The sequence below is a fragment of the Vigna unguiculata genome, chromosome 1 (assembly GCF_004118075.2).
Source record: "Vigna unguiculata cultivar IT97K-499-35 chromosome 1, ASM411807v1, whole genome shotgun sequence".
NCBI classification, from domain to species: Eukaryota; Viridiplantae; Streptophyta; class Magnoliopsida; order Fabales; family Fabaceae; genus Vigna; species Vigna unguiculata.
Window position 1 is genome coordinate 30,418,478 of NC_040279.1, and position 72,089 is coordinate 30,490,566.

At 27.7% G+C, this 72,089-nt stretch overlaps 2 protein-coding genes across 5 annotated transcripts; one reads left to right on the forward strand and one right to left on the reverse strand.

The window, feature by feature from the left end:
- Positions 1 to 4,329: 4,329 nt before the first annotated feature.
- LOC114183111 (regulator of MON1-CCZ1 complex) lies at positions 4,330 to 15,840 on the reverse strand. 4 transcript variants are annotated; one of them, XM_028070015.1, is made up of 14 exons: positions 15,722 to 15,840; positions 15,241 to 15,342; positions 14,477 to 14,636; positions 14,164 to 14,378; positions 13,221 to 13,480; positions 11,485 to 11,638; positions 11,117 to 11,226; positions 10,936 to 11,023; positions 9,127 to 9,459; positions 8,983 to 9,057; positions 7,511 to 8,028; positions 6,834 to 6,942; positions 6,562 to 6,741; positions 4,330 to 4,833 (listed from the first exon to the last, which is right to left on the reverse strand). In XM_028070015.1, exons 4-14 carry the CDS (start codon positions 14,329 to 14,331, stop codon positions 4,657 to 4,659), a joined length of 2,172 nt encoding a protein of 723 aa, XP_027925816.1. In that variant the 5' UTR covers positions 14,332 to 14,378; positions 14,477 to 14,636; positions 15,241 to 15,342; positions 15,722 to 15,840; the 3' UTR covers positions 4,330 to 4,656. The 4 variants fall into 4 exon arrangements, with proteins under 4 accessions (XP_027925816.1, XP_027925788.1, XP_027925797.1 ...); XM_028069987.1 differs by having other exon boundaries at positions 4,330 to 4,845; XM_028069996.1 differs by having other exon boundaries at positions 4,330 to 4,845; positions 15,241 to 15,356.
- Positions 15,841 to 66,755: 50,915 nt separating this feature from the next.
- LOC114190689 (zinc finger protein 8-like) lies at positions 66,756 to 67,652 on the forward strand. The gene has a single exon (XM_028079673.1). The coding sequence runs from the start codon at positions 66,756 to 66,758 to the stop codon at positions 67,650 to 67,652; it is 897 nt and encodes a 298-aa protein (XP_027935474.1).
- The last annotated feature ends 4,437 nt before the right edge of the window (positions 67,653 to 72,089 follow it).

The following is a 72,089-nucleotide window of genomic DNA, read 5'->3' on the forward strand; positions in this document are numbered from 1 at the left end:
AGAGTAGTAGATTGCCCGTACCGGCCGCGCATCATGCCCTTCTATTTTAGGACACTTATGCATTATACTTAAACTTCATAAAACATGGAGTAACAGAACTGATTTTTTAAATTCAGAAGTTCAAAATCTCAATATTTAATTTATCACTAAATAAGATATTTACATAGATAATGATATAAAAATGTTAACTGGTATATTGTTTACGGTTAATATTTATTTTACTATTTTATGATTATATTTAATATTTTAACATTGATGGATAGTTTATTTACTTAAATTTTATTATCTTTTTAGTTTTTCTAAAATTGAGATGTGATATTTCTCTATTAGATGGATTGATTGAGTTGTAACATATTTGAAATTATTAGGTTTGGTAAGGTGTGGTCTATGAAGACATTTCAACGACTTCAAGTATTAAATGTTCTGTATATTGTGATTGTCATTTACAAATATTGTATTCAGTGAACTTTTATTTGTATGGACTTTGAGAATAAACTTATATTTGATCTTATTGTATTTGTCATTTGACGTGATTATGAATTTAAATATTTGTTAATGTCTAATTGACATATTAATTACATGACTTAAATTCTGGTACATTATTTGTCTTTTGATAATCAACTATACTAGTTTGAGATGTGTTTGAACTACGTCTTTTTAAGTTATTTGTACATTGGCTCTTTATACTCGGGAAGGTATATGTGACCAAAAAAAAAATTAAAAGAAAAAATAATTTCTTTGTTGACATGTTGGATTCATTAGTACTCCTCTCATTGTGTGGGTGCTAAGTGTTTGGAACGATAAAAATTATCTAGCTTGGGAGAGGTTGTGATTTTCATTGCACTTACAAATATGGAGTAAGAATCACTCCTAGAGTTTTGTCTAAATGTTTTTCATTTATAATATTTAAAGAGTTTTTTCTAGCGGTGTTGTCATCCTTTCAAATAGGTAAGAATGTTTCTTTTTCAACTTACAAGAGTGTATCATGTTCTAAAGATTTTCTGTGGTCAAAAAGTTATGTGAAATATATATATATATATATATATATATATATATATATATATATATATATATATGCAAAGTTATGGGAGTATAGGTTGAACGTTGATAGCAAGAAGATTGAGATAAAAGAAGATGAATAAATCAACAAAACAATGCTCAAATACTAATTTTTTTGTGCAACCCAGTTATATGATTCTCTTTAAAGGGGTTGTGCACTTAATTTTAAATTAAAATTCAATTCAAATAATAAATAGCAACGTAATATATCAAATTATAAAAAAATAAAAAATAATAATATAATGATGAAGTAAGGTTGCAAAGAATTATGGAGACACAATAGTAAAATAGCACAATAAAATTCAATAAAGAATTCAAATTATTCCGTATCAGAAAGAACCTAAACATCAATATCGGTGACATAAAAAAGAGATGAATTTCATGATGTTAATAATATTAAAACAAAAAAATTATGCAAAATACTTTTGTTGATGGTTCATTTATTAGAGTAAATAACAAATTTAATTCTCCTAGTATGTGACATTGTCATTTTATTCCATAAAGATAATATAATTACAAAAAAAAAAAAAATCTTTGAATGTGAAAAAAGTTACAAATTTTATCTTGATGGTAAAAGAAGTCTAATAAAATAAATACCTAGGACTACATGACACATTAAACAATTGAATATATATGAATAACTAGTGATGGTCTAAAGAGAAAATTGTTTTTCATTTTACGTTTCCAAAAATTAATATGTCACAATATATTTATTTTCAATTTAGTCCATGAACTTAATTACTTATTATTCTTTTAATCTTTGAAGGTACTTTTTAATTTTTAATTAAGTGCTACATTGTACACAAACTATTAGCAAAATTTTCATCTTTTTATTTCTAATATTTTGTTACCATATCTTTTATATTCTATATTGACTGTCATATTAGTGTAGTTTTGGGTTTAATTAATAATTACAACTATATGTAATCAATTATAATTTAGTTTCATAGTTGTATCAAATACATATCATCAAATACATATCATGCAAATGTTTTAGTTGCACATGTAACATATAACTTTACGATCTCATCCGTAATAAGATTTTCTAATTTTAATTTTTGTTGAATATAATGTATTCATTTCATAAGAATATCAAACAATATCACGTCTTTCACCTTCATCTCCGTTATTTAGTTAAAAAAAAAAAAAAAACCATGATGTAAAATAGCAACTCAATGTACTTCAGGTTACAGCTTAACACATTTTGAGATTGTAAGTTTTAAAATATAATTGCTGAACTTGATATAAAGATGAATAATAAATTATGTGAAAGAAAGATAAAAAGTACGAGAAAAATAAAAACAAAGGTTGATGATTTTGTGCAAGGGATGCAGTAAGTCTTGACATTTAACTCTATCGCCATGCATGCAAAGATAGCTTATGCACAAGTAGGCAGATAAATGACTTTAAGTCTGTTCAACAATATTTAAATTGAATTAAATTACTTCCAGTGAATTGAACTATATAAAAAAAATTGCATTGAATTATAAATTGATTTAATTTTAAAAATACAATTGTTCATATGTATGACTCTCTAATCATTTAGTCTGTTGGTAATAATTCAAACAATTCAAAAAATAATTTCATTTAATTGATTAAAATCATAATATAGTTTAGCTCAATTCGTTAAATCATTACATAACATAATTAAAAAAATAATTTTTTGATTACTAAATTTTGACAACTTTCTTTTATAATTTTAGGTGTATCTTCTAAATGATTTTTTATTTTTTTTTTTCATTTTCTCAATTTCAATATTTCAAAATCACTTGAAAGATGTCACCTTATATTGTAAAAAAAAATTATCAAAATTTAGTAGTCAAAATATGATTGTCCATATAATCAAGTTCCTTTCTTTTTGTACATCTATTTTTTTTTTCTATTTACGTATTAATGAATCGTTTGTGTTTAGGATTCACGTAATGTGTCATCTATTTATAAAACAAAGTAAAATAAGTTTTATACAACAAAAGGATACACGAATGTGTCAGCAGCTTTAAAACTTGTATTAATATCATATTGGATGATGTTATTTACACAGAAAATCCCAGTATTATTTTTAATCTTGTGGAGTAGTTCAATCATATCTCATTCTTTTTTCTAAAACAACAAAGTGATGTTGCTTAAGGTATAATTTATAACATGATTAGTTTTCCTTTCTCACAGTTGTAGTGAGTTACAACCACGACAACCAAAACAAAATACTTTAAAATTTCAACTTCTTTTCCAACTAATCAATTTATGGACTTTTTTTATGCATCATTATGTAAGGCAAGCTGACATAATTATTTTTTTTCCGACTAAGATATTTTTCTAGCTTTTTTAGTGCATATTGGATAAAATATAAGTTTAATTAATTACTCAATATTTGAGACCCCATAAAAGAATATTAATGTGTTACATTAATAATTCAAGATCAGTTTATCCTTACATTATTAAATTATTGTGTTCACTTATTTAGTCAACAACTCCGTTTTAAAAACATCATCAAACGGCAGCTGAGAATTATTACAATAAGAAAGCTAACTCTATAATAAAAGGCTGTTATAACAAAACCAAGCAACCATAACACCATTATTTAACACTGTTGTAATATATGTCTGTCTTCAACATTTTGAAAGTTTATTACAGGATTAATTTGTTTTTAAATACATGTTTGTAAAGTTGTGTGCTTTATCAAATGATAAGACTATTTTATTTAATAAGGTTGTCGAATAAAAAATTACAAGATAATTACAAAAAATTGTACTTTTTTATATAATGATATAAATATACTAACACTACTTAAATAAAGAAGGAATTATTAGTTACATTTTTCACATTAGAGTTAGAAAACATCCTTCTCTATTCCTCCGTGTGTACATAAATATTTTGTTTGACAAATGTACTTTCTTTAATATATTTTTAAGATCAGTAGAAGTGAGCTTGTATAATTTCAATAATAAAATTCTAAACAAATCAAACTGCACTAGATAACATTTGATTTTGTTTTAATTATTGGGTTTTTTCTTTTATATGGTTTCCTAGTTTTTGTTATGATATATTACAGAATATTTATATCTTTTTACTCCTGACTACTTTTTATCGGAAAACTTAATTAATTCACCTTTGTGAAACCAGTGATTCTTTGGCAAGTAGAGAACATAATTGTTTGTGTTATTAATGAAATTAAAACGTACAGAAAATACCAACACTTAGACATTAAAATGTTAAGAGAACTAGAATAATACAGACGGAAATCAAAAACAAAAGAACAAAAAGTTAGCATGCTAAAATATTAAGTTTGCTTTGGCATCTTAATATAAATTAAATACTTGGAATTAATTACAAAACATTTGGAAATTTTAGCATCTTTCCGAGAAAAATTCATCACTCTGTCCTTTCCCTCCCAAAATGTATGTATGTATTGAACAGTTATGCAACAGCTGCAAAACTCAACCAAAGTATCTACCACAGCTATTCTAACTAGGGAGACATTTATTTAACTTACAACATGAAACCATTATATTTCGTATCTAATAGAAACCAGACGTCATAGCCAGATATTCCTACGGTTGAACAAGGATAATGACTCAATTTCAAGTATTCTTTTATTTCTCAAACAGTCATGGATGAGTTCATTTCATTGAGTATACGGCAGTATCTATTATGGTCTGAGGTGTTTTTGAAGCCAGGAAGAAAATCTGTAAAGAACCTTAGAACCGCAGCAAGGTGTTGAGAGTCGTTGGAAACAAATGCTGCTTCTAAGAACAATGATGGCCGGATGGTATCCACCTGAAAATAATTCTTAAAACTAGTCAGCTTTAGTCTTTTGAAAATTAAGCAAAATCATAAACACAAACATTGTCATACTTGTTTCCTTATTATATGTTCAATCACAACATTACCATACAAGTAGTTTGATATTAGATTTTGTACATCAGCTGGAACCGGAAACTAACCATTTACTATTATGGAAATAAGCATAATAATTGCAAGATATATCAATAACTTAAAAACTAAGTAGTCTCTCATTAGTGAAAGCTCACAAAACAAAATTTGAACTGTTAAAGCAGGCAGTCTGGCCTAACGAACCAAGGTATCAAGGCATAAAAAGTGACGGGTCAGTCCAATCCAAATCGATAGATCATTCTAACTCATCTAAAGATAAAATTTAAATCCAAAATAAAAATGTACTTTTAAAATTTTCGTCATTTAATTAAACTAATTTTAATTTTTGGAATAGATAATTTGATATATAAATTATAATATGTATATGTCCTAATAAAACAATATTACTTTTAATTTTTCTAAATATAATTACTATTTTAAAAAACGAGCTGACAATAGCTTATAGGTTAACTAGGTCCAAAAAGCCCATATGGACTAAGGGCTAAATACTCGGGGAAAAAATAACTTAGTAATTCACTCTGTTCTGCGGATGTTTTGTATCTATCAGGAACGCTATCTCCCTAACCATACCAACAACTTCAACACTCTGTCTATGACCATAAAAAGTTGGTCCGCGAGGTTTCAATGAAATCAATAACAATATCTGTACGCGATACCATCTTATAGAAATATAATCCATCCCAAAGAAATTGACGTGGTTCAATCACGTCAACACAGTATTTAAATTGACGAGAAAGTAGGTGAAAAAAAATCATTTTTTAGAATTTAAATTTGTCTTCATTTTCTTTTCACTTTCTCTCTAACAAACAAATCAAAAGGCACTCCTTTCCGTAGTTTCTTTCTCCTCTATTTTTTCTTCCTCCAACTTTGTTGGAATTCAAGACGAGTTAGAAGTTTTACATTGAGCAAAAATAGTAAGACGACTAATATATACATAGAAGGATCCATAAACCTAATGTCATAAGATTTTAGGTTGAAAGTGGTTTCTTAATCTCTTATATGGGTCTGTTCATGATCCATTGGTATCAAATCTCCCCTTAGAAAAATCTCACAATTGTATCAGAGCCAATGATTTATAACCTAATGACGACTTGGACAAGTATAGTATAAAGTAAGTAAAGAATCCTAAAATAAGGTTCCTTGTATCGAAAGTCTTCCATTTTAGGAGGCATGTCCCATTTTAGAATGTGGACAAAAGGGCATTTAGTAGGAAACGAAATCAGGTCTATAGAGGAGATGTGGTCTTATTGGTTTATATTCAGGATCTTTATCAAGATAACATCCTTTGCGCGGGTATCATGTGTGTCTGCTCAGGGTGAAGCACTAGGTGAAGATTACAACTGGAGGCACCTAAACCCTACCGTTAGTGGATTTTGAAAACAGTATAACACCTATACTTTATTTTCAGCGAAGGAATATCTATCTCCAGATGTTGGGAAATAATAACCTATCATACAGGGATAGCTGTTTTCTATAGCAAAAATGCATACAAGAATCAAAACGGCAACACGAGAGTCCCCAGTTTTCCATTATCTCCCGGATGTCTTCGTTATTTAAAATATTATATAATGACTACTTCCTATACCAGGAGTCAGCACAGTAAGAAGTTACCCTGTTTTTCCGTGCATATCTCAAGGCTTCAAGGTAGTATCCATCCTGCACAAGCAGCAAAACATAATCATGATGTAAACCTAATTGTCTCAGCATATCAAGACCAAGCTTCCTAGTTTGAGCATTCTGGCGACCAGACTCTAGGAGTTGCAGTGCGACTTCCTTAGATGGCTCCAGAATCTGCAACAGAAAGAGACACGTCTTAGAATCAAACAAATCATAATGAACAAAAAAAGGCTTCCAACCTTTACACTTATACAGAATTTTCCGACCTTGTTTAAGACAAACAACCCGAGCTCTGCATAACGTTCATTGCGAGCCAGAAGCTGAATAATTAATACATACACATTTGGGAGTACACGTATCTTTTCTGAATTTGCACTGTAACAAAAATAAAGAGTGAAGATTTAAAGTAGTGGAGGCAAAATTTTCTAGATCCAGAAAAATATAGCATAAAAATCACCCGAATGTACACCTTTTAAAGTGGACACCTGGTCCTATACAACTGACCTAGTATATGTTTACATAACATCCTAAATCAAGTCCATGGCTGGCTAATGGCAATTGTGAGTTTTCAGATTTTTCTGGACTTGCCTTATTTACTTACAAATTATGATAATATGACAGTGGACCAACAAAACTCCATTAGAATCTAGAGCAAATCTATCAATACCTTCAGAGTTTTCAAAACAACTTCTCAATTCTTGTAACTATGAGCATTTAATGTTTATTATCTTTCAGATAGTTCGATATCTGTTTAGCATAATTCAATATTCCTCTAGAAGTTGTGATGTAAGAAGTATTCTCTTCAAAACAGTAGTTGTTATTCATTATTTTAGTAATAATTCTTGTTAAACAAATCAATCTGCAAAGCAGAAAAGATACTTCAGCACATTGAGAAAATTCCCTTTCTCATTTTTCTCATACTAACTCAATAACAATAGCATACCTGTGAAGGAACTCAATAATGATAGCAACCAAGTAAGAAGGGTCTCCGACCATCTCTTCATCAACAGGAGAAAAGACAAAGCTGTACATCTCATCTGGTGAAATTGCCGCAGAAGTAAGTTGGGATTCCTCTTGCCCAGATTGAAGAGATGATTGCATATCATAAGCACTGTGGGCATCCTTTGAATTGTGTTTTGGATTTGTAGACTGAGACTCATTATCAGAATCCATACTTGAAACAGCCGAAGCTTTATTAAGAGATCCACTGTCGACTCTTTCCATAGACTCATGAATGATTGATTTTCCAATTAAATCTCTTTCGATAGCAGATACCTCAGCACCAGAATTTTGATCAACAGAAGTTGATGCCTTTTCTGGTTTCACTCCCTTGAGATAGTTACCAGTTTTAATTGAATGGGAGTATGAGCTGACTAGTACATTTACAGCCTTGGCAACCACAGGCACAGGCCTGTGCTCTAGAATGAGTGTACGTGTAATACCCAAGCACAATTGTTTAGCCTGAAAACCATAGACGAGGGGACATTTTGTGCAAAAATTAATTATTTCAAACTTTCAAACAGACAAGTATGGACATTTTGTCTAGCATGAAAATTACAAGATGCTTCCAATTCCCAATCAAAAAGTTTAGAATAATTATATTTAACAGTCCTGAATACAGCTATGTAACACTTTACTTCCATAATTGGAAATCAGAATAAATTTTCTTGACAACTAAAATAAAAATAATTCTTTACATAGGGTAGATGATACCTATCCACTGTTAAATGTCCATTCAATGCACTTTAGTTCTCATGTTGTACAGAGGGATACTAATAAGGTGCAAAGGTTCCCTAACTAAATGACTTGAGCAAAAAAGCATGAAGTCACAGCTAACTTTATTTCAAGGACTCAAATTTGATAAACCGCTAGCAAACCATTTAAATTAGTAAACAAAAAATTAAAAATAATGGATGAGTTTATTTCATTTATTATGCTAAAGCTGGGATGCAAAAAAAAAACTAATGCATAAATCTGTGCCAAAGGACAACTGAGAGTGGCAAGTGATATGAGAAAACTTTATTGTACAAACTAGGTCAAAACCAAGGTGTGTGAAAAAAAATAAAAACATGACCTTTTTTAGCTTAGTACCTTCCATTCTTAGTGTAACATCTAGAAGTGAGAGGTTATCATGCAGCGGGGTAATAAAACTTGCCAAATTTGAAAAACTAAGTTTATTTTAGGACTCAATCAACACTTAACGAATTAACTAACTACTGGGACTGTAATGACAGCTCCAACAAATAAAGTTTTCAATACACATTTGTGGGCACAATTCCAGTTACAAACTAATTAAAGGAAAACTGTCTTGTGGATTGAATTAAAAAGAAATAACCAATAGAAACTGCTTCATTATTGCACCCACAAGAATAAACCAATTAGATGCATTTTATGACTAGGCCGGGAGAAAGATACCTTGTTAGCTTCCAACCTCCGCCGCTGCAGGAACTCTAATACAGATGGGACCTCTGAGCTACTGGCAGAAATTGCCTGCAAGATAAATTATTCATGAAAAAAATGCACCTTAATTCAGTATTGAAATATATACAGATAACTGACCTCTATGTCTAAATTAAACTTCCATAATAACTTATTGGCCACATCGCATACAAGGTCAGGCACTAGGAAAGTCCATGCATTGGAGTATGTAACTGCTCCATGATTACTCAAAACATTACTGTCAGAACTCTCACTGTCTCTGCCACTAGATTGAGATGAAGTACTGGATCTGGGGAATCCCCTAAATAATAAAGGAAGTGGTGCAGATATTGGTGCTCGTGAATCTGCAAAGAGATCATAAAGTATAACAACCTTTGCATCAACTTGATGAATAAGAAGTACATTGTCGACCACACTCACGGCAATCCTGTTGGAATAAATTGGAAAAGAGCCCTGCATATACCATTGACATGAGTCTAATTTTTTCAAGTCCATAGTTCAATGGCGAATTACATAAATACTACTTTCATACAAGCTCTAGGATAAAATTACATACCCCAGATGGTCAGATCATATCTTATCTGTGTAACTAGTTAAAATGCCTTTAATTTATTACTATATGGCAAGTGTTTAACATAGTTATAATTGTCTTAGATTAGAGAGTAAATTAGTATACATGATTGTATTCCTGTATAGATGTGTTGACCATAGAAAATTGAAAGAAAATCAATGTGTATTATGTCATATGCTGTGAGATATTTGTGTGGTAACCTTTCTCCTTAAAATCTTTGAAAATTCAATCTTTGTTTTTTTTTTTTTTATATTGATTGTAGGACTACTTGGAGAGGCTAAATGAGGAAGAATCGAAGAGATTTTCAGCTCATTTTGGAGCATGAAAACATGACCATTGGAAGGAGATTGTTGATATTTCCTTGCTGTCTACTGTGTCAAAATGCCTACAAGTTTGTTTAAACATCCAGAACCATGTAACTATATAGACCTGTGCACGTTTAAACTTTAAACATCCAAAGTTGCTTCTAAACGTACTGAGCTTGTCAAGACTGACAAATAGTTTATCCTAATTTAGAAGATAAACTTTTATTGATTGAAAAACATTTTGTAACGCACGGAACACCTACTGGAGAAATTACGAATATATCTCATCAAATTGGTTATAGAGATCACTTTTTCCTCATTTTCTCTCTCTAGGTTTTATTCCTTTTTCCATGTATCACTAAATCCCTAGGTTGGGGGACAGGAGTCATTATTCAATTATTGTGTGATTTGATCTCAATTTTCATTTCTACCCTCCAATTGAGCGAATTGCTTTGAACTTGATGCAATTATTGGCAATCCACCTAGAAATTAAAATTAAATTCAATCTTTCAATGGAAAAAAGATTATTGAGTTGGATGGGGAATTTCACCAAGCTGTTTGAGCCTACAAATAGGACTTGATAAACTATGAGATCTTCAAAAATACAAACTAATGTTTAATTCTAGCTTCTGTTGAGATTTGGGAATACCTAAAGAAATAGGGTTTTGGTTAGCACAAAGGGTTAAATTTCAAGGAAATTAATTTACCTAAAGTAGCAAATTTGGGCCTGAATAGGTTGATAATTCATTGGATCGAAAGCTGAATTTAATTACTCGAGAGGAATCTAACCCTAGCTGCAGTTCATCATTGTTACATCAATTTTAATCTTCGGACTAGTGCTTTGTGCTCTGCTTTTGCACTCTTTGTTCTGTTTTATTTTCGGAATCACTCAATGTAATCCATCTTTATTCAGTATTTGAATCTAATCCATGTGGGAACGACCACTTTATTACTTGATTCAACTTGGTTAGAAAATATTTCCAGATTGTTATGCAAACAAGAATTATGAGTGAACTGAAATAGTAAAGCATTCAGAATTTGAGAAAAACCAACCTGCTGTATTACTGCATCACGATATAGCCGATAAGAATGAAGCAGCATAGCAACTCTATCAACTTGTAAGCAGTATATCCTACCATAACTGTTGTTGATTGTTAAAGACATAAATCGTTAAATAGGAAGCTTTGCTAATTATAAAGGTATAAGTTGGATGAAGTAAATAACTGATACATACACAGTAACAATAAAGACATCTTCAGCTGCTAAAACAGGCTTACTATTTGCCTCAGATTTGGCCATAGCCATCTCAAATCTTGGCAAACGAACAATATCTGCAGATGAAATCTAAGAAAGGCATTGCTGTATTAGCCAAAAAGAAATAGCACAGGAGCTGTATCAGTTGACATTCTAAATTAATACTCATTACTCATGATGAGTCACAACAAGCACCATTACATTGACACATGCCACTCTTTTCTAAAAAAACAATGATATCTAGCCTTATTTTGAAAAAAATAAATAAAAAAAATACTATTCTTCATGGTAAATATCTTCCTGATCTAACAATTACAAGAAAAAGAAGCAAGCAATACAAACTCTCACCTGAAAGCCATGGAATGTCTTGCACTGCATGCCAGAAGCAAGAAGAACCAAGCGACTTTCATGGGTGTAAACATACCAACTGACATTCAGTTTCTTTGTTTGCACCAGTTGCAGTGATTTTGACTCTGAATTATAAGCATACAAGTCTAGACCACTGTTTAGGAAGTTTTTAAGTCAGTATATACATAAAAAAATGAAAACAAAAACATAAAGGAAAGAGAAATATTGATAAAAGAATACTTGGAAAATTACATAGAAAAGCTAGTCATTGTTGGAAAGCCCGAGGACATTTAAACCCCAGACTAGAATCTCATAATTATAATGTGGGTCTCAAGTCACATTCCAGAAAATTGGATCATAACATCCTACGACACTGAGTCTTATTGCCTAAGTGGGTTGCTGTGCACCAGCCCTCTACCTAGTCTCTGACAAACACTGCAACGGCAGCATCACCAACTCACATCATTTGTTTGCAGCTAAGAGACATGGCGAAAAGCTTCGATATGATTAATAATAACAGGGGGTGATTTAGTCTAAAAAAATAGTTATGTTTAGCAGGTGTAAGGACTTGTAGATCCCACATTAGAATCTCACAATTCAAATGTAGACTCACCAACTGCAGCATGTGCTCTAAGATTTTCTTCTTTCTGGTAGCCACTGTGTTTCTTTTAACATTTTTTGCTATGTAGACTCACCAACCATTGTCATGTTCTCTAACTGTTTTTTACTTTGCAGCAATCGCCATGTCAGGCAGTCATCATGCCCTTTGACCATTTTTAACCATTTTTAACTAGCTTGACTCGTATGTTGCAGTTTGAGAGGGAGTGCTAAAGATATGATTTTAGATGACAAAACATATTGAAGATTGATTGTTGTTGCTTTGACAAAGAGAAAGTCATGCTTGGAGAATATCTAATAGCTTTGTAATTCATTATTAACTTCTTCAACTTCGGCAACCAACTAACTATATGTTGACTAAGTCTCTAAGGCGGTCTTATGTTGATAACATTTGTAGCAAGTTTGTCTCATTTGATACATATGCTCCAACTTGAGGTGGAGTATTAGAGATATAAGTTGATTATGTTAAAGATATGATTTAATTACACTAAATAGGGAGATATGATATGATTTGATAGGAAAATATCTTATTAAATATTTCTCATTATTAGATATTGATTTTGTTCCTTATTATTATATCTCTTCTTCACTATAAATAAGAACACTTATGTGTGTATCCAACTCACAGAATTCATTATATTCCTTCTTTGTTTCTCAATTCTAAATATGGTACCAACGTGGTACCATCCTCCATGATCTGTTTTGTCACTAATCCTTTCAACAACTTCCTTTCAGCATTAATACATTGCTCAGCTAACATGTTAGCAGGTTACAGACATCTGAAGGGTAGGGCAACCAAATCATAACGATCTGAAATATGACAGAATAAATAATTCACTAAAACTAAAATAATTCAAGTCTCTTATTCCATTCAGTAATTCAAATACGTTTACAAAAATGCTTGGTCCAATGAAGCTTCTCACAAACCTCAAAAAATCCAAATAGATTAATTATCCTCTAAATTTTCAAGATATTGTAGGACTGCAAATCTCTGGCTAGGAAGGAAGCACTGTTATTAGCATTTGTTGGGTTTCTTCTTAATTTAACAATCAGAATATGTAAAAAGTAGATGTATATCAGATCAACAAACAATAGATGAATAAATAAGCTAACCATACCTTGTCTTAACAAGAACGATATCACACTGGTGACTATCTGTCCAAAAAAACCCAAGTATACTTTCTGATTCTGGCCTGCACTTATGGCTAAAAGTACCCCCAGTCTCTCTATCCCAAAACTGCATCTCATGGTTTGATCGCTGGACTGCTATTACCTTTGTGTCTAAAGAATATCGAATAGCTATAATAGGGCCTTCACTTATTGAGTCAGCGGTTGGATCAATTAGAGGATCAAAGGGACCAACTTTCCATGAAAATACCTAAATGATACAAACACAAGCAGACAGTGTGATCGAATACAAAATTAGAAAAATGAATTACCATTTAGAAACAATTCAAAAATCTGGGTTTGCAACACACCTTATATTCACTAGACCTTGAATATACAAAGCATATCACAACATAGTAATCAATACATGGTATAGTGGAGTAGTAAAACAAAGCAGCCCTAAGCTGCCAAGGCATTTTAAACCAATTTTTACCACTGAGACAACATTATTTAATTTTTTTCTTTTTGGAGTAAAATTGTGATTTCAACCCCCATTTTGTAATGCACATTTTGCTTCAGAAACATAGAAAGATTTGAAAACCTTTTTGTCGACTACTCAACAAAAGTTACCTCTAGTTTGATAAATGTCCTTTCACACTTAACCAAACCACTTTTTTCCATAATTGTCCCATTCTTGCTTCTTCCAATCAATCTACTAATTTTTATATAATTGTAACTTTACTGTTTCCTTTCATTTTTTGACTTCATTTCTATCTGCTCCTAGATTGACGATGATTATGTGCTTATTGTTTATAATGAAATTCTTTAATTTTGGGATTTTTTGTAATTTATTTCCATGGACAGTATAAATTATTTATATTGTATTAAAATAGTGTCCATCCTGCTACACCAATTTTTTGCTGGTGGCAGTATTGCTACAGTGTATCATATTACCTGGTCAACTGTTGGAGAGAGTATCAACTTATTTCCATCATCATAAAATAATCCACTAGATCCAGGAACATTGCACCGAAGTGGTGGATAATGAATGTAAGCGTGTGAAAGACCATCAGATCCACTCAGACCTATATTAGGCTTTGAAGTTGATGCTTTCCCAGACATGTTATATTGCGTTGTTTACACAATTTGTAGTGGATGAAAAATAACAGCTGCAGCAAAACTTCAATATTTTTATTTAAACTAGTGGTAAAAGGTAAAAACTAAGGCATATATGATTAACAGGAGACAAAAGTACAGAAAGTTAAACCTTTGCCTGCAACAAGTTGTAGCACTTTCTCTTAAAGTTACGATTGAGAACTTCTTCTACAAAAACTTCTACTTGTCACCATCAAGCTTTCTAGTTTACTTTTTCAGCAGCTCTTGGAACAAGGAATTAAGTGGGCTTTCACTTAAACCTTCTTTTTGAGCTGTTTGGAGAAATATTTTGAAACATGAGAAATTTATTAGAAATGTCAAAAGAATGGTAACGATTATACAGTAGAAACCACAATACGGTTTCAGCAACAGAAACAGGAAATCAATAAAGTATAATCAGAAGCAGATCTAACTATCAAAAGTCATGATCCATTTAAGGGTAGGATTGTTTAAGTTTAAAGATAGTGATCGTATGATACAGCTTTGTTTAAGAGCATTGTTTACGGAAGCTACTATCCTTATCTTCTCATAAAAACAATAAGAGTAACATTTTTGAGGTTTCACTTTTCTATTTTTTATTTTTAAATTACATAGCTATTATAATTTGTCAATCGTATGTTTTCATTAAACTCACCTTTATAAAAACTCAAACCAACAGGCCCTAAATGAAGTGTGCAAAACTGTTTATCTTCAGTCTTTCTAAGAATATTGCTAAAACAAAAAACATACAAACAGGCCATAGATGAAGTGTGCAAAACTGTTTATCTTCAGTCTTTCCAAGAATATTGATAAAAGAGAAAAACATGCAAGCTATTTCTTTTACTTAAAATGTAAGAAAGAACATATAACAGCAATGCCAATTATAGAATGCAATACCATATTCTGCATACAACTCTTTAGTGCCAGAAATTCCTTCACACACATATCACGTTCAATGTCTGGAACCTTCACTGCAACACAGCTCCCATATGCTTTTGCCTATTAGATGAGGTCTTAACCAAATCAATGTTTATGTTTGTGTCAAACCATCTGAAGATAGTACGGAGAAGACAAGAAGAGAATAGGAAAGCACCTATAATACAACCCAGTCTATCTCTTTTCTAACTTCCTTACCTCAATGATAATCGCGCTCTTAAAGAGTTTATCAAACTAAATAAATTAAACTTCTTGCAATTGAAAACAATAAAATCAAGCCAACCATTTACCGAAGGTACAAACAAATTATATAAATTATTCTGTATGAGTCTAACCAACCACCTACATGATGTAACCAAAAGGTTCTACACGCAATATTTCATCATCTAACCCAAAACCAAAAGCACATTTCTGGCTTGATCTACGTAAAACAAAATCAAACCTCAGATACACAATTCACTAAAATACGCTTGAGAGTAGAAGCTGTATTCTTCTTCTCCTTCATGTCGACAGCAGTGCAAAATCTACATAAGCCAGAATTAAACGACAATCATCTGTAACCTACCAAAAAACCAAAGCAAAACCAAATTATAAACATATTCGTATTTGCAAGTTTCAAAGAAACTTACATTTACTTACGATACCACCACCGCTAATAATAATAACTTAATTAAAATTTCTAGAATCACATAGATTTTCACACCGGGAATATCAGTAAACGAAAAAGATAAAAACCCCTAAGGTACCTTCGCCCAATATGCTTGCACACCTAATCATGCGAGAATAATAGAAATTGAAAAGAAAAAAAAACATACGAGACGAAGAAAATTGAGAATCTGCATAAAGCACGTATGTATTCGTGAAAAAGGCGACTAGAAAATAACAGAAATGTGAGAGAGAGAAATTGTTTACCATCTCAAGCACTGGCCACATACATTCTGCAACAGAATTAATCGTAGATCACGAAGCGGGCTTATAGATATTCTTCTTTTCAATTCAATTCATAATTTTAATAATGTATAAAAACGATGCTGCAGTGAAACTACCTACCAGTCGCATTGCTTGTGCTGCTAGTTGCGACTCACTGGATGGTTTCCCTTTCTCTACGCTGCATTTCACCCGTGGGCCCAACGTCGGAGCTTATATGGGCTCATCATGGTAATAATAAGGCCCAATAGCTCATGCACCTTTTGGACTTTTACTTCCTGTACCTCATTGTGTTAATCTTTTCATACACTCCAAGTATCTTTAAGCCACTGTCATTCACCGTTGTTGGTCGGAGTGCACATATTACACTCATAATTGATGCTCTCTTTTTTTCAATATCTCTTTCCTTTACTTTAAATTAAAAATATTGTCATGCATAGAATGGATAACATTTACATGTTTCAAATATGATGTTCATGTTTTGTAGATTTTACGCTTCTATTAGCTTGAGTTTTCTTTTTCTATTCCTTTAGCTTTGTATTTATCTATTAGGATACACAATGATATCATATGCATATGCAAGAGAATTTAATACCACTCCACAAAATAAACACTACATTTATTGATATATTGTTAAGTTCATTTCTAATTAAATCATTATAGGTACATGTAGAATGTCATTTTAACATGTAAGTTAACCCAACTCATTACGAATTCTAAATTTAAAAAGATTGCAAATTTCAATACAAGCCAAAAATGAATCCATCCACTAAAAACCTAGCTTACTTGAGTTAAACATGTGGTGAGTCAAATTAATTCATCAATCCACCCATAAATTTAAATATAAAATTAATTAAAAAAATGAAAACCCTAAATGTTTTTCTCTATCTAATTCTCTCTCTAAACTAGAGGAATGAACATTTTTTGTTTGCATAAAATGAATGATACAACTTTATATAAATATTTAAAACAAATACAATTGTGTAAAAGTGTATAAAATAAAAAAGCAAAAGTAGAATAACACACCAAAGTCACATTTATCAACTTAAGCCACTTTCCTCTAGCTTTTAGTACCTTTTGTTTCGGTTGAAGGTAGTTTTTGTGAACCTATGAACCTATAATATGCCTTGACTTTATTTTGATTTTAATCAAAATTATAATTTAGCTTTTTAATAGATTGAAGAAAAAAATTTGTAACTTTTTTTAAGTGAGTCAACCCGTTTAAAACCCACCAACACATGGTGGGTTAGACCAGATTCAAATTTTTTAAGTTCACTAATAAATGAACCGGGTTTGATTGACTCACTAAGAAGTCAACCCGTGGTGAGTCGGGCGAAATCGAGTCGGGTCAGGTGACCTGTTTTGTATACAACAACAATATTCATTATCAACATCAACATAAGTGACCTCATCAAACACTTACCACATTTTATATAATGTGCCATTAAATTAAAGTTCTTTTCACATATAAACTTTTCTAGAATAGTACGAGGTTATCACATTGATCATGGTATTGCAACTATTACACAAGTTTAACATGAATAAATAAAAGAAGCATGCCAAATAAATAAATAATAAGTATTTAGTACATATTCTAAAAAAGACTCACAAAAGGAGACTTACAGAAGTTAGAGAAGAAATAAGATAGCTTGTAAATTTTAGATATAAAAAAATGTTCTAAGAACATCAACCAATATTATATAATACTTTATAATTAAAAAAGTAGACTATAAACATAAAATAACACTTTCAAACATATGTGACAGATGTAACTATTCACACATGTTATTTTCAAGGCATGTGAAGGTTATAACTACTTCCTATATCTCTTCAATTAGTATAGGAGGAAATTTAATTTATTTAAGATACGCATAAAGAGTTTATAACTTTCACATGTCATTTTGAAGTACATGTAAATTTAGTTTATTCAAACAACACATGAAAAGTTTTTAACTTCCACATGTCACTTTCAAGTACATGTGAAAGTTATTACTTCGTAACTTAATCTAGATTGGTAAATAATTAAGTGTTAAACATATAATTATTGAAATTGAAGTGTAATCATTACCTTAATTAGTTTTATGTTCACACTTGAAATTTCTCTTCATTAATCACATGCCTTATAATCTTTTAATAACTCTTCATTCTCCTGGTTGTGAGACATAAAGTTATAAATTATGTGTCTAGCCTCTCTTGCAAATCACTTTTGAAGAATATATGATCTCTTTTATAAGTTATCTCTCTCTTCGAAGTTTATTCTCTTGCTTTGGTTGCTATTTTGAAAAACTTCAAATGACAATTCTTTATTGTACTTGTCTTTATTGAGGTTTTTTTTTCAAAGGTGACATTATATATATATATATTTGTTTTCTTAATCCATTTTCTCTTATTTTTTTTGTTACCTTTTTTTGTTTTTACATTGATTTTGACATGTTGAAAATTTGGGTCACCATAAATACATGCTTCCATAAGCTTTATGAGTTTTTCCATGCATTTTTTTTTAAGTTTGGAAACACCTTTTTTAATTGATCAAAATCCTTCCGATCTTCTAATAATTACAGCATCCAATAATATTTTTCGCTAAAATGTAATGTCCAAAGCAAGTGTTCACAAGGCACTAACGGAACTTTTAAAGGTCGAAGAAATTAAAATCGAAATGCATAAAATTTGGGCACTTTTAAAAAATGGGGTGTAGCACTTTTAAAAAATAGTGGACCTAATATACTGACAAAAAAAATGGTACTAAGTGTTTCAAATGAATAATGATATTTTGACTACTAAATTTTAATAACTTTTTCTTAAAATATGATGTGTCATATTTTAAGTAGTTTTTGAATATTGAGAATGAGAAAAAAAAATAGAAAACTAATTAAAAGATGACACCTAAGCTTATAAGAGAAAGTTGTCAAAATTTAGTAATAAAAAATTATTTTCCTAACTCAATTACTAGTAGCCTACTGCACTCTACTACTTTATAATTTTTTATTTTATCTACTACCCTTTTATAGTTTGAAGTGATTAACTTTTGTAAAATGAAATTTTATTTATTTTAATCTCTATAAAATATTTTTTATATTTATTTTTCAAAAATTTTGAATTATTATATTGCACTTTGACATTTATTTTAAAAAAACTATACAAAATTTTTAGATAACACTAGTAGTTCCACTTCAGATGTTTAGTAGGATATAAATAACTAAAGGATTTCATATAATAATACTAGAAAAATAGTACTTTAAATTTCAGAAAATATAAAATAAAATAAAGAAATATAAGGGTCAAAATTAAAAATCGTTATTTTACAAAACCTGAAATGCTTAAAAGTTATGATTGACAATTATAAGACAATTATAATATTAAAAGTATATGGAACCACTTTTGAGTTTTATTGGCCTGGATAGACCATTAATATTTTTTTTTTCAAATTAGTCTCTTTTATGTTCAAGTACAATTTCTTTTTGTGAAAGCCTATATTTTCTTCATGCTTTTTTTCTAATTTTACAGGTTGTTAGTTGTTGAAATTATATTTTTTGAAGAACTAATTCTTAACATTTTTTTTTAGTTTTATAGATTTGTATATTTATTTATAATAAATTACTTTATTAAAAAATATTTTTTTTATAAAATTGTGTGAATATAAATTTAAAAATACATTTAATTTAATATCTATAAATTAATTGAAATTAAAAAATTGAAGAGTGATTATAATAAATAAGATAATTTAAATACATTGTAATTATGGTAATAGAAAAATAATCATAACGAAATATTGTAATTATGATTATTTTTGTAAAATTAATTTTGATAAATATATATTTATTTGGTTAAAATAATTTATGTAACATTTTTTGTGTGTGTGATAAGTTAGAAAACTAAAATTAAATAATAACATGGCTATTGGGGAAAGTATTTGAAAATATTTTTAATTTAAAGTGAAAAATTAGTAATATTGTAAAACATTTAGATTTATTTATAAAATAATTATTTAAAGAAAATATTTAAAAAGTATAGATTTTTTAAAATTTTATTTTGAAAAAAAAAATAAATATAGCAAAATGTAAAATTTCTTAATAGAATCCTATAAAAAATTTAAAATACAAAAAGTATAAAATTCAAAAATCAAATTTAATTTCAAATTCCAATTTAAATTAGATAATTATTTGCTGAGGTTATTAGTTATTTAAAATAAAGTTAATAATTATAAAAAGTAAATTACTTAATACTAAAAATTTTAGTTTTGAAAAAAATTAGTAATCGATAAATGTTTTGTAAACAAAGAATAAAAGGAAAAAATGAATTCAGAGAATTGATTTAAATTAAATTTGGTAAGTGTATATTTATATAGTTAAAATTTAATTTAATTTTTTCTAACTTATTACACACAAAGTTTATTACATAAATTATTTTAACCAAATCGATATATATTTATCAAAATTAATTTTACAAAAAACAACCATATTATAATATTTTACTATGGTAATTCTTTTATTACCATAATTACAATATCTTTAAATTAGCGTAAATATTACTAAATTAATATACAAAATAAATTTATATTTATTAAGAAAAAAATAATAAATGGAGAAAACAAAGATAAAATAAACGTTAATGAATAAAAAAAACTATTAAAATAGTTTTATGGAAAACATAAAAATAACAAGTTAGCCTTTAAAAAATAAATAAACAATTTTATTATAAAGGATAAATTAAAAATAAGTAATTATGGATACAAATGAAAAAATCTCTTATGAGAAAATCTCTATTGTTGTTATCATTAACTATTGCAATCATTGAGTTATCACTGAGATTGTCTTTTATACCTATAAATAGAGATTTTTTTCTACTAGTAGACAACAAATTAGTCTCTCTTATCTCTTCTCCTTTATTTTATAATAAAATTCTCTTTATATATAGTTTTAGATATCCATTATTCAAATATTTTATTTTCAATTATTTTATAAATATTAAATTAAATATATTTTTTAAATTTATACTCACCAAGTTTGTGAAAAATAATATTTTTTAATAAAATAATTATCTTAAATAAATATATAAACCTATAAACCTAGAAAAAAATATTGTTAAGAATTTGTTCCTCAAAAAACACAATACACAATTCCAGCCATAAAAAATATGCAAAATTACTCACACAAAAAAACATAATAAAAAATATAGTAACAAAGTGTGTTTGAGTGTATATAATTTTTATTTCTAAATTTATTAGCCTCAACAGACAAATGTGGGTCAGTTATTGAGTCCTCAAGCGAATGTCTGGAATGTCTTGTTTAATCAAATAGGAGACATGAAGGAGAAAAAAAAATCCACTAAAGGATATTTAAAGAGTAAATCAATAATATTTTTTTTCTTCAACGTTTTAACACATCTTTTAAAGGTAAAACATTAATGAAATTCAAACTTAAAAAATAGATAATATCTCATATCTGAGCAATATAAATATAAGTCGGATATAATTGCTAATAATACCAAAAGAAACAAAATATAACTATAACTAAAAATTTTATGATTATAATTGATTTATTAGTTCATTTTAAATAATTAGTAACAAGATTTATGATGTGCTTGATAAAAATTGATAGTCATCACTCTAAATCCAGTTATAAATAAATATCTAAATTAATTTGATGCTAAATTTCCTCCCAGATGTGGGTTTGTTATAAAATTTACGCCATAGTTTTTTTTCTTTCAAAAAACCCACTTATTTTTCTGAGGGTCTAATTATGTAAAAAGTGTCTAAGATTATTGTAGACGATAAAAAATTAATAATAAAAAATTAACATAGTCATATTTGGAGATTTAAATTTGAAAGCTTTAGCCTATAAAATATTAGATGTTAGAATGTTTAATGATAGAAGGAATTGTAGAGTGTGAGCTTAGAAAATATTGATCATTATTACAAGCACTAATGCCGTTGGCTTGACACTCGAAGGATTTTGAAACTTTCATTCTAAAATAGATTGATGTTAAACCATTTTACTTGATAAATTATGAATCATCTAAGAGAAATAATTTGAAAAAGTGCAGTGAATGAGTTATCTATAATATCTATCACAAATGAGTCTTTAACATTGGACCTAATGATTCTTTAACATTAGAAGAGTTGATAAATATGATTATAATTGCTAAATATGATTAATCTCTTATTAATTACTCGTAGTCAACCATTCTAAGAATTTGTAAGGGTTTCTTAAACCTTTCCATTATACGACTTTTGAAATCCAAACATAAAAAACTTGAAGAATCACTAAACAATAATTGTTTGATATGAAACAAACTTCCAAATCAATTTAAAAATCTGACAAATTTGCATTAATAATACAACGATGGAATTGCCCACACAAATGGCATCAATATCAAAAATCTATTGACCTCTTGACTCGTAACTAATAGTGGTGGTAATGGTTCAACATGATGATTATGACCAACAATGGCAAGTAACATCCCACTTCGCCATATCTCTCATATGCCAACCTTTTTAACAAAACAATAGTGATATATATGTTTCAAAAGAAAAACTTCTTATTTTTGTTTGAAGAGAAGTGCTTATATTATGAAAACGGAAGCGTTGACTTGTCGCGTTGTTTTTATTTCATGTACAAATAATTCACTTATATATATCCAATTCATCCATATATATATAAGAAATTGTCATAAACTAGTTTGTGAAGAGTTATGTTATTACATGTTGTGTTATAATAGTATACATGTGTGAAGGAATATGACGAGTTTTTTTGGGAGATTCATTAGGGACACACAAACACTTATTTATTGAGTTTTTATTGAGTTGTTGACGATTATACTGATCAATCATAGAATAAAAATTTGGGATATAATCCACTTAAGTTTTCTATGAATTCAGAAGTTCTTCTCAGATATAAAGAAATTATTCAGTGTCATAGTTAAAGATCATAATTTTTTAACGAACAATCGAAAAAAATTATGGAACATATGTAGGTTTAGATATTGTTCCTCCCGTGATCGCAATCTCTGAGAACTTCTTGACGAGTTTTAATATAATCAAATTTATAAGGCATCTCTTGTAAAATATGAGCAACACCAAATCCTTCTAAGGCCCAAACCTTCATTTTGCCTACCTGCTGTCCTCCTTGCTTAACCCTTCCTCTAAGTGGTCGTTATGTAACAAGTGCATAATGTCCATTGGAACTTCCATGAATTTTTTAGATGAATTAATTTATCAAGAATTGAGATCACTTTTAAATCAAAATCTTAATATAATAAGTTTATTGATCTTATAATTAGAGTATTCAATTTACTCATTTTGACCGGATCTGTGTTGAATATGAAAGTTAAATTTGTACATGAATTTCTAACATAAAAGTTATTATTTAATATGTAATAAATAGAATTGAGTAGGTTGTTTTGATTGATTTCCTGGTTTGTACTTCATTTAGCTTTACAGTTTTGAGATGCATTATGATGATACATGTGTAGTCTATTTGTGGGGGTTAGGAAGATGGGTTTTGTTTCACCTACTTTCCATGAAAGGGCCCCTCTAAACTCTTAACCATTTAAGATAAGAAAAGGTGAATAAGTTAATGAAGAGGAAAAGTCATGGAAGAAGACTAAGGCACAGAGCAACAGAATCTACTTTCTTGCTTCTTTAGGACCACTAAGACAAGGCACACTCATAAAACAGAGAAAGACCTAGCACTGCTTCTCAATTATGACTGCTACATCTATAGCCACATATACAAAACCTATGCCCGAACCGTTATAAATCTACCACAACAAACAAATTTCAAACTGCACTATATATGTTATTATGCCACACACATGTTACAAACATAATCATTATTTCTCAGAAGGGCTAGTGCAGCGAAAACCAACCAAAACAAGCTGATATATTATATATATACAATAATATGCTTTCATTAATCACAAACCCTGATGCCAAACTGCAAAAGCTATCCATTTTTGTTTTCTTTCATAATTGGTGTTGTTGTTGATAGGAAAATCATGCATAAAACATCGTGATCACTTTATACCAATGAATTATGCATAGAATAATTAATTATAATGATAATGACTATATATATATATATAGTTAGTTGTCAATATATTAGGGTTGAACAGTTTCTAGTGTCAACATCTTGAATTATGGATGTGGACCAGTTTTCAGTGATTGAAGTAAATGATAGGAGACATCATTCATGTGAACGTCGTTAGCTTACAACTACCAAATTTAGATACTATTCTGTACCATATTTAATGCCAAACTCAAAGAACATACAAATTTGAATGATTTTTCTTTTCTTCTTTTTTTCTTCTCTCTCTCTCTTCCTTCGTCTCATTCACATGATCTGTCATGAACAGTGACAAGTGAATGAAAGTTACCTGGGGCAGTGGGTAAAATGTTCGTAGAATATCTGAGGAACCCAAAACCCATTATCCATAAATCTTCCAAACTTTTTATTTTGTTTTAGAAGGTATAAGAAGATTTATTTGTTATTTTAAAAAGTTTCTTTTATGTTGAAGCCATGATTCTCTTCACATTGTAATTAGCTGTGAAATCAAGACACAGGAATTAGAAATCTGTATCAATACGACAGATGACCAGCCACTCCATCGGAATCAATCATATCAAAAAACAAACCATTAAAATTCATTGGAATGAGATGATAAGTGGATTGAAACTTTTCTAAAATCTGGTGAGTCAACCCGACAATATTTCAATGTATATTTTTATGTTTTGTTTTGGTTATGTTTCTGAGAGTACACAGGAGTATTGAAACGTTTGAATACATTTTTGCAAATACGTAATTCGAACAAGTTCCATTCAATCACACAAAACACTCACTGGACCAAAACACATGCGCATGAATCTGATGTTTAGCGTAAGAGATTGAAAAATAAATTATGAAAATAATGTTAATCAATATGTACACTCGTGCCTTTAAGAGTACTACTGATGAGTACTAGATATATCACACTGAATCAGTTAAAACATTAATTCAAGATTCAGTGGTTCATACATGTAAAACTAGAAATAAGTTAATATTAATAATAACAATAATAATAAAATTATACATAAAGTAGCATTAAAAAACCAAACAACTTTAGTCCGATTTTGAAAAAACAAAGGTGCATGTTGGAGTTATTAAATGATTGGATATTTCCCATTTGTGTCACAGATTTATTTTTAAATCTGAAATTTCTTTCACACATTCATTTGTGCATCTCAAAGTTAATTGTAAAACCACCAGTGTTGCTAGTCATTTAACAACTCTAAGGTTTTTTTTTTTCTCCCTTTCTCTTATCTGGAACAAAACATTTCCATACAAATACAACCATACATATAAAATTGTAAAATTAAATTTTGTTTCCATAATTTTATGAAAAGTTCGAAAGTGTCACATATTAAAATTTGAGTCTGTCACATAACAAAATTTAGATCATTTTCTAATTGGCAGTGTCACATGTCAAAATAAAAAATATTTTAAGGTAAAAAATTATTCAATAGATCTAAATTTTTACATATGACACTTTTAAACAATGTTAACTCTAATTTATAACCACCATGTGTCTTTTTATAAAAATAAAACTAAATTAAGTCAAACATAAATATAAGGATCAAAAGTATCTGTACATAGAAACTAATTAAGCCTAATTTTTAAATATACTATCATTTTATAAAAAAAAATGGACTATTTTATATAATTCAGTTCATGGTTTGTTTAGTTTTTCAAACAGTTAAGCCTAAATTAAGAAGCAGTTTCGGGGTGGGAAATAGAAAAAAGAAAAAAGAGTAAACGCTAGAGATATATCGTATATAATATAATTGATGCTCTAATTGAATAGAATGGTTCGTGGTCCAAACCTCAATTTTCGACAACAATGACATAGTACCCTTCAAACTTCAAAGTTTAAAGTTAAGGAGTTCGACAACTATAGACAAAGTGAACATATCCATTATGGTCTTATGTTAGGTTCATGCATATGTTTCCTATCATTCTATGTCTACCAAGTACCAGAGCCTTTATCCTATAGGTGGATAAATGTAGGTTCTCGTGCCATTTAAATCTGTTTTTTTCTTGTTGCTTTTTGTTTATTAATTATCATTATTACATTATATTATTATATATTAAAATTTTTCTTTTCCTCATCTTATTAACAAGAAAAATAAATATCTAAATTAATTTACGAGTCTCTATATTAAATAAGATATAGTCATGTTTTTAATAATGGGCTGTTAATTTTATGATGATGTTATATAGACTATATATCAATTTGGGTAACACTTTGTTGTATACGATTAAAACAAAAAAGAGGAACATACACTACAAAATTTCGTTATTCTTTTTATAGAATATTATTGACAGGTTGTATTATGTCAATGACCTCTAATTTATGAATGAAGGTTACATACGAAACTTTACATTTAAATTTATTAATAAATACTTTTGTTAAAAATAAATAAATTTAAAAAATTCATTGCAAAAGTTCTGTCGGTACTTACTATCACAGTTATCGATGGTTTTAGTCCATCGATAACTCAAGATGGATACTTCCATTGACACTTTAGGTGATTAATTTTTTACTCAATTTGTTGGATGTTTATATTATATTAAGAAGAGATGAGTGAGAAGGAGGAGGCGTTTGGGCAAACTGGTGGGTAACATCAAGGATGATGGCTGAGATGAAGGCTCGCTTATAACTGAAGAAGAGGCTTGCTTGTGGCTAATGTAGAATGTGGTGGCTCACGCGAAGGGACATGTTGATGACATTGATGATGCCCGTTAATGTTTTTGGTGACATTGACAATAATGGCTTCATGAAAATGACTTAGATTGGTGGTGGTTGCATGACAACCTATCAGTGATACTTACCAAAAATAATAAACGAAAAGAAAGAGAGAAGGAACACCCTATCGCACAACACATTTTACTGACGGATTTGAGGTCGTCGGTAATTACCGACGATATTTATATCCTCGATAAATTTTACCAATAAATTTCTATTTGTCGGTAATCTGTCAGTAAATATGATTTACTAACATATATATGCTATTGTCGATGGGTAGTGATTGTCACTAGTATATGTAATTTTATTGTAGCAATAGAAGCACAATAATCCTCTCATAAAAGGACATAAAACAATTGTGATGATGTTCAAACATTATTAACATAGAAAATCCTAATGTTAATCGTGTGATGAGATTGTTCAAGGATGAATCATGAAAATATTTGTGATTTTGAAAGAAGAAAGGTAGATAACCACTCATAAAAATATAAAAAATGATTTCTAACTAGTAGTAAGGATGACACTTCTATTTTTATTTTCAAAATATACAATTTGTACAACAATATGCATTTTGATAAAAATATATTTGAAATGACTTTTAGCTGAATTTAAAAATGTTTTTATATTTGTTTTCAACATTGATAAGAAATCATTTGAGAATTTGATTTTTTAAATATGTTAGTTAAATTAGTAAAAATTGTTCTCATCTCTTTTACTCGTAACTATTATCATTTTTAATTACTAATATTGTTATCATTACTAAAAATGTGACAATAAAAAAGACAAATAAATTAAGTGACATAAAGATTATATGTATGAACATTCAAGAATGAATAGTGACTATAAAATAATTATATTTGAGAATCTATGCATGGGTGACTAGAGATGGCAAATAAACCCGTGCCCGTGGGTATCACCCGAACCCGTCCCCGTTTTGACGGGGAATCCCCGCTTTGACTGGGTATGGGTATGGGTAATACCCGAAATTTTCAACTGGGGATGGGGATATATATATACCCGCCCAAATACCCGTCCCCGCTTAAATTACTAAACTATTTATAATTTATTAAATAATCTAAAAAATATATATAAATAAATAATATATTTACACATAAAATATAATATAATATAATATAATATAATATAGTATATATACATATAAATAAAATATACTTTTATATATATATATATATATATATATATATATATTTACACATATACATGTAATATAATATAATATAATATAATATAATATACATATAATATATATACATAATAATATAATATAATATATATAATATATACGTATAAAACAAATTAATCATTTAACTAGTGAGATCTTTTATAAACAAATTTATAACATGACAAATTTATAAAAATTTAAAAGAAATATATATATATATATATATATATATATATATATATATATATATATATATATATATAAACATAAAATATCTACGCATATACATATAATATATATACATAATAATATAATATATATTATTATATTTATATTATTATATAATATAATATAATATATACTTAAAATAAATATATATCTATAAAATATATATATATATATATATATATATATATATATATATATAAACATAAGATATCCACACATATAATATATATACATAGTAATAATAATATAATATATAATATAATATAATATATATAAATAATTATATATATATATATAAACATAAGATATCCACACATATAATATATATATACATAGTAATATAATATATAATATAATATAATATATATATATATATATATATATATATATATATATATATATATATATATATATATATATATATATATATATATATAACATATTTCTCATTTTCTTTGTTTTTTGTTATACACTTTGTTTACTCTCTGAATTATCTGGTTTGTTTTTCAAGATTTAATTTTGAAGGTAATTTTTCTTCTTCTTATTACATAATTTTTACTCTCTGTACATGGTTATGTTCAAATAGGTGTTCCTCAATTTCATTTTATGAAATAATTGTTAGGTTACACATTTGATTATCTTTATTTATTTATTTATTTTCATGAAAATGTTTGACTCTTATTTTGTAGCTCTTCTTTTTGTTACTTTGGTTATACACTTTTTTACTCTCTTTTAATTGTTTGGCTTGTTCTTTAAGGTTTAAGCAGATCTTCAAGGTACTTTTCCTTTTATCATAATCTTAATTATACATTTTTTTTTTCCGTTATGTTATGTTCAAATGGATATTCTCAAATTTGGGTCACACATTTAATTATCTTTACTCCTTTATGATAATTTTATTTATTATTTATTTTTTGTTTCATGATAATGTTTAATTATTTACTATAGAGGCTTTGATGTGTACAAGAAGTTGGATATGGAACTCAAACCATTTAGGTAAGTTACTCAAATTTATTAATATTTTTTGTTAGTATTTTTTGTGAATTCTCATCTAATATTCTACATTTGGTGTTTGTAGGTGTTAAAAAATTAAAAGGAAAAGATGTTCTCATGAGTGAAAATGAATCTGATGAAGAAGGTACATTATATTCTAGTAATTAAAATTTTCAATTTCAATTATTATATCATATCTAATTTTTCATTTTTTTTCTATGTGTAGGTGGATCGAATGCAAATGAAACCACTGATCATTTGTAAAATTAATAAATATTTTGGTTATTATAAAATTTTAGTAATGTGTAATTTTTTAGCTTTTATATAATTATTTGAATTTTATTTAGTTGTTATTTGATACTTTAATTTGAGATTTATACTATTATAATATTTTTCTTAATATTTGACATCATGAAAATCAAAAAGAGTATGTTATTTTAATATTGAATATTTTGATAGTATCATGATTCCGTTGGTGTGATTTTTAAATTTTTTTTATAAAAAATATTTAATTGATATATGGAACAATAAAAAAATGGGTATGGGTATGGGTATAAGAAAATACCCGTTACCCGGTGGGGATGGGGATAGGTCAAAAGTTGTATACCCGTTGGGTTTGGGGATGGGGATGGGGATGAATTTTTATTATGGGGATGGGGATGGAATCATGATACCCGTACCCGCCCCGCCCCGCCCCGTTGCCATCCCTATGGGTGACAATATAAGTCGGGCCGGTCCGTTTTTGGCCCCACCCGCAATAGGTTTGCATAGCGAACCTAGCTAGTTTGCCCCGCAATGCAAAATAGACTGGAAAATATGGCCCGCTATGCATTCGTTAAAATTCATAGACCTGCGGGTTGACCCTCATTTGTGCTTTATCATAAATTTTAATTTTTTTTTGCACCTGCACATGCATTCAGTGGTCTATTATATCAATTTTTCTATGTACTGCACTATGAATTAAATGGATCAATAAAGAATTAAATGGCCAACAATTGAATCATAACTAAAATTTTCAACTTTTCTTATTCCAATATAAATAACGATATTGTCCATAAGAAATTCATCTTCAAGGATAGCTTCCATTTATTACTTTTAAAAAATAAAAATATTCTTTTATTCATCATAGTATATATTTTTTTAAAGTTTAAGATTAATAAATAATTTATCATAATCCATTAATAAAAAATTAAGAGTTGTAATTACTAAAAGAAAATTTAAGGTAATCAAGCCATAATAAAAAGATCGGTGATAGAAAAACACATAAAATATTACTTTTTTTTCTATATTCATAAAAAAATAAAAAATGATAATACAAATATTCATAAGATAAAAAAATAATGTTAACTATTAAACTAATATTTCACAATTAAGTAAAACAAGAGATAGTAAATTTGTATCTAATTTTATTTTTGTCACAAACAACAAGAAAACATGTGAAAGTAGAAAATAAATTCAACAGTAAGAACCTCAAAAAATTTAAAAAAAATTAAAAAAATCTTAATAAATATTTTTATTATTTATTATAAAATTAATTGTTATTTTTATTAAAAAAATAAAAAAATACCTAATTTAATTTCCTCACTAAATAATCCATATAGTTTTTTAAAAAAATTCAAAAAACTATGAATATTCTCCATATATAAATTTACAATTAACGGGCATGCGTTCATGCTAACTTATTTTGGACTTATAAATACTGTGTATATTTGCAATGAAAGTCCCCCATATGTTACTATGGTCCCCTTGTAATCAGATTTAAGCGTCTTATTTGAGGGTGACCTTATCGGCAAAGAGAAACTTTGCATGACATAGCGTTGCTGTTAGTATTAAAGGATTTATCAAAGGACGTGTCCAGAATGAAGGCCCACTTTAACATTGAGATCGATGCAAATTTAAATATCTCTCAAATTGCACACATTTGAACCAGATATTTTACCTTCAATTCTTTCAAGGAATGTGAAAGAGAAAGAATGAGAAATTGTGACAAGATCGTTACAAAATAAAAATAAAAATAAAAATAAAAATTCACCTCTTCCCATTAAAATACGATGAGAGAATAAAAAAGAAAAAATAAAAAACAAACCAGAGATAAGAAGAAGAAGGAAGAAAGAATGCATAATGATGGCTAGAAAAACAAGAAAAAGGTATAGATGGAAGAGGTGATGATGTACTTTGTTACTGAGAGAAAGAAGGCAGAAAGATAGAGATTCAGATTACATGACATGCTCTTACCAGCCATTCGTGCAGTGTGATTTCAATTGTACATTGTTGTTGAGGACCACTCTGCACAATCCTGCAACAGATATAAAGTAGACAACAAAAATAAAGAACCGACACCAACTTATAGTACAGTATATACATGGTCCATAAAAGAGAGAAGTTGGGTCATTTCTCTGTTTTTCAGAACTCTGAAGTTGTCAATTAATTAACGTGGTCGCTCCACATGAAACCCTCAGAACAAAAAAACGTGTGCTTACACAGGAACCAAGTACTATGCCAGTGCCGTTAATTCTATCTTTGATACCCTTTTCTAACTTTTACCAGCCAAAAATAACTGCTATTATTATACCCAATATCTCCCATGTTACCTAACTTTATTTTTTTTACTCATCATTCATTCATGACCACTGGACAACCTTGAATTTCATCCAAGTTATTAGGTTCAGATTTTCCTCAGGTTACATGTTTAAATGTGTGAGTCTCCATATATATAGATAGATGAAGGAATCAATGTCCTGCATTGAAAACAAAACAAATCAAACGAAGCCCAAGATATTGCAGCAAACGATAATGCTACGTTATTTGCTTTAATTTTTTTTTTTTTATATTTTAGCTGAAATATTTAGAACCATTATATGGATTCACCTCAATTGATGACATCTAGTACACACTATATTTAGTCATATATATCTTTATACCCTAATTTTACTATTAGTACAAATATAAGTTTAATAAATTAATTATTATATTAACTAAACAATTCCAATGATAATAACATTTAATTAAAATACTTTGAGTGAGTGTAAATTTGTATTAGTACTAAAAGTAATATTTAACGAGATAACAATTTCTTTTAATAAATCATAGTTTTGTTTAAAGAAAAAAAAATTGATTAGTTATTTTTATTCTCATACTAAGTTATAATTTCTATTTTTTTATCTTATGATTCTATTCCTAAGTTTTTTACTTTCTTCTTAAACATTGTTTCAATAGTTTAGTTTGACACATTAGTTAGTATCCATTATTTTATGGTTAAAATATATTTTTTGTCCCAATTTTTGTTAAATTTTTTCAAATAAGTCCTAATTTTGATTTTACATTCAAATAGGTCCCAATTTTCGTCAATTTTGTTCAATTGGGTCCTTTTTTGCTAACACCGTTTAAATCATTAACGGCCATAAACAGGGACTGCCACTTGTCACTAACCAAATGGGATTCATATGGAAAAACCCATTAATTCTTTACAAAGAACAACAAGGAATCACATTAAAAAAAAAATTAGAAAACAATATAAATACGATCTTTTATCCTATAATTTTATGAATTATGCAAATAAGAAAGACTCATATATTTATCGATATAGATCCCTATTTCAATCAAATAAAAACACAATGATTTCTTCTAATTACAATATATATAAAAAAGACTTATTTGATAGAATAAGTAATATTTTTATCAAGAATTATATAGCAGAAGATACTATTATTATAAATCCGGATAGAAAATATTTGGATTGGACGGGAATCAATAGAAAAATACTAAATTGGTTTTTTTGAATTTTTTTTTTAAATTTTATTAATTTTTTTTTTAAATTTTTTTAATTTTTTTAAATGTACATGTGTCAACCTAGAAGTGTGCCACATGTCACTTCGTGGTTTTTTTGAATTTTTTTTAAAATGTTTTAAAAAAAATTAATTTTTTTTAAATGTCCACGTGTCAACCCAGTAGCGTGCTACGTGTCAAAGTCAATGTTCTAAATTTAATTTGGTCCCTATATTTGTTATTTTTGTTCAATAATTTTTGTTAACATTAACCAATTTGGTCCCTCTCCAAATTAAAACCAAATTTAAAATTAAAACCAAATTTAATTTTTATATTAAAATTCACATTTTTTATTAAATATTTTTATATAATATATTAAAATTCACATAATTATAACTTTGATATAAAAATTAAATTTGGTCACATATAGGGACCAAATTGGTTAATCTTAACAAAAATGAGGGCCTAATTGAACAAAAATAACAAATATAGGGACCAAATTGAATATAGAATATTGACTTTGACACGTGACACACTACTGGATTGACACGTGGACATTTAAAAAATAATTCAAAATAATAAAATAAAAAATTCAAAAAAACCACAAAGTGACATGTGGCATGCTCCTGGGTTGACACGTGTACATTTTAAAAAAATTAAAAATTTTAAAAAAAATTTTAAAAAAAAATTAAAAATTAAAAATAAAAATAAAAAAAATTCAAAAAAACCACGAAATGACACGTGGCAGTCACTGTTAATGGCCGTTAATGATTTAAACAGTGTTAGCAAAAAAAGACCCAATTGAACAAAATTGACGAAAATTGAGACCTATTTGAACACAAAACCAAAATTAGAACTTATTTGAAAAAACTTGACGAAAATTGGGACAAAAAAGTATTTTAACCTTATTTTATTTCCATCTCTTATGTGTTGTATATGTCTCTCACAATATCCATTTTAAGTGGTAGTACGAGCTAATTGACATTTATTTATTTTTTCAATGGGATATTGTGTCATATTAGGTAAAAGGCTAAAAGTCAAAAATTAAATTTTGTTGTGATGTAATTCACTTAGTTTACCTCTTTAGACCTTAAGTTGTCGTGGTTACTCATTTTTTTTTTATCAAAATATAATTGTCTTTTTTATTAAAAAATGTTAAATTAGTAATCTTTAATCTAATATATATATATATATATATATATATATATATATATATATATAAACTTTTATCTCAAATTCTAATCAACTACGTGATTGATCGTCAATTCTTTTTTATTTTTTTAATAATGATTAATCTTAAACTAAATTATGTAGGTTTATAAAAATATAGAAATTAAATTTTAGCACTTATTAAAAAAAAGAAATAAACTTAAGACTTCAAGATAATGAGTTTATAGGTGAGTTTATTTTCTTAAAACCATAATCAAATTTTATTGTTTTAACTCATTCTTTTTTATATATTTATTTTTAATAGTGTTTTATATATTATAATGTTTTATTATTTCATATAAAAATACATAGACATTTCAATTAAAAAATATGAATTAGGTAATTCAAAACTCTAGAAGATAAGAAGTGTGGAGGCTTTAATTGCATTAGCAAAAGGAGTTATGGATAAAATTATAAAATTAGATAAAAAAATGAATTAAAAAATATAAGTGGGTTCTTTTTGAATGAACAAGATAATAACAATATAGGTATTAGAGACAACAACAATAGAGTAAAAGAAGTGGTTTGTAATGAGGATAAATCTGATTCTCAAACTTATGATAACAAGGACGATTGAGAGGCTGATGTTAATTCGAATCTTGATAAAAATATATATGATCCAAGTCAATGTCGAAATGTTGATACAAATTTGATAGATTTATTAGTAGAAAAATTAAAATCACTTATATAGATTTTTCAAAGGATAAATATTCTAAGCATTTTTTTTTATCAAATTATATTCAAATAGTCAAATATGGAGAAAAACACGAAAGAATATGAATATTTTATTCTAGAAATTTGCATATTATTTAGTGTTGTTTCTTGTGCAAGTAAACTATGCTTATATGATCTAGTATCTCAATGTATGTTACGATATGCCTAAAATATGCTTCTAAGGTATCACATCTTATCATTTTCTCAATTGACAAATTTGTTAGCATCATATAACCTTATGGTCTAATCATGTTGTTGGGTTTATATTTTATCATATGGGTTATAGGCATTTGAGATTATGGTTTTATATGGTTATATGACATTAGTCTTACACATATAAGACATTTGACACAATTTTTAATCCCAAAACCTTAAGACAATGGTGTTATGGACCTTAATTCTTATATAGTGTTCTATTCTATCTAATGTGAAACTTTTGACTCACACTTGGAATATTCCTAATATATGTTTAATATTTTGATATCTATTGTCATGATAGCTTGTTTGTTATAGTACCATCTTTTGATCTAATTGTCATTTTGGAGCACTAACTTTAATATCAATACCAACTAGAATACACTCGCTAACACAAATAAGATGTTTTATATATGTTATTTTAAACCTTTTTATATCAGTTACGAATAAGACATAATTACAGGACAGGCAAATATACTTATATTAAAATTTACTTTTATATGGCTTCTACATTATGAAGAACCGGTTGGTTAATAATGAAACACATAGATGTTGTACTCCACGACGACATTCCAAGTCTTTAGATCAAACGTATGAGTCTTCGCCTGAGCATACCCACGTGCGAATCGAAAAACTCCACTTTCTACAACAATTGGCATTTCCTTCACGGTGGAGAACACCGCATTCCGTATATTCCTTGGGCCTTTCCCACGAGTTTGGATTCGGGTTCGGGTCTCATGGTCAATGGATCGTCGATCATGGCTATGAATCCGAAAAGTGTGGAGGAAGAGTTGGTGGAGGAAGAGTTGGTGGAGGGAGCCCACTAACATTGCCATGGAAGAAGAATTGAAAGTGGCTGAGTTTTTCCTTCTTTAGCGTTCGTTTGTATATCCTTGCTTTTGAGTGTTTTTTCTTTTTTTATCTTAAATAACATCTTTATTTTTTGTAATTACGAATAACATTAACATAATAGTTAATTATGTTTCTAGTCTCTAAACTTTGATCCAAAATTAGAATTCGTCCATGTCTGAAATTTTGATACATTTTAATTTCTAAACTTTAAAAATGAATTAATGTAGTCTTTTTAACTCAATAATATTAACTTTTTTTTTTGTATCAAATATGTTTGATGCTAGTATTGAAATTATTTACACCGTTTTACATAATATATCGATTCAACATCTACTATGAAATACATTCGTTAATGTTCAAAAAGATAGGATGCGAAAAAAGAGGAAGGGAAAGACAGGGAAAGAATAGTCGCTTGATTGTGTACACTTAAAAGAGAAAGTGTGCAAAATAAGAAAGAAACATATTCCACCAAAAATTGTGCAAACAAAAACTGAAAAATAATAATTTAATTGATCATGTGAGTTACATGATCAATTATATAGTGTTTTGATTAATTTTTAACTTTAAAAATGAGCCATAATTAGTTATAGAATTCACATAATTGATTACGAAGTAGTTTTTTAGTTTCAATTTTTTTAATATATAGTAAATTAATAAAATAATACTAGTAAATAAATAATAAAAAATAAAGCAATATTTTAATATTTCATGTTTTTTCTTATTTATCTTCATTTCTTCTAATTCAAACCACCTTTATTTTCACTCATATTTTTATCTCTTTCTCTTCTTTAAAGCGTGAAGAATATTTATAGAAAACTATTAATTTGGTTCCTAAAATCAATTTCATAAAGAAAAATTAGACAATTGGCAATAGTTTCCTCAAACGTTAAAATAAAATAAAAATAAAAATTTTAGTTTTTAAAATTTAAAAACTAAAAATCACTCCTAACATTTTATAATAAAAATATTGGTAATGTCATAAAAGAAGAAATCAATTATTCGGATCCGGAGAAGATTATATCATGCGCGCAAAACTCCGAAACTTTTACTTGATGTGATTAGCTAGTGTACTTATTGCTTTATTTTGCATGATATGAAACCAAACAATATCAGCTAACTTAATAATTGAAAATATGTTCCCACCAAAAAAGTTGGAAAACTACGTGAGCAACATGATTGAATATGACCAAAAATTTGAAAATAAATTAATTAATTATAGTTGTTTTCTATGAGCGTGAATTGTATTGAAAGGGGATTAAGTAAATCAAATGGGGGATTTGAAATTAAGAGAAAATGAACAAAAATAAAAAACACAAATACACAACCTTGACAAGTAGAGAAGCATATCGAAGAAGTCAATAACTGTCAATAATAAATAAATTTTCCATTTGTTTGAAATTGTCATTTATCATGTATCAATTGTGTACAAAATAAACTCCTTAGCTTAAGATACATAATGAGATATTGAGAAATATAATTTTATGAATTATAATGATATTTTGTTGTTTTGCGATAAAAATAAAAGAAAATATCAAGTATGCAGCTGATCTATAATACTAGAGCTGAGCCATGGAAGTAGAAAAGATAAGACAACATACTTGAATTTTTTGGATGAACACAAGAAATGGAGCTGAGCCTCATGAGAAAAACCTCTTTGCAAGGAAACTGGAGACCAAATCCATGAGGCTGAGCGGCCAAGAAAACGCTTCCAAGAAGGAAAGGTCACATGCTAAGCACCAGGATAAGGGGCTGAACTGAGAAGGAAAGCCACTTGTGAAGTAATCTGTGTGGCTGAGCACCAAAAGTTAGGCTGAGCACCACCCAAAAATTCCTATAAATAAAGAGTTTGGGTCCTCATTTCAAGCATTGAGGCTCCACAATGTAGCAGTAAGGTAGAATAGGGTCTGTGAGGCACGAGAGAGGTGCCCTTAGTGTGGATCTTATGTGTAGATGTTGCTGGAATTGCATTGTAATATTCTATGAGTAGTTGAACTCCCTCATGTCAAAGTTTGATGCAATCAATTATGATTCTATTCACTTCTACTTTTTGGGTATTTATCTATGCTTTCATTCAATTGTTTGTGGTTTGATTTATGCTTAATGATGACTTGATCACTCATCTATTTAACTGGTTTGAATTTTGAGTTGGAAAACCAGTCTCAAACTATGTTCCAATCAAATCATCATACATGTACCGGATGTCCTATGGCATACCAAAGTGGATGTTGGAGGAGAGAGTCTTGCACATTAAAGCAAGGACTCATTCTACCAGGAGTTGAGGAAGAGGAATCACATTGAGGTTTGGAGTCCTTAGGTTCTAGTGTAGCAAGGATGAATCCAGATCTACATAGAAAGAGTACTCCCAAGATATTGAATGATTTGCATAGTAAGTAAACAAGATGGTAGTGGTGTAGTAGAAAAAGAAGATGAGATGAAATCAATTCATAGTCACTACTCCATTCAATTTATCTAATTACTACTCTTTTTATTTACTTGCACCCTCTATCAATCAAAAAACCTCAAAAATTAAACTACCAAAATACTTGTTATATCCTGTGGATACGACACTTGTTGATACTACTATGTACCCATTTGTTGAAAAAATGGTTGTTGTGAAATAATCATCTATTACAAAGTGAAAAGAGTCTTGGACTTACCTAGTTTTCGAGAGAAAGAAGACCCTCTGAAAAATCTTTTCATGTAGTTATTGTTTTGGATTTTTAATTAATTTGGAGTAATTATAATTTTATTTTGGAGAATTGCCCTTCGCTGCTGAGACATAAAATAAGTCAGTAGACTCAAATATTAAAACCATATTTGCATAATCTAAGACAACACTCACATGTCAATTTCTCAAAAATATATTTATATAGTTATGCATTCTGGATATTTTAATTTCTCAATTTTGCCTTAAATCAATGGAAGATTTAGCAATAAAATTATAAGAGACATGATTGTTCTAATAGAATTTTAATTTATGTGACATAGTCCAACATGTCACATATCACAACTTTCAACATCTTTAATAATAAAAAAAGAAACACTAGATATTTTATTTAAATATAAAGACGTAAGCCTTAACTTAAACAAAACCATTACAAATATGTCTTTTAACAACAAAAACACCACATGTAAAGATAGCAACCTTATTGTACTAAAAAACACTAAGTAATAAAAAAATATTTTTTCTTTATTTTTTGTATAAAAAAATTTGTATTAGCATGTAGACAAATAAAAACGATACTTTTTTGCAAAACAAGACACATAATCAAACCATCAAAAGACACTTTTTCATGCTTATGTTTTAAACTTTGAGCACAATCAAATCATAAAGGAGATAATTTCAAATCATAAAACTCATAAGCATGTGTCAAGTAAAACAATTAATTTTAATTTCATATAATAAACAAAATTTTTAAATTCATGAATCTGAAAAAAGAAAACGTGTATTATTAATCATTTTTAATTCAACTATTTTTTTCACAAGATTATTTACATAAAAATTTTCAACACTCATATTTCAATTTAAGTGGTTCACATTACTTAATTAATGGTAACAATTTTAATATGATAAGATATTGTATAAATATTTGTAGACAAAGCACTTAAAATATGTCCATGACATCAAACATCATAACAAACTAATTAGTAACTCTATATATCACAAAAAAGTATAAGTCGAAATTTTATTTGTTGTTACAAGCAGGAAAAAAATATTTATCCATAAATTTTTCAAGTATACTTGAGAATGACTTAGTCATGTCCATGACACATATATTATATAACAACATCTCTAACTTTTGCGATAAGAGGAATAATGATGAGTAAAATAAAATAAAAATAATTTTTTCTATATAAGAATTAGAAAATCATATATATTATAGAAGATTCATCCGTCAAACCAATAATAGCAAAATTATGATACAATTATAATTAAAGAAAGGAATATAAATAGTTTGAGTTGTGACACGCAGAACATTGAAAGTGTAAACACAGGACAAAACAAACTTGGACGTGTTTCTCTCCCAAGACATAACTATCTTCAGATCGATCCAATGTAGTAAAAAATCTCTAAACCTTATGAACATCAATTTCTTATAACACAATATAAACTAGGATACTAAAACACTTTGTATGAGTTAATGTGTTGTTTTGTGTCCAATCCTTATGAAAATACATTAGTATTTATAAGTAAATAATATTCAATCTCATTAAATAAAAATAATTTGTAATAAATCCAATTTAAAACAAAATAAATGCAATAAAGTTAAAACTTATTTACCCATAAATAATATTTACTCATAAAATCAATAATCCATCAAAATATGAATAATAGTAAAATTACTTATTTATTTATTTTTAAATTACCTATTTCCAACACTTTTTAACCATTATGAGAGTCGTGATACATTTCTAACAGCATAACATGTTTGCTCCTTCTTTACTATTGCAACTTTTGCCTACAATGACATGGATGGAGACATTTATCATGATGAGTATCCCACCATCCAATGGTCTCTCCCTTGTTATTTTTGTTGGATAAAGAAACTCTATCTATAATATCAATACAGCGAAAGTAATTTTCCCAAATTTATAAGAATCTTTGAGGAGGACCAACAAATATGGCGACATGCAAACATTTCATTTTTTCTATTCAATATCTATCAACCACTAACAAAATAATATCTTTTATTATAAAATACAAAATAATTTTGAAGGAATCAACTACAAAAGTTTATATATATATATATATATATATATATATATATATATATATATCAAAGTTTTAAAAAAAAGAAAGAAAAATCTAAAATAACGCAACAATAAAAAATGATTTCTCTAATCATAAACTTTCGATTCACAATCCTAATGGTCGAGATGAATAATATATTCTTTGAATATGTTGCAAAAAAATTCAGTTTGTTCCCACCATAAATAAAGCAACGATCATAACCTTATTTTGAAAATAACTTTAATTTTATAGTTAAGTGAGTATGTCAACTAGTTTTTTCTCTTTTTTTTCACTTCCAAAAAATGTGAAAGTTATTCTCTCTGTTAATCTCGAAGACCCTTCTCCATTTAGGTTATGTTAGACTAAAGAAGTTTCATGACCTTGAATTTTTAGACATAGTTAGAAGTCCAATAAAACAACAATATATTTAAAACGTTGTAAAATAGAAAAGTTTGACTAAAAGAAAAATAAATGAGTCATCTAGAAAGATGTGTGGGGAAAGGAAAAAGAAAACAAAGATTAAAATGGGCCAGGACGGGCTGGCATGTATTTTGACCTATTAAGTTGATGGGTTGGATAAGACGAGCTAGAATGGATTGACGGGTTGAAATCTTCAACCTAACCCGTTCCTTTTAACACGGACTAACGGGCTGGCCCAATCCATTTTGTCACCCCTATATACAACTTACAAATAGTGGCGAGTCTTCCACCAATATTTTCGGATGTCAAATTTTGGTTAAATTACTCTTTTGGTATATTTTTTCATCCAAAAATGTCAAGTTGATTCTCTAGTCTTTTTAAGTCATCAAAATTTACATTACGATTATGTGAATTACACCAACAAAGCAAAACATCATTATTCGTAACTTCAATTTTGATGAAAAAACCTTAATCAAATCCAAAAAATTTAACGAAAAAGGACTAAATTGCATTATTTTTTCAGAAAATCAGAATCATATTGAGACTAAAAAAAACTGGAGAACCATGATATTTTTGAACGAAAATAAAGCAAAAGATTAATCCAAAAAATTTTATGTAAACTAGTAAAAACATTGTACTTATTTTTTTTGTGATAATAAAAAATAATAAAATTATTATTATTATTATAAAATTAAATATAAATAATTTGTATAATAACTATAATTAATTTTTATTTATAATGATTAAATTTAAAAAACATTCAAATCGAAAAATGATTAAATTAAACAGATGACCGCTTAAAAAATAATATTAATAAAATGATTATTTTCATTTAAAAAAATATTTTAAAAGTAAAATTAAAAAATAAATGCGGACAACAAAAGAAAAAGGATGAGTTTTCATATATATATAATATAAACACATATTAAATATATAAAATATATTTAAAATTATATATTAAATTATATAAATAGAAAATAATTTGGAGGGACATGGCTGAAAAATTTCTTACTAAAAGAAGGATATTATGCTCCTTTTGATAATTTCTACTATAATCAATTAGGACAAACATTTAATAGATCTACCGAGTTCACTCTTTTCATTGTCATATCTCAAAAGTATCAGTAATATTTTTAAAAGTTGCACATTGATATAAATAAAAATACAAATTACACCATTATTCTAAAAAAATTCTTACAAAAAGAATGATACTATGCTCTTATTGATAATTTTTACTGTAAATCAATTAGGACAAACACGTGATAGATCTATTGAGTCCAGTCTTTCTATTATCAGACCTCAAATTTGTCATAATCATTGAAAAAAATTACCAATATCATTAATTCATTTCAACAAATAAATATATTATAATATTAAAAGAACAAAAATAAAAGATGAGACAAACATGTTTTTCGATAAAAATATGGCACGGTTTATAAATGGATTGAAATTAAATTGTTTGTCTTTCTATTTCTTTTATAAAACACAACAATTAAGGTAATAAATAATAGAACATAAAATTAAACATATAAAGAATAAAAATACTTAGGTTTAATTAATCTTTTGATCAATATTTTTATCCAAAAAAGTCAAGTTGGTCCTTAAGTAATTTCTAGTCTTAATTTGGTCCTCACTTTTAAAAAATTGATACAATACGGTCATTTTGGTTAAATTGATTGAAGCAGATCAATAATTTTCATCAAGATTGATAGTGGGTGGGATTATGTTAATTACACCAACAAAATAAACCATTTTTATTTACAGCTTCAATTTTAATGAAAAAGCATGGAATTGATCTGTTTGAAGAAATTGAGTAAAAATGACCAAATTACATCAGTTTGGCAAACTTCAGAACCAAATTGAAATTAAAAAAAAGTAAAATAAAGGGTCAACTTAACATTTTTGAACTAAAACAATAACTAAAAGAGTAATTAAACCAAATATCTATTAAAATATTTTTTATGTCTTTTCTTGTCTTGTTAGTTTTACACAAATTGTACTCATCTCTCACTCATATGTTTTTTGTTTTTTGAAGAAAAAAGGGAGTTACATATAAAGTCATTATTTTTTTTCTCATTTCTCATTTGTCATATTTCTTTTTTGAAAAAAAAAGTAATTATCTTTTATCTTAATTGATAATGAAACATTAATTTAATAATTAATATTATTATTTTTATCTCATGAGCCTTTAGTATATTATTTTTTTCTGAATATAGAAGAAACAATAATGCATTATGTGTTTTTTTATAACCGATTTTTAATTGTGACTTAACTATAATATATTTTTCCTTAATACTTACGCCTTTCAATTTTTTATTAAGTTACGATAAATTATTTTAAACATTATTTAAAAAAATAGGTATATTGATGAAGAATAAAAGAATAAATTCATTATTCAAAAGTGATAAGAGTGAAGTTATTCGTGAAAATGGAAACGAGATAAATTATATTTTTTCACAACATTATACTAAAGATTAAATTATTCAATTGAAACCAGTTTTTGAAACATTATACTAATCATCCAAGAATCTAATGATGAAAAAATTATATTAATTTGACCATTTCAAAATTTGTGGTTAAAATCTGCCATTGATGATGACAATAATAAAATATTCTTTCTTGTCACCTTGTATTTAAAAATCTAATTTTTCTTTTTTTTTTAAATAACATAAAATAATCATGAATTTATTGAATAAATTAATATATAATGGCGGATTATAAAGAAGGCAGAGCCGTCCAATTTTTTTATGTATAATTTAATATAATTTAAAATATTTTTTATACTGTTAATATATTTTATATATATTCCACATCCTAAAAAAGTTTATATATTTAGTTTTTGGCACTCTCAAATTATTTATTAAAAATTCGTAACCGCTAATATATATATATATATATATATATATATATATAAATGAATTTGTGTAGTATTTAACGAATGTTAAAATATTTAATATCCTACAATAAATAATAACATAAATGATAATAAAAACATGGTATTGAATCATGATCTCATCAAGAGTATCCCATCATAATAAAATGATAATAAGTCATCATCATCGTAAGAAAATACTTTATTAGTAACTAATTTTAGTAACAAAAAATTATTAGTCATTATATATAATTGTCAATTTAGATTTTAATTTAAAAAATATAAAATTATTGGTTATTAAAATAATCACTATTATAAATAAAAAATTATAATTGGTCATTAATTAATTAGAGACCAATTTAAAAACTAAGTCATTTTGATAGACAAAATCTAGGTAGCTAATTTGTAGTGACCAATCTCCTTTGGTAGCCAAAATCATAGTAGTTAATTTTAAAGATCAATTTAGTGACTAATTATAATTTTTTATTCATAATAGTGACTATTTTAGTAACCAATAATTTTTTACTTTGTGAATTGGTGTCTAAATTAATCATTATAATGACTCACAATATTTGATCACTAAAATTAGTTACTAATAAAACATTTTTTAGTAGTGCATGAGTTCGAATTTAATAGTAAAATTAACAAGCAACATTTTTACATGATGTCTTACATATTTTTTTTTTAATTCAAATGATGTAGTTTACATTCTTAATTACGAAAAAGATGGATAACTTTTAAAAGTTAACACAACATAGACTTGAAAACAGTAAAAACAATAAAGAAATTGTATGTGAGAATAAAGACTTCTTCCGGTTTATAGAAATTGTATTAAGGTTAAACAATGACTTCTTGGTGTAGTTATACTTGTTTGGCGTATCAGTAATTTTTTTAAAAGTTGTTCATCTCTGTTATTAACAATACCATTTACAACATTTGTTTAAAAATGCTCTTATAAGTAGAAGGATACTATATTTTTTTTTGACAATTTGTACCGTAATTAATTGGGATAAAATGTGATAGATCTATCCAGCTCACTTTTTTCATTGTTAGATCTCAACATTATCAGTAAGTTTTAAAAAGTTGCTCATTTGGATTAAAAATGACTTGAGATTTTGGATGTTCAATCCGTTTTTTCATGTTTTTTTTTTTTCTGTGGTAGGGTCTGAAATTGCTTTGTATTTATGGGCACAAAATATTTTTCACTTTTGTGATATATGAGAATGTAAGGTTTATGCACAGCAGGCTTAACATGGGAGAGAAGACCATAAAGTACTAATATTTATTATTATTATTTATTTGTGTTGTGTATATGAGTTGAGATATCCCAATTATCTCATTAATTTAATTTGTTTTTGCTAATAACAAAATACAATTTACACTATTTGGCTAAAAAATCTTTATCAGAAGAAGATCCTATGCTCTTAACAATTTGTATTGTTATCAAGTAGGACAAACACATAATAATGTACGTGAGAATGAATACTTCTTTCGAATTATAGAAATTATATTAAGGTTAAACGACGATTCTTTAGTGAAGTTGTACCCATTTATTAGTAATTTTTTAAAAAGTTATTCATATACGTTATTTAGAATACCAATTACACCATTTGTCTAAAAATGCTTTATAAGTAAAAGGATACTACGCTCTTCTTGACAATTTGTACTGTAATCAACTAGGATAAAATAATAGATCTAGCTAGTTCACTCTTTTCATTGTTAGACCTCAAAATTATCAGTAGGTTTTTGAAAGTTCCTTATTTCGATTAAAAGTGACTTGAGATTTTAGATGTTCAATCCATTTTTTCATGTTTTTTTTGTGTGGCAGGATCTGAAATTGTTTAGTATTTGTGGACACATCAATGTTTTTCACTTTTGTGATTTATGAGACTGAAAGGTTTATGCAGAGCAGGCTTATTTTGAGAGAGGGAACCATAAAGTAACAATATTTATTATTATTTTATTTATGTTATTTATATGGATTGATGTATCACACTTATCTTATTAATTTAATTTGTTTTTACTCATAAAAAGAAAATACAAATTACACCATTTGGCTAAAAAAAATCTTACCAGAAGAAGGATCCTATGCTCTTAACAATTTGTATTGTTATCAAGTGGGGCAAACACATAATAGATCTATCCAATCCACCATTTCTATCGTCAGATCTCAAATTTGTCATAATCCTTAAAAAAGATATCAATATCATTAACTCAATTCAACAAATAAATACATTATAATAATAAAAGAACAAAAATGAAATATTAGCTTTCTCTTATTTCTTTAACATTACCACTTTAAATAACATACTACTATGAACTAAAATAGTTAATTAATCTTTATAATTTTCAGTAGTTTTAAAATCTAAATTATAATTTTAAACAACTTTTTGCATTCATTGTTATAAACAAAATTAACTTCAATATTTTAAATTTAAACAGTTAAATTACACATTTTAAATATTTAAAAATAAAAATTTCAATATCAATCAACAATTATAGCAAACATTAGTTTAACAAAAACATGTATGCATTATTATAAATGATATCATAAAAAGCAACAACACAATTTTAGTTGTAATAATAAAAGAAAAATATAAAACATTTCTTCATAAACAAATAACCCACAAAATATAGAGACTTATTTAAAATGAAAAATCATTCCAAAACTATTTTTGGCCTAAAAAAATAGAAAGTAACATGTACATGCTATAAAAAGATAAATTATTCAAATTTAAATAAATTTTTACATTAAAACCCTAACCTAAGGTAAAAAGATTTGAAATAATCATAAATATTATATCATGCTTCTTTGTATCTATGGAAATGCAACATGAAGTGAGTGATTAACCCATATTTCCATGAGGTCGTCACCATATATCTTAACACATATTTTATTAACTCTTAAATGTATCTAATTTTCTTCATTTGGTATTTAGATAAGAGTTTCATATTTATATTTTTCAAAAAAAAAATATTGTATTTAAAAGAGTTTTGAAGTCTATTTATTTGACGACAATAATAAATAAAAAGAAAGGTTTGAAAATCCTAATTGATGATAATAATAAAATATTCTTCCTCGTTATCTTGTATTTAAAAATCTAACTTTTCTTTTTTCAAATAACACGAAATCATGAATTTACTGAATAAGTTAATATATTATGACGGATTATAAAGTAGGAGAGAGCCCTCTCAATTTTTTTTATATAAATTAATATATAATTTAATATATTTTTTTATACTTTAAATATATTTTGTATATTCGACACATTCTAAAAAAAGTTTATATGTTTAGTTTTTATATCCTCAAAATATTTATTAAAAATTTGCAAGTGCTAATATATATAAAAATGAATTTGTGTAGTATTTAATGAAAGTTAAAATACTTTAATATCCTAGCATTAAGGATTTAAAAAATGGTAATAAATCATGGTATTGAATCATGATCCCATCAACATTATTTCATAATAAGATGGTAATAAGAACTAAGGCATTGAGTCATGAGTTCGAATTTAATAATAAAATTAACAAGTAACACTTTTAAATGAGGTATAACATAATTTTTTTTTTACTTAAATGATGTAATTCTTATTCTTAATTAGAAAATGGATAACTCTTTAAAAGTAAACACAACATAGATTTTAAAATAGTAAAAGCAATAAAGAAATTGTACGTGACAATGGAGACTTCTTCCGGTTTATAAAAATTGTATTAAGGTTAAACAACGACTCTTTGGTCAAGTTGTACCTCTTTGGCATATCATTAATTTTTTTAAAAGTTGCTCATCTCCATTATTAAGAATACCAATTACACAATTTCTCTAAAAATACTCTTATAAGCAGAAGGATACCATGCTCTTCTTTATAATTTGTACTATAATTAACTGGGATAAAATGTGATAGATCTACCCAGTTCACTCTTTTCATTGTTAGACTTCAAAATTATCAGTAGATTTTAAAAACTTGCTCACTTAGATCAAAAATGATTTGAGATCTTAGATGTTCAATTCATTTTTTCATGTTTTTTTTTGTGGCAGGATCTAAAGTCTGTAATTGCTTTGTATTTATGTGCATATAATGTTTTTCACTTTTGTGATATATGGGAATGTAAGATTTATGCACAACAGGCTTAGTCTGGGAGAGGGGACCATAAAATAATAATATTTATTATTTTCTTTTATTTATGTTGTGTATATGGGTTTAGGTATCACAGTTATCTGATTAATTTGATTTGTTTTTGTTCGTAAAAAAAAAATGCAAATTACATCATTTGGTTAAGAAAATTCTTACTAGAAGAAGGATCCTATGCTCTTAACAATTTGTATTATTATCAACCGGGATAAAATATGATAGATCTACCAAGTTCACTCTTTTAATTATTAGACCTCAAAATTATCAGTAGATTTTAAAAAGTTGCTCACTTATATAAAACGTGATTTGAGATCTTAGATGTTCAATTCGTTTTTTCATGTTTTTTCTGTGGCAGGGTCTAAGGTCTATAATTGCTTTGTATTTATGTGCAGATAATGTGTTTCACTTTTAGGAACTTTAGAAATGTTCAATTTGGTCTCAAATAAGAAAGGACGAAATTGAATGATTTTAAAAAATTGGGGTACTAAATTGAACCAAAAATTTAAATTAGGGTACTAAATTGAAAATAACTATTACACTGTCACGTGTCATGCTTGTAAGCTGCCACGTGGCACAATGATAAACTGACACGTGACAGTTTTTTAAATTTTTTGAAAAAAAAAATAATTTTTTGAAAAAAAAAATAATTTTTTGAAAAAAAATTAAAAAAAAATAAAAATTTCATGGCTTGACACGAGTCCTGTACGGACACGGTGTTAACTCTAACTTAACGGAGAGGACCAAATTGAACCTCTTTAGAAAATTGGGGTACCAAATTGAACATTCCTAAAGTTCGGGTACCACATTGAACTTTCCGAAAAAGTTTGGGTACCAAATGTATATTTATACCTAATATTTATAATTTTCTTTTATTTATGTTGAGTATATGTGTTTAGGTATCACAGTTATCTCATTAATTTGATTTGATTTTGTTCATAATCATAAAAAAGTGCAACTTACACCATTTGGCTAAGAAAATTCTTACCAGAAGAAGGATCTTATGCTCTTATAAGCAAAAAGATACTATGTTTTTCTTGACAATTTGTACTGTAATCAATTGGGATAAAATGTGATAGATCTACCCAATTCACTCTTTTCATTCGTAGACCTCAAAATTATTAGTAGATTTTAAAAAATCTCTCACTTAGATCAAAAGTGACTTGAAATCTTAGATGTTCAATCCATTTTTTCATGTTTTTTCTGTGGCAGGATCTAAGGTATGTAATTGCTTTGTATTTATGTGCAAATAATGTTTTTCAATTTTGTGATATATGGGAATGTAAGGTTTATGCGCAACAGGCTTAGTCTGAGAAAGGGGACCATAAAATAATAATATTTATTATTTTCTTTTATTTATGTTGTGTATATGGGTTTAGGTATCATAGTTATCTGAGTAATTTGATCTTTTTTTGTTCATAAAAGAAATTCAAATTACACTATTTGGCTAAGAAAATTCGTACCAGAAGAAGGATCTTATGCTCTTAACTATATATATTATTATTAACTAGAATAAAATGTGATAGATCTACCCAGTTCACTCTTTTCATTGTTAGACCTCACAATTATCAGTAGATTTTAAAAAGTTGGTCACTTATATCAAGAGTGACTTCAGATCTTAGATGTTCAATTTCTTTTTTCATGTTTTTTCTGTGGTAGGGTCTAGGGTCTGTAATTGCTTTGTATTTATGTGCAGATAATGTTTTTCACTTTTGTGATTTATAAGGATGTAATGTTTATGCGCAACAGGCTTAGTCTGGGAGAGGGGACCATAAAATAATAATATTTATTATTTTCATTTTTTTATGTTGTGTACATGGATTTAGGTATCATAGTTATCTGAATAATTTGATTTGTTTTTGTTTATAACAAAATTCAAATTACACCATTTGGCTAAGAAAATTCTTACTAGAAGAAGGATCCTATGCTTTTAACAATTTGTATTATTATCAACTGGGATAAAATTTGATAGATCTACCTAGTTCACTCTTCTCATTATTAGACCTCAAAATTATCAATAGATTTTGAAAACTTGCTCACATATATCAAAAGTGATTAAGATCTTAGATGTTCAATTCGTTTTTTCATGTTTTTTCTGTGGCAGAGTCTAAGGTCTGTAATTGCTTTGTATTTATGTGCAGATAATGTTTTTCATTTTTGTGATATATGGTTTATGCGCAACAGGCTTAGTCCAGAAGAGGGGACTATAAAATAGTAATATTTATAATTTTTTTTATTTATGTTGTGTATATGGGTTTAGGTATCACAGTTATCTAATTAAGTTGATTTGTTTTTGTTCATATCATGACAAAATTCAAATTACACCATTTGGATAAGAAAGTTCTTACTAGAAGAAGGATTCTATGCTCTTATAAGCAGAAGGCTACTATGTTTTTCTTGACAATTTGTATTGTAATCAATTGGGATAAAATGTGATAGATTTACCCAGATCACTCTTTTCATTGTTAGACCTCAAAATTATCATTAGATTTTAAAAAATTGCTCACTTAGATCAAAAGTGACTTGAGATCTTAGATGTTCAATCCGTTTTTTCATGTTTTTTATGTGGCAAGGTCTAAGGTCTGTAATTGCTTTGTATTTATGTGCAAATAATGTTTTTCACTTTTGTGATATATGGGAACGTAAGGTTTATGCGCAACAGGCTTAGTCTGGGAGAGGGGACCATAAAATAATTATATTTATTATTTTCTTTTATTTATGTTGTGTATATGGGTTTAGGTATCAGAGTTATATGATTAATTTGATTTGTTTTTGTTCATAAAAAAAATTCAAATTACACTATTTGGCTAAGAAAATTCTTACGAGAAGAAGGATCCTATGCTCTTAACAATTTGTACTATTATCAACTGGGATAGAATGTGATAGATCTACCCAGTTCACTCTTTTCAATTTTAGACCTCAGAATTATCAGTAGATTTCAAAAGTTGGTCACTTATATCAAAAGTGACTTGAGATCTTATATGTTCAATTCATTTTTTCAAGTTTTTTTTTTTTGTGGTAGGGTCTAGTGTATGTAATTGCTTTGTATTTATGTGCAGATAATGTTTTTCACTTTTGTGATATATGGGGATGTTAGGTTTATGCGCAATAGGCTTAGTCTGGGAGAGAAGACCATAAAATAATAATATTTATTATTTTCTTTTATTTATGTTGTGTATATGGGTTTAGGTATCATGATTATTTGATTAATTTGATTTTTTTTTGTTCATTAAAAAAAAAACAAATTACATTATTTGGCTAAAAAAAATTCTTACCAGAAAAAGGATCCTATGCTCCTAACAATTTGTATTATTATCAAGTGGGGCAAACACATAATAAATCTCCCCAAGCCACCATTTCTATTGTCAGATTTCAAATTTGTCATAATCCTTAAAAAAAAAATACCAATATCATTAACTCAATTCAAAAAATAAATACATTGTAATAGTAAAAGAACAAAAATGAAATATTTCTCAAACATTTGTTAAGTCATTATGCTTTCTTTTATTTCTTTAACATTACCACTTTAAGTAACATACTCCTATAAACTAAAATAGTGAATTAATCTTTATAATTTTCATTATTTTTAAAATCTAAATTATAATTTTAAACAACTTTTTGTATTCATTGCTATAAAATAATTAACTTCAATATTTTAAATTTAAACAGTTAAATTACACATTTTAAATATTTAAAAAAAAAAATTTCAATATCAACTAACAATTATTTCAAACAGTAGTTTAACAAAAACATTTATGCATTATTATAATCGATATCATAAAAATCAACCAGACAATTTTGGTTGTAATAATAAAAGAAAGATATAAAGCATTTCTTAACAAATGATCCACAAAATATAAAGACTTATTTAAAGTGAAAAATCATTCCAAAACTATTTTTGGTGTAAAAAAAAAAAGTAGAAAATAACATGTACATTTACGCGCTATACAAATATAAATGATTCAAATTCAAATTTAAATAAATTTTTACATTAAAACCCTAACCTAACGGAAAAAGATTTGAAATAATCAAAAAAATTATATCATGCTTCTTTGTATCTATGGAAATGCAACATGAAGTGAGTGATTATAACCCATATTTCTATCAGGTCTTCATTATATATCTTAACTCATATTTTATTAACTCTTAATGTATCTAGTTTTCTTCATTAGTTTGATAATTAGATAAGAGTCTCATATTTATATTTTTCAAAAAAAAAAATTTGTTGTATTTAAAAAAGTCTTGAAGTCTATTTATTTGAAGACAATAACAAATAAAAAAAAGTTTTGAAGTTCCTAAATGATGACAATACTAAAATATTCTTCCTCGTCACCTTGTCTATAAAAATCTAATTTTTCCTTTTTTAAATAACATGAAATAATCATGAATTAATTGAATAAGTTAATATATAATGCCGGATTATAAAGAAGGCAAATAGCCCACCATTTTTTTATATAAATTAATATATAATTTAAAATATTTTTTACTCTTTTAATATATTTTATATATTTTTAAGTTTATATATTTAGTTTTTGATATCTCAAAATATTTATTAAAAATTCGCAACTGTTAATTAATATATATATATATATATATATATATATATATAAATGATTTTGTATAGTATTTAATGAATGTTAAAATACTTTAATATTCTACCATAAAGGATAACATAAATGGTAATAAAAACATGGTATTGAAACATAATCCCATCAGCATCATCCCATAATAAGATGGTAATACAAACTAAGGCATTGATTCATGAGTTTGAATTTAATAGTAAGATTAACAAACAACCCTTTTAGATGACGTCTTACATAGTTTTTTATTTTTTACTCAAATTATCATAGTTTTTTATTTTTTACTCAAATTATGTAATTCTTATTCTTCTTAATTACAAAAAAAATGAATAACTTTTAAAAGTTAACATTTCATTATGGGATATCAGTAATTTTTTTAAAAGTTGTTCATAAGGATACTATGACTCTTTTTAACAATTTGTACTATAATTAACTAGGATAAAATGTGATAGATCTACACAATTCACTATTTTCATTGTTAGACCTCAACATTATCAATAGGTTTTTAAAAGTTGCTCATTTGGATCAAAAGAGATTTTGGATGTTTAATCCGATTTTTCATGTTTTTTTTTTTTTTCTGTGGTAGGGTCTGAAAATTCCTTGTATTTATGGGTACATAATGTTTTTTTAACTTTTGTGATATATGGAAATGTAAAGTTTATACACAACAGGCTTAATATGGGAGAGGAGACCATAAAGTATTAATATTTATTGTTTTCTCTTATTTATGCTGTGTATATAGATTGAGATATCCCAATTATCTCATTAGTTTAATTTGCTTTTTCTGATAAAAAAAATACAAATTATACCATTTGGCTAAAAAAATCTCCACCAGAAGAATGATCATATACTCTTAACAATTTGTATTATTGTCGATAACAATTTGTATTATTATCAAGGAGGACAAACACATAATAGATCTACCAAATCCATCATTTTCATGGACAGATCTCAAATTTGTCATAGTCTTTAAAAATATCCCAAGTTAACTCAATTTAACAAATAAATACATTATAATAATAAAAGAACAAAAATTAAATATTAGCCAAACATTTGTTAAGTCATTATGCTTTCTCATATTTCTTTAACATTACCACTTTAAATAACACAACTAAATAGTTAACTAATCTTTATAATTTTCATTATTTTTAAAATCTAAATTATAATTTTAAACAATTTTTTGTATTCATTGTTATAAAATAATTAAATTCAATTTTAATTTTAAACAGTTAAATTACACATTTTAAATATTTAAGAAAAAATCAATATCAACCAACAATTATATCAAACAGTAGTTTAACAAAAACATCAAAAACATGTATGCATTATTATAAATGATATCATAAAAAACAACCACACAATTTTAGTTGTAATAATAAAAGAAATATATAAAACATTTCTTCATAAATAAATAACTCACAAAATATAAACACCCTAACCTAACATAAAAAGATTTGAAATAATTATAAAAATTATATCATGCTTCTTTGTATCTATGGAAATGCAACATGAAGTGAGTGATTAACCCATATTTCCATGAGGTCTCCATCATAAATCTTAACACATATTTTATTAACTCTTAATGTATCTAGTTTTTTTCATTAGTTTGGTATTTAGATAAGAGTCTCATATTTCTATTTTTCAAAAAAAGTTAGTTGTATTTAAAAAGATCTTGAAGTCATTTATTTGACGATAATAATAAATAAAAAAAAGTTTTGAACTTCTTAAGTAACAATAATAATGTATTCTTCTCATCACCTTGTATTTAAAAATCTAATTTTTCTTTTTTTAAATAACATGAAATAATCATGAATTTATTGAATAAGTTAATATATAATGGCAGATTTTATTTGTATTGTGTATATGAGTTGAGGTATCCCAATTATCTCATTAATTTAATTTGTTTTGGCTAATAACAAAATACAATTTACACCATTTGCCTAAAAAATCTTTATCAGAAGAAGATCTTATGCTCTTAATATTTTGTATTGTTATCAAGTAGGACAAACACATAATAATGTACGTGAGAGTGAACATTTCTTTCGAATTATAAAAATTATATTAAGGTTAAATGACGATTCTTTAGTGAAGTTGTACACATTTATTAGTAATTTTTTAAAAAGTTATTCATATGTGTCATTTAGAATACCAATTACACCATTTGTCTAAAAATGCTTTATAAGTAAAAGGATATTATGCTCTTCTTGACAATTTGTACTGTAATCAACTGGGATCAAATGATAGATATAGTTAGTTCACTCTTTTCATTGTTAGACCTAAAAATTATCAGTAAGTTTTTGAAAGTTGCTCATTTGGATTAAAAGTGACCTGAGATTTTAGATATTCAATCCATTTTTTCATGTTTTTTTCTGTGGCAGGATCTGAAATTATTTTGTATTTATGGACACATAATGTTTTCCACTTTTGGGATTTATGAGACTGAAAGGTTTATGCAGAGCAGGCTTATTCCGAGAGAGGGGACCATAAAGTAATAATATTTATTATTTTCCTTTATTTATGTTATTTATATGGATTGATATATCACACTTATCTTATTAATTTAATTTGTTTTTACTCATAAAAAAAAATACAAATTACACCATTTGGCTAAAAAAAATCTTAGCAGGAATCCTATGCTCTTAACAATTTGTATTGTTATCAAGTGGGAAAAACACATAATAGATCTACCCAATCCACCATTTCTATCGTCAGATCTCAAATTTGTCATAATCCTTAAAAAAGATATCAATATCATTAACTCAATCCAACAAATAAATACATTATAATAATAAAATAACAAAAATGAAATATTAGCTTTCTCATATTTGTTTAACATTACCACTTTAAATAACATACTACTATGAACTAAAATAGTTAATTAATCTTTATAATTTTCAGTAGTTTTAAAATCTAAATTATAATTTTAAATAAATTTTTGCATTCATTGTTATAAACAAAATTAACTTCAATATTTTAAATTTAAACAGTTAAATTACACATTTTTAAATATTTAATAATAAAAAATTTCAATATCAATCAACAATTATAGCAAACAGTAGTTTAACAAAAACATGTATGCATTATTATAAATGATATCATAAAAAGCAACCACACAATTTTAGTTGTAATAATAAAAGAAAGATATAAAACATTTCTTCATAAACAAATAACCCACAAAATATAGAGACCTATTTAAAATGAAAAATCATTCCAAAACTATTTTTGGCCTAAAAAAATAGAAAATAACATGTACATGCTATAAAAAAGATAAATTATTCAAATTTAAATAAATTTTTACATTAAAACCCTAACCTAACGTAAAAAGATTTGAAATAATCATAAATATTATATCATGCTTCTTTGTATCAATGGAAATGCAACATGAAGTGAGTGATTAACCCATATTTCCATGAGGTCGTCACCATATATCTTAACACATATTTTATTAACTCTTAAATGTATCTAATCTTCTTCATTTGGTATTTAGATAAGAGTTTCATATTTATATTTTTCAAAAAAAAATATTGTATTTAAAAGAGTTTTGAAGTCTATTTATTTGACGACAATAATAAATAAAAAGAAAGTTTCTAAAATCCTAATTGGTGATAATAATAAAATATTCTTTCTCGTTATCTTGTATTTAAAAATCTAACTTTTCTTTTTTCAAATAACACGAAATAATCATGAATTTACTGAATAAGTTAATATATTATGACGGATTATAAAGTAGGAGAGAGCCCTCTAAATTTTTTTATATATAAATTAATATATAATTTAATATATTTTTTTATACTTTAAATATATTTTGTATATTCGACACATTCTAAAAAAAGTTTATATATTTAGTTTTTATATCCTCAAAATATTTATTAAAAATTTGCAAGTGCTAGTATATATAAAAATGAATTTGTGTAGTATTTAATGAAAGTTAAAATACTTTAATATCCTAGCATTAAGGATTTAAAAAATGGTAATAAATCATGGTATTGAATCATGATCCCATCAACATTATTTCATAATAAGATGGTAATAAGAACTAAGGCATTGAGTCATGAGTTCGAATTTAATAATAAAATTAACAAGTAACACTTTTAAATGAGGTCTAACATAATTTTTTTTTTACTTAAATGATGTAATTTTTATTCTTAATTAGGAAAATGGATAACTTTTTAAAAGTAAACACAACATAGATTTTAAAATAGTAAAAACAATAAAGAAATTGTACGTGACAATGGAGACTTCTTCCAGTTTATAAAAATTGTATTAAGGTTAAAGGACGACTCTTTGGTGAAGTTGTACCTCTTTGGCATATCACTAATTTTTTTAAAAGTTGCTCATCTCCATCATTAAGAATACCAATTACACAATTTCTCTAAAATTGCTCTTATAAACAGAAGGATGTTATGCTCTTCTTTATAATTTATACTATAATCAACTAGGATAAAATGTGACAGATCTACCCAATTCGTTCTTTTTATTGTTAGACTTCAAAATTATCAGTAGATTTTAAAAAGTTGCTCACTTAGATCAAAAGTGACTTAAGATCTTAAATGTTCAATCCATTTTCCATGTTTTTTTCTGTGGCAGGGTCTAAGGATTGTAATTGCTTTGTATTTATGTGCAGATAATGTTTTTCACTTTTGTGATATATGGGAATGTAATAATGTTTATGCGCAACAGGCTTAGTCTGGGAGAGGGGACCATAAAATAATATTATTTATTATTTTCTTTTATTTATGTTGTGTATATGGGTTTAGGTATCACAGTTATGATTAATTTGATTTGTTTTTGTTTATAAAAAAAATGCAAATTACACCATTTGGCTACGAAAATTCTTACTAGAAGAAGGATCCTATGCTCTTCACAATTTGTATTATTATTAATTGGGATAAAATATGATAGATCTACCCAGTTCACTCTTCTCATTGTTAGACCTCAAAATTATCAATAGATTTTAAAAAGTTGTTCACTTATATCAAAAGTAACTTGAGATCTTAGATGTTCAATGCGTTTTTTCATGTTTTTTCTGTGGCAGAGTCTAATGTCTGTAATTGCTTTGTATTTATGTGCAGATAATGTTTTTCACTTTTGTGATATAAGAGAATGTAAGATTTATGCGCAACAGGCTTAGTTTGGGAGTGGGGACAATAAAATAATAATATTTATAATTTTCTTTTATTTATGTTGTGTATATGGGTTTAGGTATCACAATTATCTAATTAATTTTATTTGTTTTTGTTCATAATCATAAAAAAAATGCAAATTACACCATTTGGCTAAGAAAATTCTTACCAAAAGAAGGATCATATGCTCTAATAAGCAGAAGGATACTATGTTTTTCTTGACAATTTGTACTGTAATCAATTGGGATAAAATGTGATAGATCTACCCAGTTCACTCTTTTCATTGTTAGACCTCAAAATTATCAGTAGATTTTAAGAAATTGCTCACTTAGATCAAAAGTGACTTGAGATCTTAGATGTTCAATTTGTTTTTTCATGTTTTTTCTGTGGCAGGGTCTAAGGTCTATAATTGCTTTGTATTTATGTGAAGATAATGTGTTTCACTTTTGTGATATATGGAAATGTAAGGTTTATGCACAACAGGCTTAGCCTGGGAGAGGGGACCATAAAATAATAATATTTATAATTTTCTTTTATTTATGTTGTGTACATGGGTTTATGTATCACAATTATTTAATTAATTTGATTTGTTTTTGTTCATAATCATAAAAAAATGCAAATTACACCATTTGGCTAAGAAAATTCTTACCAGAAGAAGGATCCTATGCTCTTATAAGCAGAAGGATACTATGTTTTTCTTGACAATTTGTACTGTAATCAATTGGGATAAAATGTGATAGATCTACCCAGTTCACTCTTTCATTGTTATACCTCAAAATTATCAATAGAATTTAAAAAGTTGCTCACTTAGATCAAAAGTGACTTGAGATCTTAAATGTTCAATCGATTTTTTCATGTTTTTTTTCTGTGGCAGGGTCTAAGGTTTGTAATTGTTTTGTATTTATGTGCAGATAATGTTTTTCACTTTTGTGATATATGGGAATGTAATAAGGTTTATGCGCAACAGGCTTAGTCTGGGAGAGGGGACCATAAAATAATATTATTTATTATTTTCTTTTATTTATGTTGTGTATATGGGTTTAGGTATCACAGTTGTATGATTAATTTGATTTTGTTATGAATTAATGATTGTCCATTGATTTGATACAGTTACTCATATGATTTCATATGATTGATACTCATATGATTCATTACTCTTTATGTAAATATTTGTATTAACTTGGTTGATTTGTTTCCTTTATGGATTACATGTTGTATCTATAAATAGGACTCTTCCTATCAATAAGAATATACAGATGAGTTGCTCCCTATTCTCTCATTCTATAGTCTCTCTTGTTTCTTCTCTTCTCTATTATCTGTCGTCATTCTCTATGTTATTCGCTTTATTTCATAACACGTTATCAGCACGATGTTCCAACCAACTGAGGACTAGTGAAAGCTTTTTCTCTCTAATGACAGGGATCTGCGTGTCTCAATCCAGGCTATTTCTAATCCTTTTTCAATTTATAATTTTACCTTATATTCTTCCTCTTGTGATAAGAATTGTTTGACCTTATCAATTTTCATCTCCGTCTTATTATTTATTTTTATTATGACGATGATTATTATTAATATTATTATTTTATGTGTTAGTTCTAAACACGCGAAACATTGCAAAATTTGGATTTGTGACCCTTGATATTACAAGTAAGAATTTCTTATATTGGATTTTAAATGTTGAAATATATTTAGATGCAATGAATATTGGGATACAATTAAATATAAAAATAAAGCATATAAGCAACATGACAAAAATATTGTGAAAAGAGATTTCACAAATATTGTGAATTTATTTCATACCTATGTATGGCTGGTTGGACAAAGCAATAAAGCTTTTGATGAAAAATCATGAGATCCGCCTAATCTGCTCCATTCCCAGAAGTGAATGCAGCAATCAATATTATGAATTTATTTCATGCCTTTGTATGGCTGAACAAAGCAATGAGCTTTTGATAAAAAATCATGAAATCTGTCCAAATTGGTTCTGCTCCATTCCCAGAAGTGAATGCAACAACATTTTATTTATATTTTCATGATCGATCATGATCTTGATTTTGGACATGGTTATAAAGAAAATTTCAAAGATACATTTTGTCACCAGAAGTGGCACGATAATGTGAAAAAAGGAAAAGGAAAATGTGAAAATATTGACAAAAAGATGAAGGTATATATTATCATTACGATGGTAAAGGCCATTTGAGTTGTACTTATTGTACACCAGAGCATCTTACAAATAATGAGAATAACATAGAAACACACTTTGCTTATGAAGATGGTGATTCTGATTATGGCCATATGGATGCTACTCATCTTGATCACCTAATTGATTATGAGAGTGTTGAAAAAAAAAATCTCATATTGATATTTACGTTTATATGAAAAACGAATGTTTTGCACTAGTACCAAAAGATATGTGTCTTATTGATTGTGCAACAACTTATACAATTCTCAAGAGTAATAAATTTTTCTCTTGTTTGATAATGTGAGACATCGATGTTAGTATTATTTATAGTACTACAAATATATTTGAAGACTCTAGAAGAGCTATTATACTTCTACCAAGAAGTTGAATAGAAACTTATTAAGTTTCAATGATATTTGTCTAAATGGATATTATATTGAGACAAACAATGAAAAAGATATGAAATATCTTTATATCTCTATGATTGAGTTGAAAAAGAAAGTGTATTGGAGAAATTATCAACATTCTCTTATAGTTTGTACTACAAGTTTATTAGTACAATTTAAATGCATGTCATGGTAAACTAGAAGTTTACAAATCAAAATGATTGCCTTGTTTGACATGATTAGTTATTATGATGCGAAAAAAAAAGGGTTGAAAAACTCATGTGAACACGTTTGAAGCGTGGTAGACCTATTGGTTCCAAAGATAAAAACTCTTGAATGAGAAAGAGGGCTAATATGCAAAATAACCTAATCGAAAAGGTTGAAATCCCAAAAGATTCATTTGACATAATTAATGGTTCGGTTCCAGAAGAATCTCAGGTACCTGAAATGGTTGAAAATGATGAGATCTCAATAAATTATGTCATGAATCATATAATATGGAACCAAAATGAAGTTAACATTGACGAAACTTTTACTTATAACATAGCGATGAATGCTATGAATGACAATGAGGATCAATAAGCAATGATCAACAAAAGATTGTCGGCAAAGAAAAGATTGGCCAAAATGAAAATATGCAAAGAAGCATAATTATATTTGTTTGCTAAACGAAAGGTTTTTGGACGTATAGTTCACACTCCTGAAGTTGTGAAACCCATTGGGTACATATGGATTTTTGCGCAAAAATCAAATTAAAAATGATGAAATTGTTAGATACAAAGCATAATTGGTTGCTCAAGGTTGTTCACAAAACCTTGTATTGATTAGTGAAAAAAAAACATTTTCACTAGTATTGGATGCAACAACATTGCAATATTCGATTAATCTAGTTGCACAACAAGGTTTGCATTTACATCTAATGAATGATGTTACAACCTATTCATACGGTTCTTTTGAGAATCATATTTATATGAAAATCCCTGAAGGATTTTATTTGCCCAACCAGACAAATTCTAAAGAGGGTTATTCAATAAAATTGAACATGCTCTTTTATTGATTAAAGAGATCAAGATGTGTGTGGCATAACCGTCTTTTTGAATACTTATTAAAAGAAGGATATAAAAATGATCCTATTTGTTCTTGTATTTATATGAAAAGATCCAAATAATGAATTTGCCATAATTATTGTTTATGTAGATGACATAAACATCGTTGGAACTCCTAATAAGCTCACAAAGGCAATTGATTGCTCAAAGAAATCATTTGAGAAGAATTATCTTTGAAGGGCAAAGTCTTATTTGAAATTAGAAATTGAGTATTTAAATAAAGGTGTTTTTATACGTCAAGAAGCTTATATAATTAAGGTGCTTAAAATGTTCTAAATGGACAAGTCATGTCCATTATGCACTTCAATAGTTGTGAGGTCGTTAAATGTTGATAAAGACTCTTCTTAGACCTCAAGAAAATGATGAAGATCTTCTTGGTCTAGAAGCACCATATCTTAGTGTCATAGAAACACTAATGTATCTTGCTAATTATACTCAATCTAATATTGCATTTGCTGTAAATTTGTTAAGCAATATATAGTTCTTCAACTACAAGAAGAAAATGGTTTGGAGTAAAATATATACTTCGTTACTTTAAGGGTACTACGAATATGAGCTTATTCCATCCAAATGATTCAGATTCAGACCAATGGGTTATGGATATGCATGTTATTTTACATATTCTTACAATGTCACAATGGTTGATCACACACAAGATGTTTGTTCACATGTGGTAGCACAATGGTTTCATGAAGGTATATGAAACAAACCATAGTAGCAATATCGTCTAATCATATTATGAGGAAAGTTGTGAATGTTTGGTTAAGGTTTATTATTCAACATGTGCAAGAAACTTGTGGCTATCCCCAACAAAGATGACCATATATGAAGACAATAGTGTATTGAAAGGATGATAAAGATATCCAAAAGATTCATTTATGTAAAAATTTGGCAGGTTTATTTATAAAGTCTTTGCCAAGAAGAACTTTTGAGCAATTAGTCCACAAGATTGGACTTCGTCATCTTAATGATGTAAGTTTACATGAGGGGGAGAAATAGAAGATGTAAAGAACATTATTATATAGAATGATGTACTCTTTTTCCTTCACTAGGTTTTTATCCCAAAGGGTTTTTCCTAGTAAGGTTTTAACGAGGCACATTCTTTTATCAATGGACACTCAAGGGGAAGTGTTATGAATTAATGATTGTCCATTGATTTGATACAGTTACTCATATGATTTCATATGATTGATACTCATATGATTCATTACTCTTTATGTAAATATTTGTATTAACTTGGTTGATTTGTTTCCTTTATGGATTACATGTTGTATCTATAAATAGGACTCTTCCTATCAATAAGAATATACAGATGAGTTGCTCCCTATTCTCTCATTCTATAGTCTCTCTTGTTTCTTCTCTTCTCTATTATCTGTCGTCATTCTCTATGTTATTCGCTTTATTTCATAACAGATTTGTTTTTGTTCATAAAAAATGCAAATTACACCATTTGGCTAAGAAAATTCTGACTAGAAGAAGGATCCTATGCTCTTAGATGTTCAATTCATTTTTTCATGTTTTTTTGGTGGTAGGGTCTAGGGTCTGTAATTGCTTTGTATTTATGTGCAGATAATGTTTTTCACTTTTGTTATATATGGGGATGTAAGATTTATGCGCAACAGACTTAGTCTGGGAGAGAGGACCATAAAATAATAATATTTATTATTTTCTTTTATTTATGTTGTGTATATAGGTTTAGGTGTCACAGATATTTGATTAATTTGATTTGTTTTTGTTCATAAAAAAATACAAATTACACCATTTGGCTAAAAAAAATTCTTACTAGAAGAAGGATCCTATGCTCTTATAAGCAAGAGGATACTATGTTTTTCTTGACAAGTTGTGCTGTAATCAATTGACATAAAATGTGATAGATCTACCCAGTTCACTCTTTCATTGTTAGACCTCAAAATTATCAGTAGATTTTAAAAGTTGCTCACTTAGATCAAAAGTGACTTGTGATCTTAAATGTTCAATCCGTTTTTTCATGTGCAAATAATATTTTTCACATTTGTGATATATGGTAATGTAATAAGGTTTATGCGCAACAAGCTTATTCTAGGAGAGGGGACCATAAAATAATAATATTTATTATTTTCTTTTATTTATGTTGTGTATATGGATTTAGGTATCATAGTTATCTGATTAATTTGATTTGTTTTTGTTTATAAAAAAATGCAAATTACACCATTTGGCTAAAATTTTTACTAGAAGAAGGATCCTATGCTTTTAACAATTTGTATTATTATCAACTGGGATAAAATGTGATAGACCTACCCAGTTCACTCTTCTCATTATTAGACCTCAAAATTATCAATACATTTAAAAAAGTTGCTCACTTATATCAAAAGTGACTTAAGATCTTAGATGTTCAATTCATTTTTTCATGTTTTTCTGTGGCAGAGTCTAAGGTCTGTAATTGCTTTGTATTTATGTGCAGATAATGATTTTCACTTTTGTGATATAAGAGAATGTAAGGTTTATGCGCAACAGGCTTAGTCTGGGAGTGAGGACCATAAAATAATAATATTTATAATTTTCTTTTATTTATGTTGTGTACATGGGTTTATGTATCACAATTATTGAATTAATTTGATTTGTTTTTGTTCATAATCATACAAAAATGCAAATTACACCATTTGGATAAGAAAATTCTTACCAGAAGAAGGATTCTATGCTCTTATAAGCAGAAGAGACAAAGATAATATATAATAATTTGGAGGCTTTATACCTTATTTATTTTCCTGGGATTGTAGTTCAATCGGTCAGATACTATGTTTTTCTTAACAATTTGTAATGTAATCAATTGGGTTAAATGTGATAGATCTACCCAGATCACTGTTTTCATTGTTAGACCTCAAAATTATCAATATATTTTAAAAAATTGCTCACTTAGATCAAAAGTGACTTGAGATCTTAGATGTTCAATCTGTTTTTTCATGTTTTTTCTGTGGCAGGATCTAGGGTCTGTAATTGCTTTGTATTTATGTGCAAATAATGTTTTTCACTTTTGTGATATATGAGAATGTAAGGTTTATGCGCAACAGGCTTAGTCTGGGAGTGAGGACCATAAAATAATAATATTTATAATTTTCTTTTATTTATGTTGTGTACATGGGTTTATGTATCACAATTATTTAATTAATTTGATTTGTTTTTGTTCATAATCATAAAAAAATGCAAATTACACCATTTGGTTAAGAAAATTCTTACCAGAAGAAGGATCCTATGCTCTTATAAGCAAAAGGATACTATGTTTTTCTTGACAATTTGTACTGTAATCAATTGGGATAAAATGTGATAGATTTACCCAGTTCACTCTTTTCATTGTTAGACCTCAAAATTATCAGTAGATTTTAAAAAATTGCTCACTTAGATCAAAAGTGACTTAAGATCTTTGATGTTCAATCCGTTTTTTCATGTTTTTTCTGTGACAGGATCTAAGGTCTGTAATTGCTTTGTATTTATGTGCAGATAATGTTTTTCACTTTTGTGATATATGGGAATGTAAGGTTTATGCGCAACAGGCTTAGTCTGAGAGAGGGGACCATAAAATAATAATATTTATTATTTTCTTTTATTTATGTTGTGTATATGGGTTTATGTATCACAGTTATCTGATTAATTTGATTTGTTTTTGTTCATAAAAAAAATTCAAATTACACTATTTGGCTAAGAAAAATCTTACCAGAAGAAGGATCCTATGCTCTTAACAATTTGTATTATTATCAACTGGGATAAAATGTGATAGATCTACCAATTCACTCTTTTCATTGTTAGAGCTCAGAATTATCAGTAGATTTTAAAAAGTTGGTCACTTATATCAAAAGTGACTTGAGATCTTAGATGTTCAATTCATTTTTTCATATTTTTTTTTTGTGGTAGGGTCTAGGGTCTGTAATTGTTTTGTATTTATGTGCAGATAATGTTTTTTACTTTTGTGATAAATGGGGATGTAAGGTTTATGTGCAACAGACTTAGTCTGGAAGAGGGGACCATAAAATAATAATATTTATTATTTTCTTTTATTTATGTTGTGTATATGGATTTAGGTATCACAATTATTTGATTAATTTGATTTGTTTTTGTTCATAAAAAAAATTCAAATTACACCATTTGGCTAAAAAAAATTCTTACCAGAAGAAGGGAAGAAGGATCCTATGCTGCTAACAATTTGTATTATTATCAAGTGGGGCAAACACATAATAGATCTCTCCAATCCACCATTTCTATTGTCAGATTTCAAATTTGTCATAATCCTTAGAAAAGATACCGATATCATTAACTCAATTCAAAAAATAAATACATTATAATAATAAAAGAACAAAAATGAAATATTTCTCAAAAATTTGTTAAGTCATTATGCTTTCTCATATTTCTTTAACATTACCACTTTAAATAACATACTCCTATGAACTAAAATAGTTAATTAATCTTTATAATTTTCATTATTTTTAAAATCTAAATTATAATTTTAAACAACTTTTTGTATTGAATGTTATAAAAAAATTGACTTCAATATTTTAAATTTAAATAGTTAAATTACACATTTTAAATATTTAAAAAATAATAAATTTCAAAATCAACTAACAATTATATCAAACAGTTGTTTAACGTAAAAAATATGTATATATTATTTATAATTTAAATCATAAAAAGCAACCACAATTTATAATAAAAGAAAAATATAAAGCATTTCTTCATTAAAAAAATACCCTACAAAATACAAGTGAAAACTCATTACAAAACTATCTTTTGTGTAAAAGAACAAGTAGAAAACAACATGTACATTTACGTGCTATAAAAAGATAAATTATTTGATTTAAATAAATTTTTACATTAAACAGCCTAACCTAATGTAAAAAGATTTGAAATAATTATAAAAATTATATATATGATGCTTCTTTGTACGTAATGAGACGTGAAGTGAGTGATTAACCCCTAACTCCATTAGATCTTCATTGTATATTTTAACGCATATTTTATTAACTCTTAATATATGTGAGTTATCTAAACAAGTGTATATATATAATATTGATTTTAAACTTTATTATATTAGAAAGCTTGTATATAAAATGAAGAGATAAATGTGGTTAGAAAGAAATGACAGTGTTGGGGTTCGGTCCCAGAGATCGGTTGTGCCGGTACTTTCAGAAGCCGAAGCCATTTTCAGATTTTGTGGCGCTGTCAGGCATCACTGCAAGATGCATCAGCCACCCCAGAATTGTCCATATATCAGACCCCACTCTCCTTCCACCCTTTCAATTCTCATTTTTCCTTCTCTTTACATCAATCTTTCTCTTTCTCCTTCTCTTTCTCAACATGAACAACACCTCCACCCACGACTTCATCCATGACTTCATGAACGTCGACTCCTTCTCTCAGCTCCCCTTTCTCCGCTCCTCTCCCTCCAAAGATAAAGACAAGCCCATTCGTCTCTTCGGCCAAGACTTTCCCAAAACCACCCACACACCCTCCCATCACACCACCATCACAAGAAACTCCGAACCCACCCGCAGATTCGAGTGCCATTACTGTTGCAGAAACTTTCCCACTTCTCAAGCCTTGGGTGGCCACCAAAACGCCCACAAACGAGAACGCCAACATGCCAAACGACACCTCCACCCCGGCATGCTTCACACCACCCTCTCCGATCCTACCACCTACACTTTCACCAACCCGGTCCCTTATTCATCTCTCACACCTTGGGATTCTCACGCCCCTCCCAGAAGCTTCTTCGGAAGCTCCTTCTCTCACCAGCTTCAACCCATCAATGGATGCCCCTTGGGCATGTGGCGAATCCCCAACACCGCTGTAGCCACTCACACCACCCACCAGGGTAACCCTATTTTGCACCGCGCGCCGCCTTTGCTTTCTGGTCAGGAAATGGTGCGGGCGAGGATGGCTCCCTCACCCTCTGGCTCGCAGAACGGTTTAGGTTATGACCTCAAACCCAACCCCGGCGTGAGCGACCATGTGAGTTTGGATCTTCATCTGTGAAATCAACTTTACGCACTCACACTGGTTCCTATACATGCCAATAATATCTCCAGCAGCTCCACAGGCTCCCCGATGGTATATATGAAATTTGAGAACTTTCGGCTGTTATTGTTGGATCTTTATTTCAATGATGATTCTCATATCGATCACTGTGCTTAGATCATCTTCTTTTCGTTTAATTATTATCCTGTTAAAACCTCGTGAACTTATTTTGCACTTTAGATTTCTTTTGGGTTTTCTGCTTTACTTTCATCACATCTTAAAGTTTTTTCGTACTAAAAAAAATGCAAACACTTTATTTACCGTTGTTGTTCTTTTCTTTTTGTAATCCATGGTATTAAGCACAGGTTTCGTCTTTCCTTCCGTCTGAGTATAGATACATTTCTTGGGTATCCTAAGTCTATTTTCTCATCATTTTGATTCTCTTTATTCTTTATCTCTCTTCCTACTTGCTCCAATGATTAAGAGTGGTCATTCTCGAGCACTTTTCTTCATAAATTAATGTGTCAATTAATGTCTATTGTTTATTTCAATTTTTGCATTACTTTTCTCTTGATTGGCTATCTACGGATAATCATTTCTAAAGAATAATGTTTCAAAAGAGATCGCTGTTTTGTTTTCTTTGAGTAAATTTTTAGAGATGTTTTTTATGTTATATTAAAAATCTATGTATTGCATACTTTTACTGTAATTTTGTGTTCGATCAAAACTAATCATAAATATTTTTGTGAGTGTAAAACTTAACTTCGAGTAGTCTTATTACACATGGGTATTTTAGTGTTTTACTGTTAAAATGTGACTCCCTTCTTCCACACAAAAGGGTGGATGGGGAGAGGAAGGAAAATTTTCAGATATATTTTATTATCTAAATATAATTAAGTCCATATTTAATCATTGTATGCAATACTTCTTTTCAAATTATTGTTTTCAAGGGGGTTTATCTGAAATTATTGGTGATTTAATTTGTGTAGTTAAAGAACTAATGTTGAGAACATGTAGGGACCACACTTTAGTCCAATAGCACATAGAGAATGGATATGAAAGGATTCTATGTATAGAGATTGATTTGATTGATTTTTCTTATAAAAATCAAACTAAAAAAGAACATAATGATAAAGCTATGATTAAAATTAATTTAGGTTTAAATAGTAGCTTTTGTATAATATGAACGATATAGTTTTTTGGGTATCTCAAAATTTACTAGAATCATATGGTTTCATCATTGTTAAAGGATTATAAAGACATGTCATTTAGAAACTACAGACATGTTTAAAAGCTTATTATTCATTATAACGACAAAAACAACAAAGTTTTTTTTAGATATAATCAACTACATCTCCTTTTTCTAATCATGAAAAGTTTTAATCTATACACGTTTCCTTGGCTTTGAAAAGTAGAGTGAATAGAGAGCACAAAGAAGAAAGAAGAAAATTGTAGATGGAGGCACTGTGTTAGGTTCTACTAGTTTGGTTTTGCATAGTCACTCACGTCACTCTCGGGCTGCACTAGCTGAGAAAATTGTCCACTCGTGTGGGGATCATGTAAAGCATTCACGCATGAACATTTTGTCCGAACACACGTGTGCATAATTCTTGCACGTTGCCGGACAGGTATAATGCCGACAGAGGTGGGTTCAGATTGAATGCATTGTGGACAACGTTCGATAATATCTGTTCAAATTTTGCAGATGAGAAAATGATATTTCATAACCATTTGCTGGCACCGTTGCTCTCCAAAATTAACATCCAACGTCTTCATACACTATATCTTTATGCCCCTTTTGTTCTTGTTCTTAGTTTCCGGTGCATTGTTTTTAAGGAGAGAAAACGACATGTGGATGTGTTTTCTTTCTGCTTTTTGTGCCTTTTACTCTTTCATGCTTAATTAAGATGTTCACTTCAATGAGACCTAGGGCTTAGGAGACAAAATGTCCAATATAATTAATAAACACTCATTCACCAGTTCTCTAGCTTTCTCTTGCTCTCTCTATAAATCTATTAACGGAAGAAAGGACATTTCGCATGAAAATGTCAGTCCTTGTTCTGGTGTTCCTTACAGTTAATTTAGGTTGTCTCAAAGGGTGCTGTTGTTTTTTTTAACCTATATGTATTCTCTTACGGAGAGAATCGATTCATATTTAAAAGTGGAAACTGGTAAAAATTGTTAAGCGTAAGAGTAAAATTATGGAGGATCCCGAGGTGGAATGAGAGTGATGTAATGGGTAGGTGATAATTGAAAGTTGAAGTGACTCGTTAATTACTAAGTTGATGAGTAACGTCCCATACTAGGGAGACATGGGTCACTTATTAATGTCTTGTCTGAAAACGCAAATTAATTAAATCTCATCATTCAGGGGCAGTGATAGACTCGGGGCTTTTGACTTTAAAATGACAAAACCAACCCCTTAAGAAAAGGATTTATCGAGGAACAAATGAACATGGTGGTTAGAGTACCATCTTTATTTTCACATCTTCTGTACCTTTGCTTTTGTGTCTGATATACATATAGAGAGAGAGAGAGAGAAAGAAATGTTTTAGATGGCTTAGATTTTGGTGTGGTGATTTGAAATGAGTGGGGCTACGAGATTCCTTCTCGAAGATACGAAGGACATATTTGTTTAATCAAAATAATACTGTAATACCTATCTGGTTTAAACTCTCACGATCAAACAGTAATCACAGATTATAAATTTTAGCTTCAAAAAAAGAAATCTATTACTTGACAGCACAAAATTTCTATGACAGCAGAAGCTACCAAAATTTGTACTTAAACAGAATTTTTCAGAATGATTCTACATTCTTGTCATTTCACCAGCTGCATTGTTAAAAAAAGTGATTTTTAACCTATGATTGTATATATATTGATTGTGAAAATATAGAGCGCAATGCGCATAAGGGTTACTGTGGTGCATTGCTGACATTATTTAATAGTTTTCTGCAAAAGTAAAAGATGTATGAATTATGTGAGCCTGACCTATGAATACTTCTCAATGTCTGCAAGTCTTTATTTCATGATAGAATGTGTAATGGGTGGACAGGGAAATAAAAGAAGATAACCTTTGGGAAATTTGCATTGGTCTGTGAGCAATAAATGTAGTACATGTACAAATTACTCAAATCATTACTTATGCACAAAGTGCTTCTTTCTCTAATAGAAATTAACAAAAAGTTGGAGAATCATGCATTTTCTCCAAACCTGGCATGGGACAATAAATTCGTTGCAAAATGCCTGGATTCTCGTTCAATTCATAATAAAGAGTGTAATTTCATTTGATCTGTTTTCCAAAGCAATATGATCTCTTTTGGAAGAGAAAATATCGTCTGAACCATGTACTCAAAGAAACTTCATTATGCTTATCTACGAACTTGAGAGTAAGGGTCTTTTCTTTGAGTGTCAGGAGTGCACATTTTGATGGGTTTTATGGTTTAACAACAGTTAATTTATACAGAGAATTAGGAAATAACCAAAGGTTTCCATAAATTATGCTTGAGATTTGAGAATAGCTATATATATTAAAGTTCGAAATAGAATAAAAATTGGACGAATATTGAATAAACAATTCAGAGCTTTAAGTTAAATTTGAAAAAACGATAAGAATAAAATGTTTGAAAAAAATTAGAAATACTTTTCTTTTTGTCAACAACAAAAAATATATAATATAAAAAAGATATTAGGGATACAAATACAATCCTTATACAAAAATATACTATCTATATTACATAATCATTTTACACGAGTGAATATGGATATAATATTTTGAAAGTTACATGAATATCATATGATTATAACAAGTTCTTCCTTATGTGATAATTAAAGATTCCCAAGAGTTAGACCGAAATATGAGTGGTGATGTGAAAATATTAATGACCTTTACTAGAATAACAATATAACAAAGAATATGGGTTGAGACTTATGGCTAAGCAATAACGAACCCATCAAATCCTATTCACTTTAAATTAATTGTTGTTTTGATGCCTTAGTCTTTTTGTTAAAGGTACATAGAGACAATCAAATGCTTGGTCCAAATTATTTGAAATTTTCACATACACATGTATTTATAATAGCAGTCTTGTTATTGAGATGAAAAACAGGGGATGACACAATAAGAGGATGCAGAAATTAACTCTTGGTAGAATAGCAATATAGTAGGGATAAAGTATTTCAGAAACAATATACATATAAGGGTTGAAGTACTCCAAGTGCTCCTATTTAAATACATATTTATACTTGGTGATTAAAAAAATATATTGAATTCTTATTATTTATTTAGATCTTTATATGTTGAGGAAGATCAGCTTAGTCTTTCTCAATATATAAAGATCTACATATATAACAAGAGTTCAATATGATATTCCTATAACTTTTCTGAATCTATGTTTATACTCTTAAAGTTATATGGATATATCAATGTTTTGTACTCTGAAAGTTATATCAATG

What these genes read in the sequence shown, in the direction of transcription:
- LOC114183111 (XM_028069987.1), bottom strand. Translation starts at nt 14,331, where the DNA reads ATGTCTGGGAAAGCATCAACTTCAAAGCCTAATATAGGTCTGAGTGGA. An exon ending in AGACATTCCATGGCTTTCAG is followed by an intron (nt 11,227 to 11,484) that starts GTGAGAGTTTGT and finishes TGCCTTTCTTAG; the next exon opens with ATTTCATCTGCAGATATTGT. An exon ending in GATATGCACGGAAAAACAGG is followed by an intron (nt 4,846 to 6,561) that starts GTAACTTCTTAC and finishes ACTAGTTTTAAG; the next exon opens with AATTATTTTCAGGTGGATAC.
- LOC114190689 (XM_028079673.1), top strand. Translation starts at nt 66,756, where the DNA reads ATGACAGTGTTGGGGTTCGGTCCCAGAGATCGGTTGTGCCGGTACTTT.